Source organism: Marmota monax, unplaced genomic scaffold (assembly GCF_021218885.2).
Source record: "Marmota monax isolate L192 unplaced genomic scaffold, Marmota_monax_Labrador192_F-V1.1 WCK01_AAM20220418_F8-fsc00024, whole genome shotgun sequence".
Taxonomy (NCBI): Eukaryota; Metazoa; Chordata; class Mammalia; order Rodentia; family Sciuridae; genus Marmota; species Marmota monax.
Window position 1 is genome coordinate 7,394,919 of NW_026695224.1, and position 72,089 is coordinate 7,467,007.

Here is a 72,089-nt window from a genome sequence, read left to right on the forward strand (position 1 = left end):
CATTCAGTTATAATGGAGCCAGAGAATGCCCACGGCCTAGTGCCGCCACAGCCGATGGCACATTATGGCAAACATGTTCTTGCATTTATGGCGATACTGGTGCAAACAAGCTCACGGTGCTGCCAGTCCTATAGAAATGGACCACATATGCTGGGCGTGGTGCACACCTGAAACCCCATCAGCTCAGGAGGCTGAGGCAGGAGGATGGTGACTTCAAAGCCAGCTCAGCAACTCAGTGTTCCCATTTCACAATAAAAAAGAGCTGGGGATGTGGCTTGAGTTCCATCCTCAGTACTAAAAAAAAAAAGCACAGCACATACAATTACATCCAGAACATAAATATTGATGGCAATAATCAATGACAGTGACGCTGGTTTATGCAGTCACTATGCTGTAATTTGATCATCATGTTAGGGTGCACTCCGACTTACGTATAAGACGTTTACTATTAAACACCTGACACACTCAGTCAGCTCCGTGTTGGCCAGGCCTCCTGCTTGCACAGGGGCCCACGGTGAGCGACTCGCTCATTGCGACGTCTAGGGAGGTGCGCGCCGTCGGTCTTGCGCAGTGATGGAACACCTCATGGCACATGCCTCAGATGCGTCCCCGTGGCTTGGCAGCAGGCCAGTGACGACACCAAGAACAGCTCTAGAACATTCAAGCAACTGGGTGCCTGGCTGACTCTGGGGACAGAGCCACGTGGCTGAGGGACAGGGGTAAGAGAAACCCCTGGACCTTTGAATTCGGACTTTATGGTGAGTCTCTCTTATCTAAAAATCAATGTTTAAACTTAGGCTATAGATCTGGTACCAGAGCAGTTAAAGCACAGAAAATTCCACAGTTGAGTCATATAAATAAGTCAGTGGAACTTTTTTCTCACCCAACTTTCCTCCCTTCAGAGGGGGCTCCCCCACTCACTGGGGAACACCCTCTAACGCAGGGGGTTAATGGCCAGCCACTCCACGTGTCCCTGGCCTCCATGTTGGGTACCTCAGGACTCAGCCTGGGACCACTTTTCTGCCTACGTTCATGTGCTTGGTGACCTCTGCCCACCTGTGGCTCCCAACCTGGGTCCCCAGCCATAACCTCCCTTCTGCACCCCCGGTTCCCGTGAGCGTCTTCCCTCAGTTGCAGCCATCACAAAGCCCACAGGCCGTCGGCCTCCGAACCCCAGCTCCCATTTTCCAATGGCCAGGCTCCCGACCTTCATCCTCCTCTCCCACCCACCACCTTCAGTAGTTCAGGGTCAGCCCCGCCTACATCTGTAGCCAGGATACAGTCTCTGCTCAGCACCAAGCTTGCTTCACCCTGGCCTGCCCTGCCCTGCCGGCTCACCTGGATTGGTGATGGCCCCCTGACTGCTCTCTCCGTGTTTGCTCTGTAAACACTGCCAACACCATCCTGTTTAAAACCTAACCCAGATCATGTCACCCACCTGTTCAAACTCCCAGTGTTTCCCGTCCCGAGTAAAATCCAGTGTTGCAATCCTTATGATGTCCCCGAAGGCCTTATGCAGTCCCCTCCTCCTTAGTGCAGTGCTGGCCACTGTAGCTTCTGTGCTCTCCCCAGATCACACCAAACACAGGGCCTTTGCACTTGCCGTTCTCCCTGGAAACTTCTTCCAGACAACTACATTCCTCACTTCCTCCAGACCTTTATTCAGACATCACCTTCCCAGTAAGGCGGGCCACTCTCTGCCCTCACAGCCTTCCTCGCTCTGTCTACCTCTACCCAGCGCCCCTTCCTCCTGCTTTTCTGTGGCCCCCCTCTCCTGAGCAAGCCAGGTGTTGACTGATTCATCTTGTATTTATCTGTCTCTCCCATTTGAAAGTCCTCCCCAGACAAGCAGGAGTGCTCATCTGTTTTGTTCACGGGGGCCCTGGATCCGGAACCTGCACAGTGGGTGCTCAGTGAATACTTGTGGCATGAACAAGTCATCCTCTTGGTTGGCGCTCTGGGTGGCCACGTCACTGCCACAGGGTTACACTGCAGCATGGCTGCTTCCCGGGCTCCAGCTCCACCCACCACACCTCCGAGGCCCCAGTAACCACAAGCCACATTCAACCCGGCTCCCTCCTCACACCTGCCCTCTTCTGTGCTGCACAGAGGTCACTCTAGAGCCTGGGGCCAGAAAGGGCACAGAAGAAAGGGATGAGGGCCAGACAGGGGCTGAGCAAGGTACAGACACCGCCCGGCACCAGCCGACTGGGGCCGAACACGGACGTGGGGTACTTTTGTGGGGCTTTTGGTTTTTCAAGGAAAACTGGGAATTTGTAATTGTTTTTGGATGGCAGATCTATAGAAAACTGAACATCGTGAAAATCGAGGGTTTCATTCACTACATCTGCAGGGTCACCTGTCTGCGGCCTCTGCATAAACCTCGACCAGAAAGCTGAGCCCTCCTGACGGGTTAAAGAGGACAGAGATGTCCCGACAGAATCTAAAGGTAGTTGCAATATGGTAAGAAAAATGTTATCTCGTCTCCCATAGTTTTCTGGGGGGCTTCTAAAGAACCTTGTTTACAGGGTTCAGGGTCATCCTGTGTTACATGGCTTTCAGTGGCCTTTTCCCTGCTTAAAAGACAGTAATCAGGGCTGGGGTTCAGTGTAGAGCACTAGCATGTGTGAGGCCCTGGGTTCGATGCTCAGCACCACATAAAAATAAAACAGGTCCCTCGACAATAAAAAAAAAAAAAAAAAAAAAAAGACAGTAATCAATGAGCACTCATGGGCGAGGAGGAGCCGAGTGAGCTCTGGTGCATTTGAGGGGAGCCAAACCAGAGACAGAAGTGGGTGGAGGACTGTCGGGGGTGCAGGCAAGGAGAGAAACTGAAGGTTCTTATTCACCCAGATCTGGGGTGTTCAATGTTGATCCTGTCCTTGGTTTTTATACAAAATCTGTAGTAGAAAGATACACGGCTGACACCATGTGCGTCAATGGAATTCATTCTGGCGGAGCTCCGAGAGGGGAAGGTGACAACTGACATGAGTCATTGTGGCAAAAATTAGTTTTAAATCTTGATCCAAAGTTGGCCGCGGCTGCAGATGTAGCTCAGTGATACGGCACCTGCCTAGCACGTGCGAGGCCCTGGATCCCAGCCCCAGGACCACAAAACAAAAGTTGGCAGCAAAAATCTGGCAACTCCACTCTGGATATATATATATCTCCAAAAGCACTGACCACAGGCGTTCAACAAAAACCCGGACGCTGACGTTCCTAGAGGTGCGATCACAACAGCAAAGGTGGAATCGACCAGATGCCCATGAGTGAATGAGACAGGGATGATCATGTGACTGTGGAAAGGAATGAGATTCTGACAGGCGCTCCACACGGGAGAACCTTGAAAACCTCCTGCCAAGTCAAAAAGGCCAGTCGCCAAAGACCACGTGTTATGTGATCAGTTTCTTCAAAATGTCCTGGGAAGGCAATCTACTGGAACAGATAGTAAACAGTGGTTGCTTGTGGCTGGGAGGGTACTCCGGGGGGGCTACAGGGAAGAGGGAGGTTTTTTTGATATATATATATTTTTAGTTGTTGATGGCCCTTGACTTATTTATATACACTGATAAGAATCGAACCCAGTGCTTCCCTCATGCTAGGCAAGTGCTCTACACTGAGCCACAACCCCGGCCTATGAGGGAGTTTTTGAGGTAATGAAAATGCTTTCAAGTTGACGTAGGTGACATTTGCACAATTCTGTGAGTATACAAAGTCCACTGAATTGCGTTACATGGGAGGGTTGTATGGCAGATGACACCTAACATACTTTACACCAATAAAGTTAAACATCTGGAAGTTGGTGTCATCCTGGGGACAATTCACAGCACCCCAGGTGCCGCTGCTCATCCACGCTAGGACAGGGGAGGGCCTGGGTTAGAAGCTCCCCAAAGGGACCCTGCACTTAGCCGCCTTAAGTCTCCACACCTTCACTTTTCATCAGCGGGAGGAGCTCATCCCAGACGGAGTCTTTACAGACTTTTAATGAGCTCATTCACAGAAGCACCTCCGAGGAGGAAAGGTGGTTAATTGCCACAGGCGCTTAAGAAGTGGTTGCTCTATGAGCAACTGTGGGTGGGAAGTCGTGGTCCCTGGGTTCACTGCCACCCCCACAACCAGGCTCTGGCTAAGCTGGCAGAGTGACATCTCAGGTGTGGTGCCCGACCTTCAAAGGCCAGTCTGATGCTCCATGAAGAGCATCCCCTCCCTTTGTGGTGACACCAAAGCATCCCTGTTAATAACTTTATGGTTAACTGTGGTTTCTCCCCAGCCACACCCCAGCAGGCAGAGATCATGGCCTTCTGAGAGCACCACACCAGAGCTGGACTCCAAGTCAGTCCACCCCAGGGCTCTGAGGCGGACAGTCCCTCCTGTCCTGCAGGCTGGCATCCCTGTGCAAGGCTGCTGTAGGTGACAGCACGGGACCCCATCACCCGGGACTGTCTCCAAGCAGCCACCCAAGCTCCAGTGCAGGTGCTACATGGTCTCCGAGTGCAGCCCACGGCCACCTGCTCGGTCCTCCCCTCGCTGTGCCAACCTGGGTGTCCGGCCACCATCAAGGTGATTATGAAGTACTGAGGCTGTGTGCTTTCCTTCCCACAGAAATAATCACCGGGAGCCCTTTGATTTCCAGGGATATCGGGGCTTCTTGCTGCACTTCCTGTCAGACCGGCCCTTTGAATGAGCTCACTCCATAATTTAGAGTTTGAATCTCGTTTTAAATGGCAGTTAAAAATTGTATGTGGCAGTTCACAATGAAATTTAGCTTGACAGCTTGGACATAAAACTAAAAATAAATGACTTCACATCCAAATAATAAGTAATAACAATGTTAGCCTGCATAAGAATAGCAGGGCTGGATTCAAATACAATATTAATTTTAGGAATATGAGTGACTGGGGAGAGACAGAGGCAAAGAAACAAATCCTTCATATAGCAATCGTCTCCTCTTATCCCCCGGGCAACTGGCTGCCTTTCACCTCCGCGGCACAGCAATTATGTGGTGTAATGGAGGCAGCGCAAATAAGCAGAAAGATTTTATTAAACCAAATGAGCAAATCATCTGCGTATTATTGCGATTTGATTGACACTGACAAGTGTCGAGCAGACGCGGATGTGAATATGATAAAAAAGCTTGCAGAAAAGCTCTTGATAATGTTACTCTTGATAAAGTTGCCTGGCCACCCTCTCTAGGTAAATAAAGGGGAGAGGAATACGACGCATATTAATTCACCCCGTTTGCAGCCTACCGGAGGACGAGAGGCGGGGGGAAAAAGTGGCAGTGGCTTCAGCGTGTGGCATTTGATATGAATACCAAAATTGCATTCATGATTCACACAGACTTTACGATAATATATTAATATTAAAACTAAAGGTCATTCCACATAACAGTTAAGCTGCCTGAGCTTCAACCTTTATACCAATAACAGACTCTGGAAAGTAAGTGAGAAATATTTGAATACTCTAAAAAAAATTTTTTTTTCCATTTGGGAGGATTGCTGGCTGACGTTAGCTCAGGTGGCCCCTCACCCACCTGCCCTCTCTGGGGACAATTAAAGGGCTACCTCGAGGATGGCTGCATCTGAGACAGCTGGTGCTGCCGAGGGAGGAAAGGTGATTAATTGCCACAGGCCTTGGGGCCCTCGTACACTGCTGCGTCTCACTAATGATTCCCCTATGAGCTGGCGGAGCGCACTGCCATCGTCCCTGCTCGCGGGCGGCGTCAGCACAAAACTTTACTCGGCTGCTGGGGCGCTCGGAGCAAGCTGTCCAGCAGGGGGAAGACTGTGTCTAGGATGGTTTAGGAGGAGACCTGCCTGGAGGCAGGGGGCTGGCCAGGTTGACCTCTGGAGTTCCCTCCAGGGGGTGGTTTGCTCTGATTCTGTCAGGAGGCTGCTTCAAATAAAAGTGGCCTGGGTGGGTGGTTGGGGACTGAAGATTCTCCTGGAAGAGAAGCTTAAGAAAATGGGGACAGGTGAGGCCTGCTGTCCCCACTGAGGTGCCATCTGTATGGGGTAGAAGGTCATTGCCCTAGTCAATCAAACCAGCGTCTAGAAAAAGAAATTCTTAGTGATAGAATATTTGGCCCTTGGTCAGAAAGTCTGGGCTGTTAAGTCAGGGTGGACAGAGACTGGTGGGCCAGGGTCAGCTCCCTCAGGCCAGAGCCCACATACCTCTGAGTCAGTCCCTAGCTTCAGGGGTGGCTTGAAGTTGGCCATCCTGGAGTATTTACACCACAGAAATGGGCAAATGCCGACCGACCTCCCCACCCCCAGACGGTTTTCACCACGTGGCTGGGTCCCCAGGTTCACCAGCATTGCCTCCTAAGGGGCTAGAAGCATGTTTTACCTAGAACTGATGGAGTCGGTCCAACCTAGTATCAAGTCCAACCTGATATCATAATTCTAATAACATCCCAGTAATTTGCTACCCCCTTTGGGAAATCAATTTGGGCTCCGATTTCTCCGTCTTCCACTTGCCCAGCTAATTCCTCTTTGCAGTGGCAACGGAGCAGATGGGGAGGGATATGGCGTATGCCTCCAGTGCCTGGGCCTCCCTGAGAGTGTCCCTTCCTTGCCCCCTGGCTGCTGGCCTCTTTTCTGGCTCCAAGCTGTGGACTCATGACCTGGTCTCCCGTGATCCCGACATGCTCAGCCTCCCTGACAGGTGGGCAACGCGCAGCGCTCCCTAGCCCTAGCCTTCTGGCCCGCGTCGGTCCCCCTCATCTCCTGCTGTGGGGTCTCCTTGCCCTCCTTCAGGGGAGCACTGGGCTGCACCTACACCCCCCAGGGAATGGAGGCAGCTGGGGAGGGCTGTGGGCCTCCTACTCTCTTTGCAAATACTGGTAGCCTAACCCAAAGGCAGGGGCTATCTTTCCAGGGTCTGGAGGGGAGTTGGGGGAAATGCTCTTTCTCTCCCCCCATTCCTTTCTGTCACATCTTTCACTCTCCAGACCTGGATCAGGGAGGTCAGGACAATGCCCAACTGCCTCTCCTGCCTACCTTCTGCCTCCCACATCTGTGAAGGTCTGTCCTCTACCTTTTTCAAACTGAGTCATGACCCATTCCTGGGAGAAGAAAAAGTCAATGGGTCATGACCACCATTGATAATAGGATTTTAAAAGTGAGAAAGGCCCAGCACGAAGGCGTGTGCCTATAGTCCCAGGGGCTCGGGAGGCTGAGGCAGGAGGATCAAGAGTTGAAAGCCAGCCTCAGCAACCCTAAGCAACTCAGTGAGACCCCGTCTCTAAGTAAAATACAAAATAGGGCCGGGGATGTGGCTCAGTGGCCGAGTGCCCCTGAGTTCAATGTGCAGTACCAACCTGTCCCCTGGCCAAATAAAAGTGAGAAAGTAATCACCCATAACAAGAGTAACAATTGTTTTCTAAAACTTGATGTGTCTTACTGTGGGTCATGGAAAGACACGTTTGAAAGCCACTCTTCTGCATCATATTCTATCACAGAGCAACATATCACTTATCCTGAGGGACATGGGAATGTTTTCTCTACCGTGGGAGATCTCTAAGCAATGTGCTTTCCAAGCTTGGCTCTTGGTATATGGAGAAAACTAAAATGAAATTTTAAACTTTTTTTTAACGTTTAAGAGTTCCGGATGGCCATGAAAATTCCAATTTTGAATGTCATGAACTGAGTGAGCATAATTCTCTTTCGTTCCTCTGTGAACATGATCTCTTGCTCCAAGGAGGCTCAATGCCTCCAGCTAGCTAGAGAGGCTCACACTCAGGCCAAAGAAAAAAGGTAATTGATGTATTTTTTTTTTCAAACTACTTCTCCTGCTACATGTTCTGAGAGGTGGTTTTGTGGCGCCCTCCCCCATCTCCTGGGCCTTCCCTTGCTCTATCAGGGGACAGGCTTGGCACGTCCTCCAGTGTTACTCAGAGCCCAGCAGATTCACCTGAGAAATCACCACTCTTCATTCTGGTTGCTCAGGCCTACATGAGTCACTCTTGGTTTTAATGAGCAGATCTGTGAAACCCTGGATAAAAGCCAAGTCAAATGACCCCTAAAAGCCAGGGCTGTCCCCAGGGTTACTTTTTGCCATCTCCCCTCCCCTGCCGCTGAGCTTCATGAGGGCAGGTGTGTATATTTCCTCCCTGCATCCCACTTCTAACAAAGCATCCGGGGCACTTGGAAGCACTTGATGAAGTTGTATGGAATGATTGAGCATGGACTCGGGCGAGAGAGGTGCCAAACTTGCTTTATTTCTTTAAACTGTCCCTGTTAGCCAGCCATGGTGGTGCACGGCTATAATCCCAGGGACTCAGGAGGCTGAGGCAGGAGTGTCTCAAGTTTGAGGCCAGGGTCTTGCTAAATTTCTGAGTCTTTCTTAAAAGAAAAAATAAAAATGGCTAGGGATGTAGCTCAGTGATGTAGCACTGGGGATCAAACTCAGGGGTGTTCTAAGAAAAAAAGTATATATAGTGGTTCCAGGGATATTTGTTAAATTTAGAACCCCAACAATGTCATATCATTAAACAAGTCCCAAACACTTTTTGTATATTCTTTTATGAATTTACTCAGGCAGAAATCTGACACAAAGCAAAGTGGTTTGTCTGTATTTTGTTTTGGTGTTTTGGCAGTACTGGGAATTGAACTCAGAGCCTCACATGTGCTAGGCAAGCACTCTGTCACTGAGCAACATCTCCAGCATGCCAGCCCCCTGCTTCCTCCCTCTCCCACACTCCTTTTTGAAACAGGATCTCACCAAATTACTAAGGGCCTCAGTAAGTTGTCCGGTCTGGCCTCAAACTTGTGATTCACCTGCCTCAGCCTCCTAGTGGCTGGGATTACACGTGAGTGCCCATGCATCTAGCTGTTGATCTTTTATCATGTTATCACTTTTGTTGTTTCAGAAGGGTATTTTGGGACTCCCACCACTTAAAAATGTATCTCAGTGTGATATGGTGGATGTTCTTGGTCTTTATACACATTCCATCACCGCTAGTAAAAGATACACCCACCAATATATTTGTACACCTATCTATTCCAGAAGATAGCCAATGATAACATCATTCTCTATTTTGAATGCTTGTCTGAAGGAAAAATAAGACTACATAAAAATAAGGCTATGACACTTCAAGAGAAAAGATCATTCAGATGCACTTTAAATGGAACCTGCCACTTCCCTGTGTTCTTCTGTGAAGAAAAGCGGAGACAACACTTGTCGGTTATCCCATGCTGTGAGGTGTGTCTTTCAATCTTTGCTTTATGGCCTGCTGTAATCAAAACTTTATTTGGAATGAACAGGCTTGTTTCCCAAGGTACCCTTTCAAACACAACTTTCTCATCACCTATGTATACTGAGGACTTTGGAACTTGGCACCCACAACTTACAAGCTGAGTCCAAGTTACTTTCCCTATATCGTTTACTCAAATACTTCCCAGACACCAGAACCCCAGCTCAGATTTTGACTGGACAGACAAGGCCCTTCCCCTCAAGAAGCAAAAAAGCAAACAAAACTGAGCCTTGGGGTGGGTGCTCTGGAGGAATTACGTGGACCAGGGGACAGCCAGTACCTAATGGGAAGGGATCTTTGGGCCAAGATGTCAGGTAGGCTTTGGGGGAGTCGGAGCAAAGGCTGGAGGGAATGGCACATCAAGGCCAGAGGAGAGGCCACTTAGCCTTTGCCCAGAGACAAGAGGCAGGGAGCACCAAGGGGAGAGATGGGTGTGCCAGTGACAGGAGCCAGCTCACCCAGGGCCTTCAGAATCACAATGAGAAATATTGCCCTCATGTTAAGAGAAATTTGAAGTTAAATATTATTTTTGAAGTTAAAAATTACTTACTTGAAGTTAAATATGTAATGACTTTTCAGAATTGCCAGAAGACAAGGAAAAATTCAAATGTCCGTGCCCTGATGAATACGTAACACCTCGCTCCATCTGTTTAAGTTATACAACTCTGGGAGAAAAAAGAACTGCAGACTCGAGCAACAGCGTGGATGAACTTCAGATGCTTTATACCCAGTGACAAAAGCCAGACTAAGGCTGGGGAATGGCTCAGGGGTAGAGCACGTGTCTAGCATGCACAAGGCTTTGGTTCCCATTCCCAGCACCACCCCCCACCCCACACAGCTTAATGTTACCTATTATCACAGAGCAAAATTGTCCCCAAACATAGCAGGGGTATAAAATCCTACCATGTATTTAAAGAAAGCTTGAGGAGTAGCCTGGTAGCCACTTGTAGAAGTTGCAACTATGTTGCCGTCTTATTTCTAGAGAGAAAGTTCTGTGATTTTTCAACAAATGGTCCTCCCCCTGAGAACTTGGTGAAATCAGAGACAGAGCCCCAGGATCCAAAGGACTCATTATTCACATTACTGGAGCAAGATGTTCTACCTCACCGAGTCAGAGAAGAGAAGCAACCTGTGACATGATATGCAACCCTGCAGTTGGTACCCGGACATGGAGCCCAGTACCAACCCCTACTGACACCTGCAGACACTTGACATTTTGGAGTCTCAATTTCCTCGTCTTGCAGGATGTGGGGCTCAGATCTGATCTCCTCTCCATCTATACATTCTTAGCCTTCATTCTGCGATTTAATAACATGCTGCTGCTGCTTATGCAACAAGCTGGGGTTCCCTCAGTCCCTGAAGCCCACCACGTGCATGTCTCAGGGTCATTTGGATACCACCTGCATGATTCTCACCACATCTGCTGGCCACCTGCTCTACTGTTGACTTAATCTTTCCTTTCAAACACTTTTTTTAAAAAATCAAATTTAAATGTGTATATTTTTAAAGTAAACTTTATCTCATGATGGTAAATGGAGAAAAAATTCAGGGCGACGCTGAATTAGAAGACAACTGTAAAATAAATACAGGGAAAGCAAAACAAGATTGGCGATTTCTGGTTCAATACTGTTGCAGTTCGAGATTTGCGTTTACGTCTGCATTCGTTTGAGGGAGGTATGATAGAAGAGAGGCATTAAAGACCTATTAGCACCAAACTGAGACGTTCTCCTTGCTTTATCCAAAGGCTTAAAAGATAATTGAAAAGGGAATAACTGTCCTTTGGTGATTTAGTGTTATTTTAATGCCACATCTACATTCTCCCTAATACTATTTCCCTTTGTACATGGAGGTGCCTCCCAGTGCTCGAAAAATATGGATGTTTTTCATGCATTATAACTATTTAGAAGTTGGTTTCTCTGCTTCCCTTGACTAAGCTCCCAGAGACCAGGTGGGTTGGTTTCTCTGTGTCAGCATTTAGATCAGATGTCCTTTCCCATCTCCTCACAGAAAGCTTAGCAGTCTAAGCAGGTCAAGCCTTAGGGAGGCTACATAGGACAGCAAGGTCATGGAAGAGGGTAATTGTCATCAGCAGCCAGATGTGGCATTTTGGTCCCAGTTGTTTTTGTTTAGGAGGAGGATAGGATTGAGGAGTGATGGAGTTTCCTTCTGAGATGACAGTGCTCCAAAATTGATTGTGACGATTGGAAAACACTGAATATACTGAAAACCACTGAATGGTGCTTTTACATGGGTGAATTGTATAGGATGTGAATGATCTCAAAGCTCTTACAAAAGCAAACAAAGTTTTGTCAACCAGTTGTGCCTGCATGGGTGGTGGATTGTGATGATGGTGGGGAGCAGGGGCCCCCAGCTCTGGTCGCACATGAGAATCAAGGAGGGCTTCAGCCTACAGAAGCTGGCCCAACCTAGAAGGCTCCCATCAGCAGCCTGGGGCTGTCACAGTCTTCCATAGTCTTAAAAGTTCCCCAGGTGATTCTTAGAGCAGAGAACACTGCATCAGAAAAGTTGCCAATAAAAAGGTCCCCTTTGACACAGATGGATGTCCTTTCTTGTTTACCAGATGGGGGGGGGGCAAGAGTATGGAAATAAGGAGTTATCTAGTACAAGGGGGTCCATCTCTTCCGTTTTGTATCTTTGAACTTAAGTCAGCTACAGGTAAAGCTACATTCTCACTCACCATCATTAGTCATTACAGAAATGCAAATAACAAAGATACTACCTTCATTCCTGGTAAAATGTGTGTGGGGGGAGTAGCATTGGTAAGGATGGAGAAATCAGACCCCTGTGCATTGCTGGTGATGTTGCCAAATGGCGCAGCTGCCATGGAGAACAAGTATGGTGGTTGCTCAAAAAAAGCTAACCAGAAAATTACCATGTGACCATCCAAGCCCACTCCTGGACCCATACCCAAAAGGTCTGAAAACAAGCACCCAAGTGTGTGTGTGTACATTCGCAATAGTCAAGAAATGGAAAGGTTTCATCAACAAATGAAAGGGTCAACAAAATATGATTCATAATACAATATCTAGTCATAAAAAGTCCTGTAATTCCAGCCAGGTGTGGTGGCACATGCCTCTAATCCCAGCAGCTCGGAGGCTGAGGCAGAAGGATCAAGAGTTCAAAGCCAGCCTCAGCAAAAAGTGAGGTGCTAAGCAACTTGGCGAGACCCTGTCTCTAAAATACAAAATAGGGCTGGGGATGTGGCTCAGTGGCCAAGTGCCCCCGGGGTTTCAATTGCTGGTACCCCCCCCAAAAAAAAAGAAATTTAATTCCAATATATACTGCAAAAGCCAAACTGAAGAATACTATATGATTCAATTTATAGGAAGCACCGAGACTTAAAAAGAAAAATATAAGTAGGCTATTTTTTGGCATGATAATGAAAGGCAGGCCACTTAAGAAAAAAATATTTAACTCACCATTTTGGAGGCAAAGTGCAAACAGCATGGCGCCGACTTAGGGACTTGGGCGAGGGCCCCTTTTGATTGCGTCACCTCATGGCGCGTGGCAATGGCAGGAGCTTGGGCGGAAGCGAGAGATCACATCTTGAAACAGGAAGCCAGAGATTGAGGGTCCCCCAATCCCGTTCAAGGCCAGGGCCCCGGTGACTATAAGGACCTCCTATTAGACCCCACCACCTCCCAACTCTACCATCCTGGGGAACAAGCTTCCAACCCTGGACAGAGCCCTTGGGGAAACAAGGCACATCCAAATCACAGCAGCTACCAAGGGCTGGGGAGGTGGGAATGGGAGCTAGTGCTTCCCCACTACAGAGCTGCCATCTAGGATGAAAACATGCCAGAAGCAGATCTGGGCATGGCTGCGTCACACTGTGAATGCACTTAATGCCCTTGAGTGATGCCCTTGAAGATGATTGAAGTGGTAGATCACTTAGGTTGAACTCAGGGGCACTCGACCACTGAGCCACATCCCCGCCCTATTTTGTGTTTTGTTTAGAGACAGGGTCTCACCAAGTTGCTTAGCGTCTTGCTTTTGCTGAGGCTGGCTTTGAACTCACCATCCTCCTGCCTCAGCTTCCGGAGCCATTGGGATTACACCGCACTCAGTTATTTTGCTATAATTTTAAAATTATACACACACACACACACACACACCCCAGGAAGAGAGGAAAAAAAAAAATCAGCTACAATGGGCTTTGCAGGTGTGGAGTGATCTTTCCAAACTCCACAGGGGCAGACCCGCTAGCCCCTGGAGAGGGAGAGTGTGTGCCACTTGGGATTGGATTGTGAGGATGGCGGGCAGCTGCTCAGTGTTTCTGTACCCTGGTTCCTTCAACAACTCGTACTGCCCATCAATGTGGGGCATGGTGCAGACTGAAGTGTGGCCTCCAGTCTCATGAATAGGCACCCACGCACACGTGTACATACTTAAAGCATTTGGCCTAGGTGGTCGCTTCTGGTGTCTCCATCTTTATCACCCACGCCCGAAGCACTGTGTCTACCTCGACTCTGATCTCCACTCAAAAGGAACGGTGTATTTTGGGGGTGATGACATGTTCTGGAATTAGTGGGGCTTCCTGAATATACTACAAACCACCAGATTATACCCTTTGAAGTGGTGGGCTTTATGGTACACGAGTTGCATATATTTAGACAACAGGCGGGTGATACAATCAGTGAGAAGTGTTCCTTAATGTGGTCACATATTGAGTGTGGGGCCTACGTATTTGCTAGGCAGCAAAGTCATGGCCACCATACCCAAGGCCTGTTTCTCACCGTGGTCAAAAGAAAGCCTGCACGCTGATAGTGTGGAAGAGGTGGTGGCCGGGAGCCAGGCTGAGACCCGGGCTGAGACCCCTGAGCCTGACCACCACGGTTCTCTTAGAGCACTGAGAGGCCACTGTGCGGGCCCCTTCCCTTATAGCACCTAGGATGACCTCTTTGTGGGGCTGAAGCCTGCCACAGTGGCACCTGGCCTGGAAGGTGCCCCCCCCAATCCTCAGGTCCCTCCCACACTAGGCAGCACTGAGGCCTGAGCCCTGGCACTTACCAAAGTATGAATCCTGTCTCTTAGCAGGCACTGTGCAAGACAGAGGGGACCAGCCATCTCCTGCCTGGGCTTGTCCCACCAAGGTTTGGGACCATCCGGGTCCAGCTCTTTAGTTGCAACCTGAGCAGAAAAGGCAGAATCTAGACCTGTGTGGTGGCAAAACCCAGCAGCCCCCGCCCCTTGACCTCGGGAGCATGGACTCAGGCTGAAAAAGGCCTCAGCTACCCCCTGCTTCACACATACCATCCCCAGCTTTGCTGGCGCCTCTTCCACGGGAAGCCTGGAAGCCTCTGTGCCTGGCTGTTGTCTGGATAAAGCCACCTGAGGAGCAAAGATCGGAGGAAGGGTGGGCCCTACGCAGCCCTCCCAGCCTGGGCTGTCCCACTTTTAACCAGGGCATAATAACCCGGCTTTGGAAGACACCTGGGAGGCATCAGCCACGAGATCTCGGCACAAGATGCTCAGGAGGGGCACCTGCTTCGTGATGTTACCAAGGGGCAGCACCTGCCTCTGCTGGGCACAGGAATGGGGAGTATTTCCCCTTTCGGTGACTCAGGGCTTGAGCCTGGGACCCAAGTGGAGGACGGGGTGGGCCCTCACCAGAAGGTTGGATACAGCGGGAAGTATTTGGTATATGGTATGGGAAGAGGGGAGCCGTGTGCAAGGGTGGATTCTAAGGTTTCTCAGAACTTATGAAAGAGTTCAAACAGGAGCATTCTTACCCACAATGATTGCGAGATAAGAAGGAAATCTAGCAACACCTGACCCAGTTCCATCATGAGAACAGTCGATGGAAATGTTCAGGGACTCAGTCAAGAGAAAGGCAGAAGAAAGACCAAGAATCTTGTCAGGCTGGAGAATAATCTCTGAGGCACAAATATAGTAGGCATTCGGGGGGAAAACTTGCCCAAAGCAATGAAAACTTCAATGTTATTATGATTATTGAGGAAGGATGTTATGTTTTAAACATTCAGTTTATTATATGCCAATCATACCTCAAAGCACTTGAAATTTAGAAGGTAAGCTATTACGGGCCACCTGCCCTTTGTAGTTTATGCATCAGGTCTCGTTTACTTCTCAAAACAGGGAGAAAAGGCAGGTTTAACAGAGGCCAGGCGCTCCTGGTGTTGAGGAGACTAGTGGCAGGCAGAGGGATGGAGCTGGGCGGCTGATTCCAGCCCCTGTGAAGCTCTATGACTATTTATGAGCCTTTTGTCCACTGGATGGTGGGGAAAGTATCAGGAAAAAATTACAGGGATTGTTGAGAGCATTGCCCATGGGGATTTGCTCTCACTTTGGGCATAACTGACCAGCTGATTTCTCTTTGGACCTCACTTTTCTCTTCTGATCTCTAAGATCCCTCTTTGCTCTGGGAACCCATGGAGAACTCCAAATAGTTTTTTGAATTTCAAAAGCAAAGTAGCCTCTCTTGCCACCTGAATATTGGGATACAAAGATTCATCCTCTTTCCCAAGTGAACCAACACTTTTTTTCCACCTAATTATGTATTGTGCTCTGAAATCAGCTTCTGTCTGAACTCAGGATCCTAAAGTAAGGAGTTTTCTTATTCCAAGGTCTTCATCACTGACAGGTGCTGGTGAATGATGTTTCTATGAATCAAAGCATGCTTTTAACTTTAAGATTTAAAAGGTTTGAATATCTGGGTTTGTGTGTGTGTGTGTGTGTGTGTGTGTATGAAGAAAAATGGTGAATATTAGCCCTTAAAAAATCAGCTCACTTTGAGACCTCCATGGCATTATTGCCTCCTTTAATATTGCTGACAGTCTCTTGCAAATGTATCACAAGTTGGCATTTATTAGTGCGAGGCACAAGTAAGGGGCATGTTATTTGATTTGAATAACAGCTCGGAGCTACAGTTTGAGTCCAGAAATATATTAGTCAGAAACAATCTCATTTAATAACACAGAAACTAATAAAAGAAAAGTATTCCAACTGATTCAGAATTGAATTTATGAATATTGCTTTAGCAGGATTAATGATCAAAACCCCAACCTGTTTGTCACGTTATAACTGACTTTTTCCATTTAAATGCAAAACCAGAAGTCAATGAGTCCAAAAGATTGTATATTGCTTTGAAGAAAATCAGTTCATTTTACATGTAAGCTTCCAAATTGGCAATAAACTTTAATTACAGGGTCAGATAATCAAATTATAATCAAATAGCCTCACATAAAAACCTATGTTTGAAATTAATGAGACACAAGCCTGCCACTTGGTATCACCACACCTCTGTAACTTACTGACATTTCATTTCCACTTAAAAGTCACCTTAAGGACTTTCTCCTCAATTTCCACCGTGTCGCTTAATTTGATTTAGAAAACATTTCATTCTTAGACCATGCAGTCCTTCGGATTTTCATATTCCTCTCTTCATTTTCCCTCCTCCTCTTACCTTGGGGAAGGTCTGCTTCATAATTGACAATGGAGTTTCGAAACTGGCACTGTTGGAACGCTTCCCACCGGGGAGCTGAATCCATCTCTGTTGGGGTGGCTGGGAGGGCCCTTCACCCTGGGGTCAGGTGTCCTCACTCAGAAGTTTGCACATAGCTTAGAAACACTTAAGTTATTTTGATATCAACATACTTGTTGGTAAGAGAATGGCATTAACGCTTATAAGTGCTTGATTGTCTCATTAGATTTGAACGGCAGGATGCTAAGTTATCTTTTAAACCCCTCTCTTTCAGCTTTAAAAATGATCTCTTTGTCTTCAGTTACTGCAGTTACAGTAGGGTTTTTTTTTGTTTGTTTTTTTAATCAGAATAATGAAGAGTGGGGCTTCTTCCTGGCTGGTAGGCAAGTGGTCACTAAGAAAGAAGTGACAAGCTGAGAGGCTCATACAGAAGAGTTTAGAATGGACCCTCCTGGAACCAACGTGCTACTTAGGAGGCTGAGGCAGGAAGACAGGGTGAGTTGAGTTCAAGACCGGTCTGGGCAACAAGAAATAAAAAAATTTTAAAAAGACTTTGCTTTAGTTTTTCCATACTGTAAAATAAATGGGTGTGCAAGAGCATCTGACAGGGCTGCCGGGCAAAACTGAACTTCTAATATATGTCCCAGATATTGCCCAGGATGTATGTGTGCACGCATGCACGCGCACACACACACACGCACACACACACTCTCACACACATATTCTTGTTTATCTGAATTTTTATGGTGAACCAACTCTTTTTTCTCCTAATTATGTGTTGTGCTCTGAAATCAGCTTCTATCTGAATAATGGATGCTCCTTTGAGTGTTCTGAGCCTGATGTCTTCTGAAACATTAAAGAATTTCGTGGTGATGAACTCAATGTTTTCCAAACTTGCCAGAAAACCCAATCATCAGAACCAGCTGGGAACTCTCTAGACTCTAGACCCCAGGCTCCTCCTGCACCTGCGGATCCAGTGAGTCCAGGGCCTGGCCTGGGAGTTGGTATTTTGACGGGTCTCCCAGGGGATTCTTGGCATGGGACAAGTTTAGAAAACACTGCAAGATATCTTGTCACTACATCCCGAGAAGCAGGGTATGGAGTGTGCGAGTCAAGGCAGAATTGTTAACCTTCATTTCCATCTGGAGAAATCACAGTCGGGGAAGGTGCTTGGCTCTATATGTAACCTGGGACCTGCTGACATGTCAGCCAGCCTCCGAATATTTTATTTCATTGCCGTGTAAAGTAAAAGGTCAGACGGTCTAGAGACGGGCAGAAGACGACTGACCATGGAGGTTACTTCTACCAGTGTCTTCGTGAGCTCTGCTCTTTCGTGTGCCCTGCTCAAGTTGTTCTTCTGCAATGAGGAGACACTTCCTGCCTCAAGCGCTCCCTATGATTTTACCACCTGGACCAGAAAAGAGAGAGAGAGAGAGAGAGAGAGAGAGAGAGAGAGAGAGAACCCGTGAGAAGTTCCATCAATCGAGGGCACAAAGAGTAGGGAGAGTGCGCTGCGAGTTAACTGCAGGTTAACAGCTCTGTCTCCTGGTTAGCAGCCACTTAGCCCCTGCCCACCCACTTCCCCTGACCCACAAATATGGGGAGAATGCAGAAAATCACTGAACCCCCATGATTCTCCTGCGTACTCTGGGCACACTTGTGCAATGGATGGAAACTGCAAGGAGTCCGCGTCATGCAAATATTCAATAAAAGCAGACCCTTGGGTCATGCCACTCTTGCCTGCTCTCTATTACCACCAGGGCAGGAGCTGTGGATTCGAGGTCAACTACTCTCTTCTCGTAAGAGGTCTTTACCTGCAGGCAGTGTTCAGGAGAAGCATGGCTGGAATTGTTTCTTCCCAAGACTCCAGCCTCCAGGACACAGCTCCTGGTTTCCCTAGTCCACCCTTTTGGGGTTCATCTTGCTTTCCAAGAACTAAAGCGGTCAGGGTTTATGCTCACAGTAAAATCAGCCTTTTTGGAATGGTCACTGGACCCAGTGGTGAGAATTGGTCTCCACCCCAGCTCCAGCCATGACCACGACCTGTGGGCCTCTCCTCTGCCTCACTCAGGTAGTTACCGTTGGCCTGGACCTTCTGGGCCTCTCTGCTGGGTTCTTCCTGGTTGTTGTTTTGTGGTGTTGTTTGTTTTTGGATGACTGAAGATACTCAGTAGGCACAGGCTAAAATCGAAGAAACAAAGTTCAGTTTTCCTTTCCATCAATTATTTCTGCTCCTTCGTTTTCAAAATTGACCCCAAATGACTTCTGCTGTGCAATCCCACTGCTGTAAGATCTGCTTGTCACTATGCCTTGTGAACCCAGTGACTAAGGAATAACATGGAAAATGTTGGGATGCCAAAGGAGAAAGATCACAGAGCCTTCTCTAAGCCAGCACCTCGAGTTCTTAGACCACCTCTCATAAATGAAAGGAGCCCAGATTTTTTTCAAAGGCCTAACAAACAATACAGCTGGTTCTCCATATCTGAGGGTTTCCCATCTGTGACTTCAACCGAGGTTGAGTTGAAAATATTCGGAAAAGAAATTGCGTCTGCACTGAACACCTACAGACTTTGAGTTTCATGCGAACACTATGCCATTTTCTAGAAGCGACTTGAGCATCCTCAGATTTTGGTGACTGGGCGGGGGAGGTTGCTGGTTTCCAAAGGGTGCTAAGGGAGAACTGTAGGTGCCTCTGGGGCAAAGTATCCATGGGAACAAAGATCCATTGATAGGAGGTGGAGGAAGACAAGGCAGGGCGCTATTACCCATGGGAAATGGTGGGGTTCTGGTGACGACGATGGGACAATGATCCTATCTTTCTTAATCTCCCAAGCTCTTGGTGCTGCTCTATTGACTAAATACTAGGTCAAAAACATGTCTTGCTGCCTGTTTTCCCAGAGGCACCGAGGTCTAAATCACCTGCCAGGTAAAGAATTTATGAGAAACCCTTCTGAATCCCTCTGGCCTCCTTCCGCTGTTTCGCTCTGCAGGGCTTCCCTTGGCGCCCCAGGAGGACCGCTCACCATCATGGCCAGGGTTTTCTGGGACAGTAAGTCCTCAGAGCTCCTGAAGTTAGATCTTTTAGTTCAGATGTGATATAAAATTCTTGGAGATTGAACCTGGGTGACAACTTGAGATGCATCTCAGAGGGCTTGAAGAAATTTCATGGTTAGCTCTTTATCTGAGGGAACATCATTTGTTCAAAGCTTCTAATTGTGAAAAATCAATAACCGCTCGTGGCCTAAATTCTGGTGTGTTTATAAGAAAGAATACTCTGTAGTCATTCAAAATCACATAGGAGAATACAGTGGCATGACAGAATGTCCATCTCTGATGGGTTAGTGAAAATACAGGGCTATGTTTATAAAGACGAATGACAACAGCTAACAATGGTCACCTTTGGTTGATGGGATTTTTTCCCAGTACTGAAGATTGAACTCAGGGGCACTTGACCACTGACCCACATCCCTGGCCCTATTTTATTTAGAGACAGGGTCTCACTGAGTTGCTTAGCATCTTGCTTTTGCTAAGGCTGGCTTTGAACTTGCAATCCTCCTGCCTCAGCCTCCCGGGCTGCTGGGAGTACAGCCCTACTCCACCATACCTGGCTGGTTGATAGGATTTTGACTGACAGACTATTCCTTTTTTGACTTATTTTCCAAGTTGTCTGCACTAATCATCAGTACTTTTACATGGCCTTTTTATTTAGTATAAACCTAAAGACACTTCTTTTTTTTGTCTCTCTTTTCATGTTTTTATTGGTGTATTATATGTGTGCATGATGGTGAGATTTGTTGTTACTATTGTGAATGCACACAACATGACAATATAATCTGGCCAATTCACTCCCCATCACGTCCTCCTAAAGACACTTCTGAGGGAAACGATAATAGAACCGAACAAAAGTCTTACTTGTCATTATGGGTCTGGACTCCTAGCTTCTACTGTGCCGTGAGTCAAGGGATCCTGTGTCTACTCTGTTTCTAAGTTGTCCCAAACTCTAAATTCACTGGTTGTCTTGGTCTTTCCCCATACTTTATTGACCCATGTGGAAATATTCTAGCCAAGAAGAAGTAGCAAAATAATAACACTCCGATGAATAAACTATGGGATGTATCCAGACCTGACTTATTGTGCTTAACCTGGTAAAAGCCACAGAGTAGGTGCTAATTAAATGTTTGTTGAGTGAATAAAAGAAAATGCAATCTTGGTATTTTAAGGACTTTTATGTGTTTCATTGTTACAATAGAAGAACAAAGTGGTGAAAAAAAAAAAAAGACCCACTTAACTCAATTCATAACAAACAGTGGTTTAAAATAGAGATTCCAAACCAATTTTGGCTAAAAGCGTTCTAGAATATTCCTAACAGCTGCTGTTTTAGACATAGTCTGAAATAAATAACTTCCAGGGTAGTTCCAAGTCTGCATTGAATAAACAGCGCAGATAGAGGAAAAGGCTTAATTAGCATTAATTGTAGTTAGCTTTGTGCAGCTAGCTCCAAGCCTGGACCCTGCTGCTCACAGAGAATCCTAGTGACATGCTCCTTCTCGGGCTGTAGATGGAGCCATAGCATTACTAAATCTCATCAGGGCTGAGCACTGGGGGTTCTGAGCTACTCAAGCCAGATGTTTGCAAGTTTTCTGGCTTTAGTTTCTAAGTGTGAACAACCAGAAAACTCAGACCTTTCTGTTTTCTCCGAAGCTGACTGGGTTTGGAGAAGCCAAGGAGAGCCTGGCCTGGGTGCCTTCGACTCTCATCCGCCTGGCGATTATCACCTGCTCTCTGTCTTCTCTGACGACTTCTCTGCTTGAGGGCATCCTGGGGCTGTCAGTCCTGCCTCCTGGTGAATTCATTTAGCTAGTCAGACCTCCATCCTCTTGTGTTCCCATTCTCCTGCCTTCTTTTCATAAGAGCCAGGCCAGGCCAGGGCCCTGGGACTCCCCTGACCTCCTGGGACAGAGTGGAGATGAGGGGACCCACAGATGGGGGTCTCCTTCAGAACCTCCCTGGCTCACTCTACATTTTCTTTCTCTTCTAACTCCTGTCTTCTCTCTCCTCCTCTCTCCCTCTTGCTCCTCCTCTCTCCCTCTCCTCTCTGCCCCCTTTCCTCTCCTCTCTTTCCACACACAGATCCTTGTAGCCAGAGTCCTGACACAAAGGCCATTTTCACGCTCATCTTACGTGTCTTCCCCCTGCCCAGTGACACCTCACATCATTCTCACCTCCAAACACCCCATGGCTTCCTCCGGGCTCTCATCCCGCAAACCTGGGCTGACCTTTCCAGGGTCTGGACCCCCCCCTCCCTCCCCTGTCCGCATGCTTGAAACGCAGGCCACCCGTGCTCCCTGTGTCCACTGCCTGAGATTCCCCCCCACTCTGAGGCCAGGTCATAGGCCCCTGCCTCCTTGCAGCCTTCTTGACAGATCTCCAGTGGGAATTTCTGTCTGTCTTCCATGGAAAGACTTCATGATGGCACGGTCCCTATTTGCCTTGGAGTCTGACTCCCCGGTGCCTATCTGTATGATAAGGTGACCAACTGATGGGGACCTCGTATTTCCTTGTCAGCTGCAGCCTTTCCCATCCACTCACTGAACTATTGCTGGGCTCGTGGTTGCAAGGGAAGAGAAGGGTAGACCGTAGGGACAGAGGGCTCTCTTCCCTGGCATCTGAGTTGCCAAAGTGACTCCCCATGTCCCATCGGGGGATGAGGAAGTTGATATAGCGACTGTGTATGGTGGAAGAGGGTGTCTTCACATCCCAGGAGGAGAGTGGGAGAAGATGGCTGTGTAGACACTGGTGGGTCCCTGAGAAGGCATCCTGTCCCTGTCCTGTACACCTAAGCTCAGAGCACTGGGGTGGGAAGCCCCTGGCCCCCAGACAGCTTTGTCAGATCTGGGAGCAGAGAGCCCCTAAGCCTCACTGCCTAGGCAGAGCTTGGCTAGGGGGACAAGGCCCTGCTGCAGGATGGGCCTGGGTAGAGAAGCCCTTGGCCTCCCGAGTTTCCCATCTCCTAGGTAGCACAAGGGACTCAGGGACACACTGAGCCAAGGATGTGGCCAAGGCCGTGGGTGCCCCAGCCCTTCGGCCCTCAGGCTGTCCTCTCCTCTTTGTCAGCCGGCCTGACACTCAGTGGCCAGCACTGTGTCTTTTTGAGGGGGATTTCTCTGGTTGCCAGAGCCGGATGTGCCCATGCACATGGCCGGCCAAAGTGCTGGAGACGGGATGCCACAGCAGCACAAGCAGAAAGACTGAGGGGAGGTGGCGAAAATACCCCAGCTCCTCCCAGGGGCTAAGTGTGTTCCGCCTGTTTCCCAGAGTTCTCCGAGGTGCTGAGCACTGGGTGGCCACCAGGTGACTTGCTGATAAATACTGTCAGCTTCCTTTCCTGTCCCTCTCCTCCATCACCTTCCAAATCGACTCCCTTGTGTTCTGATGCTGAGGGACCCAGAACTGACACAAGCTCAAGGGAGACTCCTGGGAAGGCCCAAGGAATGACGGGGAGGACCCCCTGGGGACCAACACCCAGGAGTGGGACTCCTGCCGCTGACTTCACCAGACAGGTCCAAACCTCTTCCAAAAAGCCAGGGAGAAAGGGAACAGGCACTCGCGCCTTAGGCTGGGTTGATTTGTCCCAAGAGGAAAACTGTAGGTTTTTCCATCCGGGGCCTTCTCCTCCTCTCTCTCAGCTGCTCCAGGGCAGAATGAGCTCATCTCAGTCTGCAGCCTCCTACAAAAGGGGCTTCTTGAGCCAAATTCAGTCTACCTGGCAATGTGACAAGGACTGCAGATGGCCTTAAGGTGACAAGGGTAGCCTCAGCCACAGCCAGCAGGGGAGCGGGCCCTCCTCCTATAATGGCAAGGAAATGAATCCTGCCAATGACCTGAACGATCTCAGAAGTGGATTGTTCCCAGAGTCTCCCGATAAGCACCAGGCCAGCCAGTGCCTTCTTTTGGCACAGGGAGGCCCTGAGCAGAGGAGCCAGACAGCCCACCCAGCCTTCTGACCCTGGCACTGAGGGATAATAAGCTGGACTGTTTTAAGTCGCTCAGTGTGGAGTATGTTGTTACAGCAGGCTACAGGAAACTAATAATCAGGTGGTTAGAGCTGGTGAGGACCGCTGTTTGTGACCACTTGGATTAAAGTACTGCCAAGGTAGATGGGTAGGAAAGCCCGCATCTGTCCTTCCACCAGGGCTGCCAGTCCGCCATGGTAGTGTCCCATAGGATGGCTGGTTAGGAATAGTGAATGGATGAAGAAAGCCGGCCCCTTTGGATTGCAAGTGGGGAGGGAAGGCTGCTCATCCATTGGTGTAACTGCGGGGAGCTGGTGTGTCAGTCAGAATCCATCACTGAGACAAAATACCTGAAAAGAAAAGCAACATATAAGGAAGAAAGCTTTCTTTTGGCTCAGAGTTTCCCTCCATGACTGTTGGCTCTATCAGTTTGGGCCTATGATGAGAGAGCACGTCCCTGGTGGAAGCACATCATGGGTGGGACTTCTCAACTCAGCAGCTGCAAGCTCAGGAGGAGAGGAGCAAAGTCCCAATATCCCAGTAAGGATACGCCCCCAATGACCTAACTTCCTCCCACTTGGCCCCGCCTCTTAAAGGTACCACCACCTCTTAAAGGTTGTACCACAGGCCAGGGACCAATCCTTTAGCACATAGGCATTTTGGGAGAACATTCCAGATCCAAGCTAGAGCTCTGGGGATGAGGGGACATTTGAGATGGCTTTGCATGGTAGAGCTTGTGAGTCCTTGGATGCTTGATTTTTAGTTTGGAATCTGTCAGGAGGCCTGATTTGGGGCACATGAGCAGCATCCTGTGAGTATGATTAGCAGTTCCCTGTCCACTTCATTTTTAAGGCCAGGCGGTGTGATGGGGCATGGAGTTTAGCTTCAGGTTTACTTAAGCTTTTTTGTTCCTCTTCCGCCCAGCAAAGGGAACTTGGAACCCAGGGTTGGAATTTGCTTTCCCTCTTCGACTAAACTTTACTGTTTCAATGGATTTCAAGCTAATGGTGGCTACAGCTGCCAACTGGAGCTGTTCACACATGTCTTGGGGGTTGTGGGAGGGACAGGCATTCACACTTTGATCTCTGCAGTGAGGATAAATAGCTTGTTCAGTCCCCCAAATGGAGGAGGTTTCCTGCCTTAATCATAGAGCTCTGGAATCTACTTCCTGTCTGGGATGGGAGGACTCGTACTTTTGGCTTGGTTTCCATGTTTCTCATTGGCCAAGATAGAAAGGACCGAGCTGGAAAAGTGACCAAGTCTTCTCCTTTTGTTCATGGAAAATTCCAAACATATTCAAAGGTAGAGAGCATGGGATGATGAACTACTCACGACTCAGCTTTCACAATGTCTGGCCTACGGCCTGTCTTGTTCCAGCTGTGTCCCCACCTGCCCCAAGACAACTCTCATTTCATCCACAAATATTCAGTGAGCATGTATCACCTTTGCACCTAGAAATGAAAAGAATTACCTGGCTCATTCTGAAACTAAATTCCCCATATTCTCCTGTAAATCACCAGAAACAGCTGGAAATAAAACATGACTCAGTCTTGGGATTAGGAAGAAATATATTCTCAACTTTTGTGCTATGGGTGTCCTATTAAGGAATTTGGAGCCCGACCCTACAATATGTAGATCGGAGCCAACTTTTTCTTCTATCAGACGCAGAGTCTCTGATTTGATATCAAGCTCCTTGATCCACTTTGAGTTAACTTTTGTGCATGGCGAGAGGAGGGGATTCAGTTTCATTTTGTTGCATATGGATTTCCAGTTTTCCCAGCACCATTTGTTGAAGATGCTATCCTCCCTCCATTGCATGCTTTTAGCCCCTTTATCAAATATAAGATAGTTGTAGCTTTGTGGATTAGTCTCTGTGTCCTCTATTCTGTACCATTGGTCCACCCTCCTGTTTTGGTACCAGTACCATGCTGATTTTGTTACTATTGCTCTGTAATATAGTTTTAAGTCTGGTATCGCTATACCGCCTGATTCGCACTTCCTGCTTAGAATTGCTTTTGCTATTCTGGGTCTTTTATTTTTCCATATGAATTTCATGATTGCTTTATCCATTTCTACAAGAAATGCCGTTGGGATTTTGATTGGCATTGCATTAAACCTATAGAGAACTTTTGGTAATATCGCCATTTTGATGATGTTAGTTCTGCCTATCCATGAACAGGGTATATTTTTCCATCTTCTAAGATCTTCTTCTACTTCTCTTTTTAGGGTTTTGTAGTTTTCATTATATAAATCTTTCACCTCTTTTGTTAGGTTGATTCCCAAGTATTTTGTTTTTTTTGAGGATATTGTGAATGGAGTGTTTTTCCTCATTTCCGTTTCAGAAGTTTTGTCGCTGATATACAGAAATGCCTTTGATTTATGCGTGTTGATTTTATATCCTGCCACTTTGCTGAATTCATTTATTAGTTCTAGTAGTTTTTTTGTAGACCCTTTTGGGTCTTCTAGGTATAGAATCATGTCATCTGCAAATAGTGATAATTTAAGTTCTTCCTTTCCTATTTTTATGCCTTTAATTTCTTTCGTTTGTCTAATTGCTCTGGCCAGTGTTTCGAGAACTATATTGAATAGAAGTGGTGATAGAGGGCATCCCTGTCTTGTTCCAGATTTTAGGGGGAATGCCTTCAATTTTTCTCCATTGAGAATGATGCTAGCCTGAGGCTTAGCATAGATAGCTTTTACAATGTCGAGGTAAGTTCCTGTTATCCCTAGTTTTTCTAATGTTTTGAACATAAAGGGATGCTGTACTTTGTCGAATGCTTTCAAAAGTTGATAACAAAAATCAACAAATGGGACTTACTTAAACTGAAAAGTTTTCTCTCAGCAAGAGAAACAATAAAAGAGGTAAATAGGGAGCCTACATCATGGGAACAAATTTTTACTCCTCACACTTCAGATAGAGCCCTAATATCCAGAGTATACAAAGAACTCAAAAAATTAAACAATAAGAAAACAAATAACCCAATCAACAAATGGGCCAAAGACCAGAACAGACACTTCTCAGAGGAGGACATACAATCAATCAACAAGTACATGAAAAAATGCTCACCATCTCTAGCAGTCAGAGAAATGCAAATCAAAACCACCCTAAGATACCATCTCACTCCAGTAAGATTGGCAGCCATTATGAAGTCAAACGACAACAAGTGCTGGAGAGGATGTGGGGAAAAGGGTACTCTTGTACATTGCTGGTGGGACTGCAAACTGGTGCGGCCAATCTGGAAAACAGTATGGAGACTCCTGGGAAAGCTGGGAATGGAACCACCATTTGACCCAGCTATTGCCCTTCTTGGACTTTTCCCTGAAGACCTTAAAAGAGCGTACTACAGGGATACTGCTACATCGATGTTCATAGCAGCACAATTCACAATTGCTAGACTGTGGAACCAACCCAGATGCCCTTCAATAGATGAATGGATAAAAAAAATGTGGCATTTATACACCATGGAGTATTACGCAGCACTAAAAAATGACAAAATCATAGAATTTGCAGGGAAATGGATGGCACTAGAGCAGATTATGCTTAGTGAAGCTAGCCAATCCCTAAAAAACAAATACCAAATGTCTTCTTTGATATAATGAGAGCAACTAAGAACAGAGCAGGGAGGAAGAGCAGGAAGAAAAGATTAACATTAAACAGATACATGAGGTGGGATGGAAAGGGAGAGAAAAGGGAAATTGCATGGTAATGGAGGGAGACCCTCATTGTTATACAAAATTACATATAAGAGGTTGTGAGGGGAATGGGAAAATAAACAAGGAGAGATATGAATTACAGTGGATGGGGTAGAGAGAGAAGATGGGAGGGGAGGGAGGGGGGATGGTAGAGGATAGGAAAGGTAGCAGAATACAACAGTTACTAATAGGGTATTATGTAAAAATGTGGATGTGTAACCGATGTGATTCTGCAATCTGTATTTGGGGTAAAATTGGGAGTTCATAACCAACTTGAATCTAATGTATGAAATATGATATGTCAAGAGCTTTATAATGTTTTGAACAACCAATAAAAAAAATTTAAAAAAAAAAGAAAGAAATATATTCTCTACTCATGATGTTAATACTTATGTTTTTAATATATTTATTTTTTAGTTGGACACAATACCTTTATTTTATTTATTTATTTTTTTATGTGGTGCTGAGGATCGAACCCAGGGCCTCGAACGTGCTAGGCGAGTGCTCTACCACTGAACCACAGCCCTATCCCCAATACTTATGTTTAATCCAAAGGAAAGAATCTCTAACAGTGAAATTTCTACTATGTAGGGGAGAGGCTGCATTTGGGGACAGGGAATAGCGAAACGTGGTCAACTACTTACTGTGCAGTGCCAGCCAGGGTAGGAAAATTGCTAGCAGATCATATTTCCCCCAGCACTTTTTGCACCTCATACACCAAACTCCTTAGTAAGTACTGAGAACATTTTTTTGAATTATCTCTTGGGAGTTCATCAGCTTCTCTGCCCTCATCAAACAATGGAAAGTTCTGGAATTCCTGGGGGGTATGGCATGTCATCTCTGTCATCCAGTGTGCTTGTTAAATGTCTATTGGACTCATGGCTCTACCTGTCGCCCACTGGGATCTCTTTGACTTAATACCAGGTGTGAATTATTCTCCTGCCTTGTTCATTTGGATTAGAAACCCCATGATATTAAACTGGGCTCATATGGTTTTTTTTTTTTTTTTTTTTTTTTTTGCTTTTCTTTTTGAAGCCATAGAGATGTTTTGGAGGGACTCTGGATTGCATTAGTCGATAGTGTACAATTTTCGTGGGAGACATATGGAAAGACTCACCTCCACTTAAGGCTCATTTCCCAGGACCGGCGGCTCACGGTGGGGCGTGGGGCGGGCATCACCACAAAGACACGAGGCCTTCAGGCAGCTGTCTTGGAGCACATCTCTGACCTTGGAGCACATCTCCGTCCTCATCCTGCACTGACCTCGGCACAAGTCAAAACTCAGCACATACAGGACTGAGGCTGAGGATCCAGGCCCTGGGAAACTCTGACTTCTTTGTTTTCTTGGATGGAGCGGGAAAGACTGCTGCGGGGGTGTGGTGCTCTGGTGCTTCCTTCTTGCCTATTTGAGCGAGTGGAGAAAAGCCGTTCTGTGCTGCCTACCAAGTAGGCTGCGTTTTCCTTGCAAAGACAAATGTCAATCACCCCGGCAGAGAGAGTTTTCAAGTCTGAGTAAATGTTTGACCTTCGGTGAGATTCCAGAATTGAGGTGTTTGCATCATCAGAAAACATGACAAGTTCATGGAGGACAGAAGTAAAGACAGATGAGGTTGTTTATGCAGGAGGAGGGCCACGGGTGGGGGGGCTGGAAAATTTGGGGTTTAATTAGGATTCTCTGCAGAAGAAGCTTGCTGGAGATTTCTGGGGAAATCTTTTGCTTCTTCCCTGGAAACAAACAATGCTCTAAAAAATGCTCCTTCCAGTGGGAGAAAAGACCCGATGGGTGGAAGTACACTCTGCTTGTTGGCAAAGGAGAGTGAGAGGTTTTTGGAGTGTAAAGAGAAGTAAAACTGCTTTTGTGCTTGGGGACTTAGATTGAGGGGGACAGGAACAGAGGAATGGTGTCTAACCAACTGGGCTACAGATAAACCCGGAAGCTTGATGTTTTCCAACACTGCTGTCAGGACTTGCTTTCCGCTCGATGGCTCTTGGTTCCACCAGATACTGATTGGCCATGATGCAGATGGCAGCCTGGGACCTGGGGTCATCCAGAAGTTCCCATGGCCCAGGCTTCCGGAAGAAGAGGGGAGGAAAGCAAAGCACATTTTGAAAACACTGCAGGACGGATGTCACTAAGGAATGAGCTACTTGGGTTGGAAGAATAGGCCGCGTTGGCCATGGGAGGGTTGCGGGGACTCGGCCTGCTGTGCTGAGATCTGGGGCTGCGCAGGCAGAGAGGGGGAACGAGGCGGAGCAATGCAGGATGAAGTCACATGTCAGCAAGTCTTCCATCCCTGGGTCCTGGGGACTTGGAGGCCCAGCCAGAGTTTCCTGGCATTTGGTCTTGAAGTAGGTAAGGCCAGCTGGCTCCAGAGCGTTTCAGAAAGCTTATGTCAGCCTTGTTTGGGGGTCTTGTTTGCTGCCTGGGAGGTGACACTGCTGCCTGGCCAAGGTTCAGCAGCTCCTCTGGGGGCGCATGTGGAGGTGCTGGACTGTGATAGGATCTTTCAAGCCAGAAAAGGCTGGGGGACAGGAAGGTAGGGCCGGAGATGGAACGCGGGGTGGGTCTCACAGCCAGAGCAGGTCCCTTGGGCTTCAGCTAGTCATCATCCCTGGCAAGGAAGAGTTCTTAGTGACCCCGAGGCCAGACAAGTGCTCCTTCTCCCTCCTACTGTGAAGTATTCTGCGTGAACCTCGGCCTCCCTGGGGGGCTCTTGCATATGGGATGCGAGGCATGCTTTGAAAAAGCATCCGTGACCTGGTACACCCACCAAGCCTTCTTCCCTGGAAACAAAAAATGCTCCAAAGCCCAACTTTTATGCAAACACTTAAGCAGGCAGTCTTCCTGCCTCTCTGCATTACTGTCACTTCAACACATCTCTCCCGGGCCGTGCCTTGCAGCCTTGCAGCAGGGAGCTTGGGTTCGCCTCTGGCGCCAGGGATCCATTTCCACAGAGGTTTTCTGCACCCTTGGCTCCCCTTGCTCAGGTCTTTTCAAAGGTCATTTGCCCTTGAGGTTTCTCCTTCTTGGGGGCACAGGACTTTTTTCCAGGAGACTTCTGAATAAAAACACCCAGATCAACCAGGAGTGACCTGGGGAGCTTCCTGGGGTCGGGTGCACTTCCCTTCCTGCAAGAGGGAGCGATATTGACTGGATGTATGTCATGCACACTCTTCTAGGTGCTTAGCTAGTCCTATCTCATTTAACCTCATAGTGATAACCGCAGGGACTGGCAGAGGACACTGTGGCTTGGGGAGACTGTAACACACACAGGCTTCAGGCAGGGCAGCAAGGACTCCACCCCAGGCTCTTCTCTCCCCACCTGGGAAAACTCAGGAACTTGGGTTCTGTGCTGTGGAATGAGGAGCTCAGCATCTTCTGGGGTGGAGCTTTGATATAGGGGATGGGAGTCGGCAGAACTAGTTCTTCCTGAAAGCCCCTTGGGGCTCTGGAACCAAAGAACTCAGAATGGGCCACACGTGTGCATGTCCACAATTTTCTTTCTTTTTTTTTGGATAGGGGGTACTGGGGATTGAACTCAGGGCCACTGAACCACTGAGCCACATCCCCAGCCCTATTTTGTATTTATTTACATACAAAATAAGTCTCACTGAGTTACTTAGCGTTTCACTTTTGCTGAGGCTGGCTTCGAACTCGCGATCCTCCTTTCTCAACATCCTGAGCCGCTGGGATTACAGGGGTGCGCCATTGCACCCGGCTATGTTCATGATTTTCTATTTCCTTCACATCCCCTGGGTCACTACTGACCCACTGCTGGTAATGATGGATGTGGTCGCTTAAAGCCGCCTCACCCAGGATTTACTCCATACCAGGCCCAGCTCTTGGGACTGAGAGATGAAAATGTCACAGTCTTGGGCTGGGGCTGGGGCTCAGTGGTAGAGAGCTTACCTAGCATGCGTGAGGCACTGGGTTAGATCCTCAGCACCACATAAAATTAAAATAATAAAATAAAGATATTGTGCCCACTTATAACTAAAAAATAAATATAAAGAAAAAGAGAATATCACAGTCTTTACTACTGGTGACTCCAAGGCCCCCGTGCAGGCGATACAATCCCAGAAATGGATGGGAAGGGATCAGAAGGTTCTGGTGAAAGTTTCAATTGCAACCAGCTAGCCTTATAGCAGAATCCCATACAGAATTCCCACAGTCTCGCCCAGACTTGGAGAGGCCTCTTTGATGGGCCTCCTTGGCAAGAAATGCCGATGCCCCAGGGACATGACCTAGAGGAAGAGGTTTGGACAAAGAAGAGCTCACCTGAGCATCTGAGGAGAGAGAAGGGGTTTTGGAGTTATCTGGTGAGACCTTGAGAAGGAACTTGAGGTCTTGAAAACCAGATGCGAAGTAAAGGGCTTCCCCATATTGCATCCTTCTGCTCCAACCTGCACAGGGTTTGAGGCAGGCAACGAATGACGAGATCTAGGAAGAGTGAGGACTTGAAATTTCCATATTAAAGCTGTTTCCAGCCAGCACAGTAGTCACTGGACTATTATCACCTCTCTCTCCAAAGACCTTAAGTAAGTGTGGGTCACAAAGAATAGTGTGCACTCGATACAGTGGTGAAATTCCAGGAGGTGACATCCTCGGGAGGACCAAGGCAGAGCCAGGAAAGTGGGTTAGGAGATGATTAACCAAACAGGAAAAGGCAGTAGTGCCTTTAGTGAATTAAAAGGTGAAGCTCACTGTGTGGGATGGAGAGGGGGTAGCAAGGTCTCCCGGTGGTATAGCCGGGGCAAGCAAGTGGGCCCTGTCCCTCAGGCACAGCAGTTCAGGGTGTGCCAAAAACTTACCCATCAAGTCACCTTTTAATGGAATATTATAAAGAAATATATGAAAATGAATGCATATGGGAGGGCTGGGGTTGTGGCTCGGCGATAGAGTGTTCGCCTCGCATGTGCAGGGTCCTGGGTTTGATCCTCAGCACCGCATAAAAATAAATAAGTCAAATGAAGGTATTGTGTCCAACTACAGCTAACAAATAAATATTTAAAAAAAATGAATGCATACCACTTTATTTACAAAGGAGGCAACAGGCCCAGATACATTCACTGACTCCCCCTTCGTCCCCCACTCCCCTCTCACTTATCACAGTGAAACACCGACCTAGGAGAAGCCCAAAATGTCAGGTTAGGAATCGGTCTTGCTTTCATTTACACCACTGATCCTTTACATGTGTATGTGTTTTAATGAAAATTTGGTCTTTCTGGTAGAATTTAGCAAAGCAAAATCTATTTCTACTTTCATTAAACCTTGAATTCCTTGGGAAAAAAAATGAATGCCAAAATCCATAATGAACAAAACGTCAAAATTTTGCATGATGACAAACTCAGCATCACCGAATCTTCCCTTTGCCTCAGGTTCCAATAGAGCTGAGCAATGCCATGTTATAGATCCTTTATTTAAAATTTGGATGGCTTATTATTATTATTATTATTATTATTTTGCTTTATTTTCTTGCAGTCCTGGGGATGAAACTCAGGAAACGTCTACCACTGTGCCTCATTCCCAGTCCTTTTTATGTGATTTTTTTTTAGACAGGTTTTTGCTAAGTTGCCCAGGTCGGCCTCAAACTTGCAATCCTTCTGCCTCTACCCCACCTCCCAGAAGCCGGGATGACAGGCGCGTGCCCCCACACCTGGCTGCACTAACCTTGATTTTTAATGCTGGTCGCTGAGTTTGTGGGCACACCCCCTAGTGTTATCTATTACTCCCCTCAACCCAGTCCTGGTCCTGGCTGTGAAGGAAAGAGTAACCCTTGTGCCAGGGGGTTCATGGGGAAGGGCAGATGCCTGGGTGATACCAACTCTTGCAGGATACTATTGGGGCTCAGAAACGGAGACCCTCAAAGTGTAGCCTTTGGCATGCTGAGTGCAGAACTGGAGCAGCAGCCTGAAGTTCTCTGTGACAACCCCACCTCACCCCTACCCTCACCTTGGGATCCTCTTTTTCTCCAGAAGTGCAGGGAGGGGCTTCCTCTGAGGTTTTCCTTGTCTTACTTAGGGAAGTTCCTAAGGAAGGAGTGCCATTGGTGTTTGTCATGGACCCTCTCCCTGGAATCTACATTAGCCAGAGATTAACCGACACAAGAAGAGACAGAAAGTCAAGCGCCACTCTCAGAGTCCAGGTGAACTTTGTTCCAGGTAATGGTTCACTCTTTCAGTCCCTTTATCTCCTCTAAAAATCATTTACTTTTCCTTTTAATTCCCTATAGTTCCCACTTCTCTCTTCCTTTACTACACGGTATTGAAGTTTTAACCATCGGGCCCTTTGTATTAGTCAATTTTCTGCTACTGTAATAAAATACCTGATTCTGACTATGTTACAAAGAAAAAGACTTAGCTCACAGTTCTAGTGGTTCAAGGGCATGGTGCCAGCATCGGCTGTGCTCCGGTGAGGACCTCATGGTCAATGACATTATGGTGAAGCACGTGGGAAGAGGAGAGATCACACCATGAGACAGGAAGTTAGAGGCCTGGGGGAGTCAGGCTTGCTCTTTATAACAACCTCTTCCCTCTAAATATACCTCTTAAAGATGTCACCAGCTCCCACAATGTCACACTGGGGACCAGGCTTCCAACACATGAAACTTGGAAGACACACTCAAACTGTACCCAAACCATAGCACCTTTCTTCGAATTTCATACTTCATGCGACTCTTGTGCATGTACACAATTAATAAATGTGTATGCTTTTCTCCTGTTAACCCGTTTTTTGGTTCATTTCTGTAGATTCAATTATCAAACCTTTGGAGGGTGGAAGGGAGGACCTGCTTACCTCTCTAATACCTCCAGAGACTCTGGATCACCACTGGCAAAACCCTCCTGCCCGTTAGTGCCCCCGAGTGGGGGCGAGTCTCGTGTTCACACATCACTGTAGGCTGTGAGGCTGAGGCCTCCCTGGGACTCTGGTCCCAGATGGTGGGCACAGAGCCAGGGGGCCCAGTGGCCCAAGAGGGAAGTATTTGGGGAGCGGTGGGCTGATTTGATTTTGTCTCAATGGGAACTTTCTTTGGATCTCTTTCCTTGACTTCGCTGCACATTTCAAAACAACATTCTTTTATGAACAAGCACCCGGACATCAAATACTTCCACACCCTGTGCTAGAAGTGCTCCAGGCCATGTTGTTCTTTTTCTTTTAAAGAGTTCCATGTAAAATCAGATGTTAACTCTCTGAATAACCCGAGTGGAAAGGGTTTTTTTTTTTTTCCTCTTTAATAACACCAATGACAATCAGAACAGGTGGAAAGAATATGTGCCCTTACAGAACAGCATACAGCAGTTAAGAAGAAAAATACCAAGTCGTTACATATGTAACAAAGTGCTCTTATTTATTGACGGTGAGAAAAATGAATAACAAAGCTTTGAGGGAAAGCGTAACATCAGCACAAAGAATGATTTATTTCTTTGAACGGGGCCTGTTACTTGTGTAAATGGATTTTGTTTTGTATCTTGGTCAACACCAACTTCTCCCAGTATGGAGCTGGATGGGATCTTGGAAGTCGACTGGTTGAATGGCACAGTACCACCTCCGCCATGTCTACACTTTCTTCATGATATTGTGATTGGAAAACGAGACTAAGAAGGAAACACGATTAAGCTGGGATCACACAGTTGGCTGGTGATGGAAATGTCCATTTCTTTTTCTTTTCCTTTTTTTTTGGTACTGGGGATTAAACCCAGGGGTGCTAACCACTTGAGCCACATCCCCAGCCCTTTTTGTTTTTTTGAGACAGAGGTTCCCTAAATTGCTTAGGGCCTCACTAAGTAGCTGAGGCTGGCCTTCAACTTGTGATCCTCCTGCCTCAGCCTCCCAGGTCTCTGGGATCATAGATGTACGCCATTGTGTCCCGCCTGATCATTTCTCCAAGTGATTCCAGGCCTAGATTTCCAGTTTTTGTTTCTTTCCTTTAATTTTTCCCTAAAGTACTGTATGAAGGAACAGCTTCATTAATTGCTATTGACTAGAGTGCAGGTGGCTTTGATAGTCACTCATAAAACCCCCAGGAGCATTCAAATACTTGTTTCCTTCCAAAGATCGTCTCGCCTAGTAAGTGTTGCATTGCGATTTCAAACACTTGAACTTCACACAGAGGGCTGGAAGGAGCCTCCGGAACCTTAATTGTTGCTGGTGGTGATCAAAGTGAATGTTAAGTTCTGCCTACTGCTGCAGGGCAAGATAAAGTCGATCATCTTTGATGATCTCTCTGCCTGCAGCCCTGGGCTTGATAGAGCTCCAAACATGTTTGTCTTGAACATTGTTGAACCTGGAAAAATTCACACTGAGCAACTGCTTCTTGTTGCAGGAACATACATTCTTCTATTGGTAAAATAGCAAGCAGAGGAGGAAAAGTCCCCACCTGCATTCTTACAGAATTGTCCCAGGCTCTGAGAGCCAGCCGTCAGCTCCCGCCAGGCCGCTCAGCACAGTGGCCTGATGCCTTCTCCCCAGATACGGTTTATTTGGTACCTGAGGTTTGGGGCTGGTTCCTTTCTTACCTTTTGTTGTGATGGTGGCTGTTAATCTGTTTTGTTTGAAGAACTTTTATTTCACATGTATTCATGTTAGAATCAGAAAACACAGATAAAGGGAAAAAAGTAGCGACCTACTAGCACTTGGTGTGTGTGTGTGTGTGTGTGTGTATACATATACTTATTTATATATATATTTTGGGATTGAACCCAGGGGTGCTTGGCATTGAACCCAGGAGTACTCTACCACTGAACTACATCTCTAGCACTTTATACTTATATTTTGAGACAGGATCTCCCTAGGTTGCTGAGGCTGGCCTCAAACTTATGATCCTCCTGCCTTAGCCTTCCAAGTTGCTGGAATTACAGGCAGGTGCCAAAAAATTTAAGTCATTTTTAGACTACTTATAATACCTAATGCAATGTAAATTAAATGTTAATAATTGTTATAATGTGTTATTTAGGGAATAATGGAAGGGGGGAAAGTCTACACATTCAGTACAGACACAATTTTTTTTTTCTGAATATTTGTGATCCATAGCTGGTTGAATCCTCCGGTGAGGAACCCATGGATACAGACTATAAAGATGGCTGTTTGAAAGCTGGAAATAATCCCACTTCCAGAAGATGGCTGAAAACAATTCTTTGGATGATCATAGACAGAACATGAAGAGTGGAAGAAAATTCACTAGATGGGTCCCTGACTCTTGTATCCTAAAACTTTTGTTTTTGTATTGAAAAGAATTAAAATGAGAATCCAGCCCAGGGAAGAGTTGCTGTCAATCTTGGCAGGTTCTAAAACAAGGACACAGTGTGTGAGAAGAACAATCAGCCAGGCCTAGTGGCAACATGCACGTTAAACAAATACAAAAAATCAGTAATTTTCAGAGGAATATAATGAATCCAGGATCTGCTACAACATAGCATTCATAAAATCAGGGATAGTATCCGAAACTGCTAGACACAGAAAGACAGAGGAAAATATGCTCTGGACTCAAGAGAGATGGTAACAAGTGGAGACTAATACCCAAATTACCCAATGTTGGAATTGGCAGACAGGATTTCAAAGCAGCTGAATAATGTAAAGAAAATGTTTCCATAATGAAGAAGCTAATAGGAAATCTCAGCAGAGAGATGAAATCCTAAAATGAACAAAGAAAACGTTTTAGAACCCCAAAGTAAAGTGTCTGAAATTAAAAATGTACAGCTAATAGTAGGAGGGAAAACCATTTAGGGTAGAGGAAAGGAACTGGGGGAGGAGAAAAGAAGAGTAAGGGCAGGTATTGGGGAACAGACTGACTAAATTACGTCACCTGCATGTATGATTACGCCACAATAAAACCCACTGCTCTGTACAATTAATATGCATCAACAAGAAGATGCCAAGAAAGAAATTGTTTTGAATGAACCACTTGGATGGGAGGAAAACATTGTCAGAGATTTTTAAAGAATGCACAGCTGAGGGCTGGGGTTGTGGCTCAGCAGTAGAAAGCTCGCCTCACATTCGTGAGGCACTGGGTTCGATCCTTAGCCCCACATAAAAATATAGAGATATTGTGTCCACCTACAACTAAAAAAATAAATGTTAAAAAAAATGCACAGCTGAGAGTAGATAACAGAAGAGTAAGTGAAATCAAAATGCATCAATAGACACTGTATAATCTCAGGAACACAGAGATGAAAAGATTTTAAAAAATGAACAGAGAATGAATGATGCGTGGGAAAATATGAAAAGATCTAATAGGCATGTAATTGGAATTCTGAAGAGGAGACGAGACGAGAACGAAGCCAGACAAAAATATTTGAAGAAACCAAAAAAAAAAAGAATTACAGAATCAATTATATCAATCAAATCTAGGCATGTGATAGTCAAACTGCTGAAAGCCAACCACAAAGAGAAAATCTTGAGTAGGTGAAACAAAATGTCACATTACATATGGGGGGGGGACGACAATGGTTCAAATGACCTTATCACTAGAAAAGATGGACATGAGACAATGGAATCACACCTTTAAAATGTGGAGAGAGAAGAGAGAGAAGAAAGGCAACTCACAATTCTGTATCCAGCAAAAATATCCTTCAAGAGTAGGGCAAAATGAAAGCATTTTCTACAATGAAAATGCAAGAGAATTTGTCACCAGCGGGCCTGGACAACAATGAACACTAGAGGGCGTTCTTGAGGCTGAAGGGAGACAATACTAGATCAGACTACCTTGACACCAGCCATTAATAATGTACAAAAGCCACGACCAACATCTCCTTGATGGGCCCGCTGGTCCCATGGTGGAGGTTAATGAAAGGTGAGGTGAGCTTTAGGGCTACTCACCAAAATCGTTCTGGTTTTCTTCTGTAAGCGAATGGCTGCTCTGCTGACTCCACTTGCTGGGGTCGTGTGGGGCAGTGTGACTTGCTTTAGTAATGAAATGGGGCAGAAAGTACTAGAGGGTGAGATTTGCCTCGGGTCCTTTCCTTTGGCCTTAGCCTTCACTGTTATTAATCCAGGGTCTCTGGAGATACAGAGCCTACATATACAGACCCTTCCTCTAGTTTATGCTTGCTTGGGGGTTTCTCAAGTGCCTGCAGATTTTAGTTTATGATATTTATTCCAGGAGGTTGTAGCTATTATTCTGCCATTACTGGAAGCAATTGCCTCTTTTAATCTTATTATTTTATTTTAAAAATTTTATTATTAGTTGTTAATGAACCTTTATTTTATTTACTTATATATATGTGGTGCTGAGAATTGAACCCAGTGCCTCACACAGGCTAGGCAAGGACCCTACCACTGAGCCACAACCCCAGCCCTCTTTTTATTTTTTAAGATGATAAAATTGGGGGCTGGGGTTGTGGCTCAGTGGTAGAGCGCTCGCCTGGCATGCATGAGGCACAGGGTTCCATCCTTAGCATGACACAAAAATAAAATAAAGATATTGTGTCCACTTATAACTGAAAAAATAAGAAAAATTATAAAACTTGATACATAGTTACAGCTTTTTTACCTTCTATTTTACAGAGGTTTTGGTTTTGGTTTGGTTCTAGGGATTGAACCCTGGGGTGCTTTACCACTGAGCCACATCCCCAGCCCTTTTTATTATTTATTTTTTTAAGTTTTGAGACAGGGTCTCAGTAGGTTGCTGAGGCTGGTTTTGAACTTGTGATCCTGCTGCCTCAGGATTCCTGGCTTACAGAGCTCTTCCTCCTGTCTACGGTGCTCCCTGTGTTCCTGTAGGACACCCGTCCTGCAGTGTTCTCTCAATTCTTCCACCCTGAAGGGGAGTCCGTCCTAGAGAAGCTCTCGGTGATCTTCCAGTGGATCTCCCGTCTGCTCCAGAGCCCTCTTCTGTGAGGTCAGAGCGCTGCCAAGGCCACGTGAGCTGGCTGAAGTCTCCTGCCTGAGCCCACAGTCTCCAGGCCGCTTTTCCCCCGTGTTCATCTTGTCTAAGCAGTTGCCTGACTTCCAAAGTCATTTCCCCTCTAGAATACCTGGGACTAGTGTGACAGTGACCCTGAAGGCTTAGCACCTTCTGACTGTGAAAACAAAACATGAAAAATGTAATAAAGGCATGACATTTTAAAGGTGTGGGTGGTGTTGGACCCACCTAGTCCAGTCTTTTCATATCCATGTTGAGGGTCCAGATCCAGGGTATTTGGACTAATGGTGGCTGTCTGCTCACTGAGAAGCAGAAGCAGTGGCGCTCCACTGTGGACTCAGTGGTCTCAAATTCATTTTATAGAGTTTGAGCTATATTTTTCTACTGTCATCCAAAAGTCTTATGTGAAAGACCCTCTTAACATCCAAACATTCACCTATGTAGTAGTTAAGGACATCGTGGTTGCTCCCAAGTATTGACAGTTATATACAACGTTGCATAAACACTTTGTGTAGTTTTTTTGTGTGGGTGTAAGTTCTCAATTTCTTTGGGTAAATACTAAGAGTACAATTGCTGGATCACATGGTAAGAGAATGTTTAGATTTGTAAGAAACTGCAAACTGATTTCCAATGTGGCTGTACCATTTTGCATTCCCACCAGCAATGAATCAGAGTCTACCACCTTACCAGCATTTGGCGTTGTCAGGGTTTTGCATTTTGTCTGTTCTGATGGGTGTGTAGAAATAACATTGTTTTTGTGGTTCACTGGTGCTGGGGATCAAACCCGGGGCCTCAAGCATGCTAGGCAAGCACTCTTCCATGGAGCTATAACCTCAGCCAACCTCAGAGTTGTTTTAATTTGCAATTCCCTCATGGCAGAGGATTGTTCAGCATCTTTTCATATGCTTATTCGCCATCTGTATATCTTCTTTGCTGAGGTGTCTGCTTAGGATTTTTTTTTTGTTTTTTACTTATTTTAAAATCATGTTGCTCATTTTCTCTCTCTCTCTCTCTCTCTCTCTCTCTCTCTCTGTGTGTGTGTTTGGATAATAAGTCCTTTACCAGATTTCTCTCTTGCAAATATTTTCTCCCAATCTGTGGCTTGTCTTCTTATTCTCTTGACACTGTCCTTCACAGAGGAGAAGCCTTTAATTTTAATGAAGTCCAGCTTATTATTTCTTTCATGAATCCTGGCTTTGGTGTTGTGCAGTTGGTTTTAATAACCAAAACAATGACAATAACAAGACTGAACCAAAGTGGGATGTTAATTGCCATAAAAGTAATCATTTGGTATGAGCTTGAGCTCAATAGTGATGTTTTACTTGGCATTTAAGGATCCTCCATGAAGATCATTTCCCTGGACATGTAATATGAAAACATAAATATTTACAATTACACTGTGCATCACTGGAAGGATTTCAAGTGCAATGTCTGCAGTACAAACAGAGAAGCCCGCATGTGCCGGCCCTGACGTGGGGCTAACAGGGAATAACCATTTCTTCACCTGCTGCTCCTAACGTCTTGTTTGACCAAGGTCAGGTATTGTCATGAGAGGTGCTGCTCCCTCTGCGGGGAGGTGTCCCATAGAAGAACACCTTCCTTCACCTCCTCAGAGGCAAAGACCACTGCTGCTAATGAGCATACTCGATAGACATTTTGAAAAATGGAGATTTGTACCATGTCGCAGAGGAAATGACAATGACAGTCGCATTTCTGGAAGGAATCCTGCTTTGAGAGATGGTACCATGTCAAGAACTGTTCTTTCAGGCTGAGCAGGTAGCAGAACCAGGAACAGCCTGCTGAGAGTGTTCCACATGTGGCCTTATCCCTGTACCTGGGCAGTCTATTCATGATCTTATTGAGTTGGCGTTCAAGGGCAAAGGAAAGAGATCAGCTAGCACCCGCCATCACCTCTACAGGGTTCTTGAGGGTCTTCTCTGTGGTGGATACTTTCTGGTGTGCACTGACACAGACACAAAGATGGCTACCCTTCCTGCGCATTCCCTTGCTTCTTCTCCAGACCTCTTTGGTTTTGATCTGCTTATTTGTTTCCTCTCCTGCCTTTTCTGGGTTTTTGGCCAATCTGTCAGCCACTTCCACTACCTAGGAGTCAGGCCACTTCCTCCTCCATCAAACGGCGAGGGGTGCTGCTCACAGATCTGCCCACCACTTGTCCTTTGGGGCCATCCTTTAGTGAGGCTGGAGTGTGGCAGCATCCCATGGCCAGCTCACACTAACAAACAGAGCCGACTGATCCATAAACCAAACCTGATTTTTCCCCCTTTCTTCCTCTGATCTGTGGTTGCAGGAAAGTCACTTCCTGTCCCACAAGCCCAGAGCTGTGAGTTGAGGAAGAGGCATTGTGTATCACAGTCGGGTGGCAGGGAAGTCTAAGCCGTCTATCTGTGTGTTGCTCTGTGGTTCAGGCTCCTGGACATGATCCTGAATGTGTGTTTCCAAGATGGAATGCGGGCTGTAGTGTGTGCACACGTAAGTGAACGCCTGTTTCAGAGCAGAAGGCAAAGGGCACAGCGTGCACTCGAGGCAAGATGCTCCTAGGGTGAAGTGAGTCGAAGCCTTGGCAGAATTGGCCACCGAAGCCACTGCTGGAATTTGAGATGTGTTGGGGGAGGGGGCGCGGGGACATGAGCAAGGCCCTAATATGCACCCCATCTGCTTTGGTTCTATTATTAAAACTGATTTAAATTCCCTGCCCCTGATTCTCTTTTTCGCTTTGGAGGAAACACAATGACCAGACTGGGAAAGCCAAGCAAGAGACCTTGGAGGATCTATCCCCAGCCCGAGAAGCCATGGAACACCCATTATACACTCCCACAGACTGTGCCCACTGCTGAACACGTTTCCCCCTTGCTCATCAAAGAAAGCTTGGCTTTCATTCAAGTTGCTGTCTAAGATGCAGGAAAAGAAGATACAAATATTATATAGCCCTTTCCCTCTTCCCGCAGCACACCCACAGCTTTGGCAGCAGAGCAGGTTAGTTACCTGGAAAACACCTGTATGGAACCGGACGGCCCTCTGATCACGTGGTTCTTCCAGCAGCTTCTGGTGGGGGGTTTTCTGACTTGCTTACCCGAGGCCACCTCCTACAACTTATTAGAATCCTGGGCTTCCTGGTTTGCACTGTGACTGCGCTGTAGGGCCTGAGCCATTCACCTCCAAGGAAGCTTGGTGAGGCCACCCGTGCTGGAGAGGCGCAGGGCCGGGAAGCAACAGAAGGGGACACCTTTGCTCCTACAGCGCATTCCAAGGCCAGGCTTCTCTGAGGCCAGAGGCTCTTCTTCCTGGCTTTGGATAATTGCAGGATGACCTTGGCAAGGTCAATAGGAAGCACAGGCTGGCCGTGGAGTGTGGACTGTCACCAGGAAAAGGCCCTGCTGCACAGTAGGGTGGTTCCAGCTTCTCTGTGCCCTCTGTGCCTTGAAACAGGCAGATGATTCCACTTCCAATTGTGCCTTCATGGAGGCTGAGGAATAACAACAACATTCCTATCTGTCCCCTATCCAGAGGGACAGCAAGCGACTGCTGACGGAGGACTTTGGGGTTTGTGAGCTCCTTTCCTGAGTAGGATCGACACCCCCATGAGGACCCATGGGGCAGGGTGCAGGACTGATGGACCATACCCCAACCTGGAAGCTCCCTGGAGGCTCCAGTGTCCTGGCCACCAAGCTGCAAGCTCATCTGAAGATGGACCTCAGCCCCTACCCCACCCCTAGGATGGGGCTCATAGGACATGTGGCCTGGGAACACACTCATGTCTCAATCACCTACAAACTCCAAACCCGAGCCTCTGTCCCAGTCTTCCTGCCTGTGTGGTAGAATGTGTCTGGGCTTCAGCCTCCAGGGCTGGGTTCTTAGTTCAATTAATGCATCAGTATTTTACCTTCTCCCCTCCCCCACTCGTCTTTTCCCTCTTCCTTTCCAAATCACTGTTGGCACTCTTGGGTTCATCCCTCTGTACATTTCTCCTTGCTCATATGATCTTTCATTTATACCTACACGCTGTCCTTGGTAGAATCCTGACTTTATTTGCATCACAATGTGGTCAGCGTTGGCAATGGGTCAAGATTGGTTCAAACCAATAATGATAATGCTTTCCCCATATTCCCTAGTCTACCTTGAAGCCAAAGGTAGCCGTGTGATCCAGTTTGGGCCAAATATTAGTGGAACATAAGATAGTTGGGGTTTTTAAGAAAACATTTGCTGGCACATTTAGCAGGGTCTTTGGCCCTCTGTCCTTCTCATTCATAGAAAGCAAGTGTGTGGCCTGTTAGTGCTGCAGGCATCTTGTAGCCGTGAAATGACAAATCACCATGTTAAGGACGGTGGAGTTGAAATATAAAAAGAATGGGTCCTTCAGGGGCCTGCTGAATGACTGAATGGATGCTAGACACTATCTTTAGGCTAAAAATCATGGTAGAAGAGCAAATCCCTATTTGTTTAAATCACGGCTAGGGTGGTTTACTTTTATAGCTGATACAAAATGATATGCATGCACATTCATGAATTTTTTTGGTCTTCAATTAACAAAAATACATTGTTATCATTGCATATACAGCCATGTGTCACATGGTCAAAGACAAACTACACATGATGGTGGTCCTACAGATTCTCTTGCCTTAGCAGTGTTGTAGCCATCAGTGTGTGGGGGTACACTCTACATTGGTCCCACAATGATAAAATCACCTAACAAGACATTTCTCAAAATGCATCCCTCCATTAAGTGTCGCATGACTATTCCTCTCATTTGATAGTATCTTTCTTAAAATCATAATCTAAATGGAAAGCTGTTCAAGTCCATGGGCACAGCTCTTATTTATTATTTAAAAATATTTTACTGATGGCCCTGAAAAGGCAATACTAGTACATGGCTTAAAATTCAAAATGTATACATGGAAAAGAATTCAGCTACTTTGGAAAATCGGTAGCTCCACAAAAAGTTGAATATAGATTTTCTATGTAACCCAGAATTTTCATGCCCAAGAAAATGAAAATATGTTACTCATGCACGAAAGTGTGTACACAAATATTCATATCAACTTTATTCAGAATAACCCAAAAGTAGTGGAAAAAAAAACCTAAATGCTTATCTATTGATGGAGAGATTATGGTATATTCATAAAATGGAATATTAGTAAGCAACAAAAATGAAATACTGATGATGCTACAATATGAATCCACCTTGAAAGCTATGTGCCAAGTGAAGGGAGGCAGACACTAGCATGCATATGATTCTATTTATGTGAAATGTGCAGACTGGGAAACTCCATAGATTATGGTTATGTAGGGCTGGGGGAGGGGACATAGAGAATGACCGCTAATGTATATGTGATTTATTTTGGGGGTGTTGAAATGTTCTAAAATTAGATTTTGGTGGTGGTCAAAGAAGTCTGTGAATACATTTAAAAATCAATGAACTGTAGTCTTTAAATGGATGAATTTTATGGTATGTGTAATGCATTTCAAATAAGTTGTAAAATACAGTTTTAGACACAGTAAAAATGTTCTCTTCTGCTTCCTGCCCGAGCCAGCCAGTTTCCCTTCCTGGGAAAGCGACCACTTACCGGCTTCTTGCTATGCTTCTAAAGATATTTTATTTATACTTAGGCACACACACAAGCATTTTTACATGATTTATGGCACATACCTCACACCATTCTCTACCTTTTTTCACTTAAAAATGTGTTTTGGAGACACAAAAACCGAGAGGAGAATGTTCTGGGAAGACAGAGGCAGATGGAGTGATGGGTCTTCAAGGCAAGGAGCACTGACCGGACACTGGGAGAGAGGCCTGGGCACAGGCTTCTCTGGAGTACTCAGAGGGGACATGGCCCTGCTGACACCCTGCTTTAGGACTCCGAGCATCTAGAATTGTGAAAGAATAAATTCCTATTGTTTGAAGTCTGAAACAAGCAGACACTAATGATCTTGGAGATGATTCCATATTGACACAGTTAAGGTTGACTCTTTTCAATAGCTGCATGTTATTCAATCTCTTAATTTATTTGAAGAGTTCCCTATTGGATATGTACAGAATTTCCAATTTTTACTTTTTCAAACAATGCTGAAATAATGATCTTGTCCATACATCATTTCTCACCTTTGCAAGTGCATCTTTGGGATACAGTCTTACAATTTAAAGGTAAGTATATTTTTAACTTTAACAGAATCACCTGTTGATTGACCTCCATAGTGTTTGTGGGGAACAATCCTCCCATTGGTGATGCCTGAAAGTCTGCTTCCCCACAGCTCTGCTAATACCATGCCTTATAAAATTATTGACCTCATCAGTCTAGTAGTGGAAAATCATAAATTATTGTGGTTTTGATTTGTATTTTTAAATGTATAAGCATGTTAAGCATGTTTCCATGTTGAACATCATCAATCAATACCACCTCATTCAATAATATTGATGTCATATTCACTTCATTAAATCATTTGAATTTTCTTTTCTAAAAATGATTTTTCTTGTCATTTATTCATTTTTTTTCCTGTGGGCTGTCAGTCTTTTTCTCATTGTTGTTTTCTTGGAACTCTTTATGTATTAAGGATACAAGCCATTTGTCCCATTTTTAGCAAACGTTTCCCCAAGTTTTTCATTTGTCATTTGATTTTATCATTTTTATATTTGCCTTGAAGACACTCACTTTTTATGTAGTAAAGTGTTACTATTTTCTTTGATAGCTTCTGTGTTTTGTGACATACTTAGGCCATTGCCATTTGATATTGCAAATAATAATTTTAAAAATTCCTAGTGCTTTACATGTAAATTCCTTATAAAATTCATTTTGATGTCAGTTATGAGTGAGGGATCCAATCTATTTCTTTCTAGATGCTTTTCCAGTGGTTCTAATACCAATATTGAATAATCTGTTTCTCCCCACTCATTGGCTCTTCCACCTTTGCATGTGTTTGGATCCGTTTCTAGACCTTCTGAGCCACACTGTTAGCATTCCTGAAATAAGTATCTCTTAATAATGATGTATTATATTTTCAGTGTGGTGTTCAATTCTACTATTGCTACTATTTTGCTTAGGACTTTTGCTTCAATGTCCTGAGATTAATCTACACAAATACGCTTTACATAAGTGTATACAGTGTTTATTGGGTGTACATATCAAATGATATAGTTACTTTGTTAGAAGATTATGAAAAGCCAGGCGCGGTGGCATATGCCTGTAATCCCAGTGGCTTGAGAGGCTGAGACACGAGGATCGAGAGTTCAAAGCCAGCCTCAGCAATAGTAAGGCACTAAGCAACTCAGTGAGACCCTGTCTCTAAATAAAATATTAAATAGGACTGAGGATGTGGCTCAGTGGTTGAGTGTCCCTGAGTTCAATCCCTGGTATCAAAAAAAGAAAAAAAGATTATGAATAAGAATATTTATCTGAAAATACATGTAGAAAATCACTGATTATACAGCAACATCAAACAATTTGTCTAAGTTGTTTCAGGGACTTGTCTCATAGAGGTAGTCTTAACTATTTGACATCAAGTGTAGATATGGTTATTTTATTGTAAAAATTGCTATTCCGAAACCTGTTTGACCTACTGTTTTATATTGTAGCTAGCACTTTTTATTTGAACAACCATTTGCTCATAAGCAGCAGATGGCGAAGTCAAAATGACTTCCTAAAATCCTGCTGCTTATTAACTTTTTAAATGCTGCTGGGTTTTGTTTACTTTTTTTTTGAGATCTTTTGAAAGTAAAAAATATTGATATGGAGTTTAAGAAAAAGATTAACTTGAATCTAATGTATGAAATATGATATGTCAAGAGCTTTATAATGTTTTGAACAACCAATAAAAAAAATTAAAAAAAAAAAGATTATGGAAGTTTTCCTTATTTTTATAGCTCTGGAACAGTTTGGACTACATTAAAATTAGCTAGTCTTTGAAGGCATTTTAGAATTCCTCTGTAATCACCTGATTCTGCTGCTTTTTTGAGCTTTGTTTGTTAGTAACTTCGTTGTCTATAGAAATTGATCTTTTAAACTTGCTATCTCTACTAGGGTCAATTTTGGAGGACTGTATTTTCTAGAAAGTCATCTATTTCAACTAGGTTTTCAAAAGTAATTGCATAGAATTGTACAACTTAGACACATGCTATTTCAGGCGATCCGGATTTAATGGTTATCTCTATTTGTCATGTTTTAATTCGTATGCGCTCTCTCTCTCTCTTTAAATAATGATTAGATCCATGCGGAGGATTATTTTAAAGAACTACCTTTTTAGTCATTATGTTTATTATTTGGTTTTAACTCTGAATTTCTCCCATTACCTTTGTTATTTCCTTTCCTCTTCTTTCATTAGATTTACTTTTTGTTCCTTTTCTAACTTTTCAGATAGATAATTCGCTTATTTAGTGTCACACTATCTTTTATTTTTATATTTCATCTGAGTATTTTCTTTCTACCTTGGCTGTAATTGTACCTCAAAGATTCTGATATGTGGTATTTTCATAATCATTATTATTATTATTATTATTATTATTATTATTTTATACTTTTATTCTATTTATTTATATGTGGTGCTGAGGATCGAACCCAGGGCCTCACGTGTGCTGGGTGAGTGCTTTACCATGGAGCCACAACCCCAGTCCTCATAATCAGTATTTTTAAAAGAAATTGTGTGATTTCTATTTCTAGTTCCCCTTTGACTGAAGAGTTGCTTAGTAATTTTTTAGAAATTCAGATGGAAATGGTCTCTCACTTCTTATTTATCTCCAGTTTTATTGCATTGTGATAAGGCAATATTGTTTATTTCTTCTTAATAGAACTTAGTAAACATTTCTTGGTGATCTCACAGATCATGAATACCCATGGATGTTCTGTGTATTTGAAAAGAAGATACATTTTCTCTGATAAGGCTGATGTGTTTAACTCATATTCACAGAATCTATCTTGGAATTTTTTTTCTTCTCCTTATTTTTTTCCCCCATTTGTTCTATCTTGAACTGAGTGAATCCTTCAGTCTCTTCTAATCAATATTCTTCCACGTGTTCTCTTCCTGTCTCCTGTATCCGTGCTCCATGAAGGCCACTGCTGTGATGTTCCCTGTGGAATTATGGCCTTCAGTGGTGTGAGAGTCCTTTATCTCACTAAGCACTTTTTGTCTCCACCCATGAATTTTATCTTGTCAGATAATCAAGTCCACGATTCCTGCTTTTTTTATGTGCATTTGTCTGGTATAGTTTTGCTTTTTCTTTAACTTTATTGCTCTATATTTTGGAAGTGTCTCTTACAGTATAGAGTTGAATTTTGCCTTGGAAGCCCATCCAAAGATCTGTTTTCTTTTCCAAAGTTAGTTAAGACCATTTACATTTATTACTTCAAATTAGAGGCTTGATCTTAGTTTTATTCTTTATTTTATACTATAGTTATAGTTCATATTATGTTCACCATTTTTTTAAAACTCTGTAGTCTGTTTTCTTTGCTTCTTTCAATTAAAACCTATTTTTGGTGATTAGAATAACTGGGTTTGATTTGGTACTTATCTTCCACTAATACACAATGCCAGTATTTTTTTTTTTATAGACTTCAACTACATGGTTTGTCTGCTTTGACTCACTTATGATTCATGCTAAAATCAATGAATATATTCTATTTTCCCATTTCTTTTTTCCTTTTCCTCTTAAAAAAAATTGTGACTGGGCATAGTGGCACCTCCTGTAATCCCACCTTCTTGGGAGGTTGAGTCAAGGAGGATCACAAACTTAAGGCCAGTCACAGGTTCTTAGTGAGATCCTGTCTCAAAATAAACATCAGTAAGGGTATAGCTCAGTGGTACAGAGTTTGCCTAGCATGTGTGAGGCCCTGGGTTCAATCCCAGCACCATACACAAAAGTTTTATGTCTACTTTGTCAGAGCACACAGCTACAATCTTTTCTTCCACCTCCATCCCCACCTTTGGTTTGCTTAAGAGCTACAGTTCAATATGGTCACCACCAATCCTTAACAGCTTCCTGCTCCTTCATCTCTTACTTAGACGAAGGTTATTTTCTAGAAAATTCCTTATTAATACAATATTCCCCATTTTTCACATTTAAAATTGTTTTTTTTTCTAGAAATAAGCCCATGAAAAGATGTTTAACATCATTAGTCATTAAGGGAATTTAAAAAATAACCACAAAAGATACCACTTCACAACTTGTGAGAATGGCTATTAAAAAGCAGAAAATACCAAGTGTTGTAAGGATGTAGAGAAATTAGAATTCTCATACTCTTTAGGTGGTAATGTAAAATGGTTCAGTTCTTATAGAAAACAGTTTGATGTTCCTCAAAAATTAAATATAGAATTTCACTTGACCCAGCTATTCTACTTCTAGATATGTACCACAAGAGTTGAAAACAGGTACTCAAATACATCCTTATACACAAATGTTCATAGAAGCACTATTAATAGCCCAAAGGTAGATACAAACCAAATGTGCATCAACTGATGAACGGCTAAAAAATTATAGTATATTATGGAATAATATGCAGTCATAAAAAGAAATAAAGTACTGATACATGCTAAGACATGTATGAACATTGAAAACACTATGTTAAGTGAAAGAAGCCAGACACAAAAGATCATACATCATATTATTCCATTTGTATGAAATATTCAGAATAGATAAGCCCATAGAAACAGAAATCAAATTGGTCAGAGGGGAGGTTATAGGGAATAAATGTTTAATGTGTATGGGGTTTTATTTGGTGAGGTTGGAATATTTGGAGTTAGAGGTGGTGGGTGCATAACATCATGGATGTACTTAATGCCACTGAATTGTTCACTTTAGTTAATTTTATGTTGTGTGAAGCTCACAGCAATAATAATTGTTTTCCTGTACTCTCATGTTTTAAGGACAGCTGAGTGGGGTAAAACAATCCTTGGTTCATGTTTTCTTTTTTTTTCTTTGTGATACTGGGGATTGAACCCAGAGGCGCTTTACCACTGAGCTACATCCCAGGCTTTTTAATTTTTTCGAAAAAACGGTCATGCTAAGTTGCTGAGGCTGGCTTCAAACTTGTGCTCCTTTTGTCTCAGCTTCAGAGTCACTGTCACTGCGTGGGCCACCATGCCCGGCTATCCTTGAAGGGTTTTTTTGACAAGACTATTTCACTACTGTCTTGCTTTGTAAATTGCTTTTGAGAAACCTAATGCCAACCTGACTTTATATATATATTTTTTCTAAATACCTTGGTCTTTTGCCTGAAGTACTAGAGGATTATTTTTTCTTTACCTGAAATTTTTAATAATTTCCCTAGCATATGTTTCAGAGTTGACTGTTTTGGTGCAATTTTTCTTTCAATATTCAAGATTCAAGTCTCTTATTTCAAGAAAGCGTTCTTGAATTTTTATATTAGTTTTGTTTTTGTCTTTAACATCATGGATTCTGCTTACATGTACCTATCTACTATATCTCTTCTAAGATTCTTTCTTCCTTGGTAGTTCAATACCATTTTCTTGGCACCTTTTATCTCTTGAGTCTACTTTCAGCTATATTTTTCTCTTCCATAACTTATAAATTTTTTCAAGGTTAATTTTTTTTCTTCAACTTCTTTCCTAAAACCAATTTCCCACTTTCTAAGTTTCAGTTTGTCGATTTCCATCTTGAGTTTTTAAATTCCTCATCTGTGTTTTTATCCCATCTGTAATGGATCACTTTCTTTTATTTATCTCAGGTTGGAATATTGTGTTACATTTTCTTTAGCATAATGGCTATTTTTATTTCTTTTGGAATTTTTCATCTCCAGGAAAGTTTTTCTTAAATTTAAAAAAAATTGAAGTGTAAGTTCAGAAAAGTAAATAGCTGATAACCAAAATTTCCCTTCTCCTCTGCACATATCTAAATTCACCACCATTAAGAATCTATCATGCCAAGTATGATGGCACACGCCTATAATCCTAGCAGCTTGGGAGGCTGAGGCAGGAGGTTTGTGAGTTCATAGCCAGCTGTGGCAATTTAGCCCTAAGCAACTCAGTGAGATCCTGTCTCTAAATAAAATATAAAAAGGGCTGGAGATGTGGCTCAATGGTTTAATGTCCCTGAGTTCAATCTCTGGTACTTTAAAAAAAAAAATCTGTGTCATGTGCCAGGATTATCTGAATTCCACTTACCATAAATAATGTTTATCCTTTTTGTTTTTTCCACCTGATTAGTGAGCATAGTGCTTTCAGAGTACCAACTTGATATTCTGCTTTCTCTGAAAGCCGGTTTTGGAACAATGGTGTGCAGGCAGTTTATTTGGGCTCCCCGAGACAGGATGAGGAACTGGAAGATGTAAAATGGATGAGACAGAAAAGCCAATGCAAGGTTGTATTATCGATTTGATCACCTCTATAAGCAATTGCGGTTGGATAGCTTCATAGAATGCACCTCAACTGTCTATCAGCGAATGGAAGGGGTTGATCCACCAGCTCCTGATTCCATTAGTCATGAGATTCTCTGGACTGTTAACTATCTTGTGTGTGGAAGGAGGGTGTGATGTAGGGTCCAGATGTGTTTCTTCCGTTTCCTAATCCATGCACTGTTTCAATTTAGACTTAGTGTTGCTCTTTTGAAGATATATCTTTTGTCTCTAACTCCTTGTAAGAATTTCTTTTTGGGGCTGGGGTTGTGGCTCAGTGGTAGAGCACTCGCCTAGCACGTGTGAGGCCCTGGGTTGGATCCTCAGCACCACACAAAAATAAATAAATAAAGATATTGTGTCCAACTACAGCTGGAAAATAAATATTACAAAAAGAATTTCTTTTTGTCTTTGTTTTTCAGTTTTTCTTTGTGTTTATCCATCCTGAGCATACAGGATTTAGTCATTCTTAAATCTGTGCCTTCTGTTTTGGAAAATTCTTAGCCATTAACATCTTTTGGGATACTAGTTTTGCTTTTCCCCTTTTTCTTTCCCTTTTCAGGACCCTTAAATATATGTTTAACTTTCCATATGTTCTTGTGTCTTTTATCTTTCCCCTTCTTTTCAGTATTTTTCATTCTTCTTTCCATGCATCAAGATGGACATGTCTTCTGAATTTTTTATTTTTTTTTATTTTTTATTTTTTTTTGTTTTTTTTTTTGTTTATTTTTAGAGAGAGAGAGAGAGAGAGAGAGAGAGAGAGAGAAGAGACAGAGAGAGAGAATTTTTTAATATTTATTTTTTAGTTTTTGGTGGACACAACATCCTTGTTTGTATGTGGTGCTGAGGATCGAACCCGGGCCGCACGCATGCCAGGCGAGCGTGCTACCACTTGAGCCACATCCCCAGCCCTGAATTTTTTATTTTTACAGTTCACTTAATCTCTCTTTAGCTGTGTCTAATTTACTGTTAGACTCATCCAATGAGTTCTGAATTTCAGCTATTATGATTTTCATTTATAGAATTTCTAATTGGATCTTTAAAAAATGATGTCCAATTCTGTGTGAAATTTCTCCAAATTGTCTTTTACCTCCATGAACATATCAAAGCTTGTTATGTGGAAGTTCATAGATGATGACTCCATTAGCTGAATTACTGGTGTTTCAAATGTCTGTTGTTATTTTGGTTTTTAGTCATGTGGTCTGGTCTTCTTGACTATTTATTTAGAAATATGTATCAAACATTGTACATAAAAATATAGGAATAATTTGAGGGTGTGGATGATATCTTCTTTTAGAGATGTGTGTTAGTTTCTGACAGGTGGCTAGGCTGGTGGCTCTAGCAAGCTCAGATCACCTTAATCCATGCAGAGACTAGGATGAATCAAAACAGGACTTCAGTGCCTGGGTAGTCTATTTCTCAGACACTATTATTTGACAAATTAGCTTTTGAAAGACCCGACTCCAAGGCTGGGGGATTTACTTGGGTCTCTGGTGGGTCCTGAATTTCAGTTTTATCCTTTGAAGACCCCAGAGCCTTGCATCCATGCTTGCATCGGGTTGGCAGATGCCTTTGGGGAAAACCAGCCTCCTTGCCTGGCTCATCCTCTGAACTTTCTTTCACATTGCACCATGCAATTTCTTTTTTTTCTCCTCTATTTCCACATTTTTAAAAATCAGTGCATGATAGTTGTACATAATGATGGCTTTTTAAATTACATATCATATATGCACATGATATAACAATATAATTTGGCCAATATCACTCCCCAGCACTTCCCCTCTCCCTTTCCTCCTCCTGCTCTCTGGTCCCTTTCCTCTACTGATCTCCCTTTGATTTGCATGAGATCCCCACTCCACCCCATAACTTTCCTTTTCTTTTTCCTTTCTAGCTTTCACATATGAAAGAAAACATACAACCCTTGACCTTCCGAGTCTGACTTATTTCGGTTAATAGAATAGTCCCAAGTTCCATCCATTTTCCTGCAAATGACACAATTTCATTCTTCTTTGTGACTGAATAAAACTCCAAATTTTCTTTATCCGTTCATCTGTTGATGGACACCTAGGCTGGTTCCATAGTTTGGCTATTATGACTTGTGTTGCTAGAAACATGGGCATACATGTATCTTTATGCTATAATGACTTTATTCTTTAGGATGAATATTAAGGCGTGGTATAACTGGGTCATATGGTGGTTCCATACCTAGCCTTTTGAGGAACCTCCATACTGGTTTCCACACTAGTTGTACTAGTTTACAATCCCACCAACAGTGTAAAAGTGTTCCTTTTTCTCCATATCCTCTCCAGCACTTATTGTTTGTATTCTTGATGACTGCCATTCTGACTGGTGTGAGATGAGGTCTCGGTGTAGTTTTGATTTGCATTTCCCTGAATGCTAATGATGTTGAGAAGTATCTGTTTAATTCATCTGCTCATTTATTAACTGGTTTATTTGTTTTTTTGGTGTTAAGATTTTTGAGTTCTTCATATAGTCTAGATATTAACTCCAGTCAGAAGATTATCTAGCAAAGATTTTCTCCCATTCTGTTGGTTCTCGCCTCAGATTCCTAATTATTTCCTTTGCTGTGCAAAAGCTTTTTACTTTGATGCCATCCAATTTATTAACCCTTGGCATTATTTCATGAGCTTTAAGAGGTCCTACTGAGAGAGAGTTGCAATCTGTACCTATATGCTAAAGTGTTGACCTTATGTTTTCTTCTAGGAGTTGCATAGTTTCTGGTATAATATTTAGTTATTTTTTTCTTTTTTCTTTTTGCAGGTTAGATAAGGTTCCACTTGGTGTGGAACCTCAGGCATCTGCTTTATTGCATATTAAAAAATAGTTTATTCTCATTAGGTATATATGACAGCAGAATGCATTTTGATTCATTGTACACAACTGCAGCACAACTTTTCATTTCTCTGGTTGTACTAGATGTAGCATCACACCATAGGTTCAGTCATATATGTACCTAGGGTAATGATGTCCATCTCATTCTATCATCTTTCCTACCTCCCTGCCCCCTCCCCACCTTTCTCTCCCCCCTTTGCCCCATCAAAGTTCCTCCATTTTTTCCATGCCTCCCACCCCATCATTATGGATCAGCATCCACTTATCAGAGAGAACATGAGTCCTTTTTTTGGAGATTAGCTTACTTCGCTTAGCATGATATTTTCCAACTCCATTCATTTACCTGCAAATGCCATAGTTTCATTATTTTTTAATGCTGAGTAATATTCCATTGTGTATATGTACTGCAGTTTCTTTGTCCATTCATCTATTGAAGGGCACCTAGGTTGCTTCCACATTTTAGCTATTGTGAATTAAGCTGCTATACACATTGATGTGGCTGTGTTACTACTATAGTATGCTAATTTTAAGTCCTTTGGGTATAGACTGAAGAGTGGGTCAAATGGTGGTTCCATTCCTAGTTTTCTAAGTAATTCTTAGGTTTTTGATCATTTTGAGTTGATTTTTTTTGGTAAGGTAGAGATAAATGTCTACTTTCATTCTTCTACAGATAAATAATCAGTTTTCCCAGCACCATTTGTCAGAGGCTGTGTTTTCTCCAATGTAGTTTTTGGCACCTTTGTCAAGAATCAGATGACTGTAGCTGTGTGGGTTTGTCCCTGTGTCTTCTATTCTGTACCACGGTTCTATTTGTCTTTTTTTATGCCAGTACCATGCAGTTTTTGTTACTGTAGCTCTGTAGTGTAATTTGAAGTCAGTTATTGTGATGTCTTTACATTGTTTTTTTTTTTTTTTTTTTTGCTCAGAGTAAAAGACCAAGACTATTCTTGGTCTTTTACTCTTCTAATTAACTTCTAATTTTGTGAAGAATGTCATTGGTATTTTGATGGGAATTGCATTGAATTTGTATATTGCTTTTGATAGTATGACCATTTAAAAATATTAATTCTGCCTATTCATGAACATGGGAGGACTTTCCATCTTTCTGAGGTCTTCTTCAATGGTCTATAGTTTTCATTGTAGAGGTATTTAACCTCTTTGGTTAGATTTATTCCTAGGTATTTTATTTTATTTTTTTGAGATTATTGTGAATGAAATTCTTTTCCTGATTTCTTTCTCAGCAGATTTGTTGTTGGTATATAGGAAAGCTATTGATTTTTGTATGCTTTGTAACCTGCTGCTTTGCCAAATTTATTAGCTCTAGCAGTCTTTTGGTGGAGTTAGTTTTTGCATTTTTTATTTATTTTTATTTTTTTAGTTGTTGATAAACCTTTTATTTATTTATATGCAGTGCTGAGAATTGAACCCAGTGCCTCACACGTGCCAGGCAAGTATATTACCACTGAGCCACAGCTCCAGTCCCGAGTTTTTGCATTTTTTAAATGTAGGTTCATATCATCTGCAAACAGTGATATTTTGACTTTCTCCTTTCCCATTTTTTATCCCTTTTATTTTCTTCTCTTGCCTAATTACTCTGGCTAGAATTTATATCGCCATATTAAGTAGGAGTGGTGAGATTGTCCCAGATTTTAAAGGAATTGACTTCAGTTATTTCCCATTAATTATGAGGTTGGCTTTGAGTTTTTCACAAAAAGCCTTTATGATGTTGAGGTAGGTTCCTTCTATCCCAATTCCATCATCATTTTTATTATGAATGTGCACCCTGAAATTTCTTGCAGCCCAGTTAGCTCTTAGGCATTCTGGTGTTTTCAAATTATATATCAATATATAAAAATATGTATGTACTTATGTTCACGTATATATATTCCAGTTTGTCTAGTTGTCCTTAACTGGAAGGATGGTTTGGACTATCAAATTCAGCAGTGCTTGGGCAGAACTCCATCCTGCTGAAAAGGTCTCTTTCTTTCTCTCTCATCATGGACTTGTTTATTGTAGTAATCGAGACACTGGAAACGATTGGTACATTTCAAAACCACTGTTTAAAAAAAAAAGTGAAAAAAAGTAAATTGTATAAACAGCTGTCTGCAGTCTGACACTTATGTAAATAAAAAACAAAACAATTTTATACATATTCTGTGGGTGCATGTATACGTATACATAAAAATGATAAACTCCACTGGTGGGGAGAGGATCTGGATTAGGGGGTGATATGGTTCATGGGGATTTTAACCATGTGTATTATTCTGATTTTTAATGAAAATATAGTATTTTCATGTATTACTTGTGTTAATTTCAAAATTTTTGAAATTATGAATCACAGAAAAAAGAAAGAACAGGAAACAAGTGTGTAAGAAGTTACTGGCTGACTCTGGGTAGTGGGATAATGGGTCTTTTTCTGGCTTCTCCCCAGCTTCACTGAAGTACAGCTGACAACTGAAAAGTTTTGATCCTCATTTGTTTTCTTATGATCATGCAGGATTCCCTTCTCTATTAAGACTATTTATTTTGGATATTCCTGGACCAGCCAGGACAAAACTGCATCGTCAGGGAAGGGCTTGGATGGCTTACAGGTTTCTCAGCTCAACAGTGTCCTCTTCTGTTGCCACAGCAAAGTGCAGTTTCTTTAATAAATGTTTCTTATTGATTCGATACCACGATATTGACACCATTCAATCATACTCTCTTGTTTCACTGGGAGCCGAGGTTTCAGCTGGTTCCGTCTTTCATTTCACTTCCATGTCTCCAAGGGACATCTCTCCGCTTTTAAGACATCCAGTTCTCTTCCAGAAGTGCCTTTCCAAAGCTGCCACGTCTGATCCAAGGTACTTCAAGCCGATTCCTTTTACTTCTCCAGTGGCCAATCCTCTGACTTACCAGGTGTTCTAGCTTTCTGTTGCTGTGACAAAATACTGACATAAACAACTTGAAAGGAGAAAAGATTTATTCTGGCTCATAGTCTCTGATGAGAGTTCAGTCCATGGTTGCGTGGCCCTGTCAGATTGGGGCTGTGGGGAGGCTGACCACTGTGGCACGAGCTTGTGGCAAGCATGGATCTTCACCTGTGGCCAGGAAGCAGAGAAAAAGAGGTCGGAGCTGGGGACAAGGACACAGCCCCATGGACCAAGCTTCCTTCCACTAGGGCCACCTCCTAAGGGTTCCTCCACCTCCCAACAGCACCACAGCTGGTGACCAAGCCTTTAACACATGAATCTTTGGGGGACATTCCATATCCAAAATACAGCACCTGAATTGAGACCAGCTCTTGACAGCGGTCCTTCTCCTTCTTGGGGAATCTTCACTGGTATCACGTATGTTCTGCCACCATTAGGATCCTGTGGTAGTCTCTTCTCTTAGGTTCAATCCTGGCCTTGCTCCCCTCTGCTGTGGGCTTCTGAGCTGAGGCTAATTTATTTCATCAAGTGAAATTTGTAGGATTTTCTGTTGTAGGAGTAGACTAACTCCTTGTCCTATTAGAACCCAGAATAATAATAATCTATCCATAAATATATATGATTTTTCTTGTCAATCTAACATTAACATATTTTTAACTTTCAGGAAGGGCTGTTTTGGCTATCCCTTTGCTACTGACTTCTCATTTTATTGCATTTTGCTTGGAGAAATATCATCTTAAGATTTTAGTTCTTTGGAAATCGAGACTTCCTTTGTGGTTGAGAACACAGTCGATTTCTTTTATTTCTCTTTGAATGTTCCATGGGTATTCTATATGCATTTGAATTTAGTAATCCTGCTAACCAAATCTTTTTTTCTAAGTTTTTGATCTTTTATTCTCTGCAAGTTAAAGCCCACTATTAAAATTGATGTAGCCTTAATATTTTCCCACAATTCTTTAAGTTGTTGATGCATGTATTTTGAGACTAGGTGTGCATGTTTAAGAACACATATCTTAAAAAAAAAACAACAAAAAACCACATATCTTTGACTTGTTGTTCCCCTGAATAGTACAAAATGTCCTTTGATTTCTACCTTGAATTCGAATAGTCGTGAAAGAAAACTGTCACACTGTCTTCATGTTTACATACCCAATATTTCTTGTCTATTTTGTGTTTTACAGCCTGTTTTTCTTCTCTTTGGAAAAGACTTCCCAGCTTCTAGATTGTATGCATAGTCTCTTTAAGTTTTTTCCTAAAACTTATCAGTTAATATGTAACTATAACAAAACATATTGGTACCAAAGAAAGCTTGATTTTAATATTTCCTTAAATTTTTAAAAGCCTTCTTCTTCTTGCCGGTGATTCCTGAGAGCCTTCTGAGTTTTGTCTCCATGACTTGTAAAAAGATACAAGAAGAAAAGATACAAAAATTAGCCTGCATGTTTAGCATTAATTAAAATTAGCCTTCAGGTTCAGAACGATTGATGCAGTGTGCCCCTGCCATGTTAAATGAAGGCATTAAACCTGCCTGAGCTGGGCGCCTCTGCAGTGCCAGCCACTCACTCGGGAGGCTGAGCATGGATGGGGGTACTGAGTTAGGCCAGCCTGGGCAACATCTCAAAAAGCAAACAACAAACACCTACAACCAAAAACCAGGCGAGTTTTCACACAAAGAAAGCTGCTGGAGCCTTCATAGATGCGTGTATCTAAATAAATAGTTGTAGCTCCAAGAGAAGAAATAGGAAAGAGGAAGAGAAAAAAATGTGCTTTGATGAACTTGAAAAATACGCACAGGAGGCTAGGCAGATGGAAGGAGGAATTTAGATGACAGAAATATGAAAATCAAGATGCTGATTTTCTCTTCTTTTTTTTGTGGTGCTGGGGATTGAACCCAGGGCCTTGTGGATGCAAGGCAAGCATTCTACTAACCAAGCTATATCCCCAGCCCAAGCTGCTGATGTTCTCAAAAAAGAAAACATGGTCAGTGTGGTGGTGCACACCTGTAATGCTCATGACCTAGGAGGCTGAGGCGGAAGAATCTCAGGTTCGAGGTCAGCCTCAGCAACTTAGCAAGGCCCTAAACAACTTAGTGCAAACCTCAAAATAAAAAATTAAAAGGCCTGGAGGTGCAGCTCAGTGGTAAAGCACACCTGGGTTCAATCCCCAACAACTTAATGAGACTCTGTGTCAAAAAATAAAAAAAGCTAGGGATGTATGTAGCTCAGTGGTAAAGCCCCCGTGGGTTCCAATCCCCAGCACCACTTAAAAAAAAAAAGAGACAGAGAAAAAAAATAGTGTCCAGTGAAGACAGAGGTGACACTGTTAGAGGATGAGAAAAGGAATCTCTACAGAGTGAGAAGGGGGAAAGGCAGGAGGCATTCACCTCAGAACAGAGGTCGCGGTCTAAGAGTACCAGAGTTCGCTTGAGAAGGCCTAAGGAGAAACACGACTTAATGTATTAGTGAATGTCACGTAGAAAACGAAGGGGCAAGGACCAAAGCCACTTATACCTGTAACATGGGCCCACTTTTGCAGGAGGTTAGACTATAAGGTGGACTCCACTGGTGCCACTTTGAAATGGAAGTGAAAATTCTATCTTGCAAGATAAGAAAGATTAGGATGAGGAGGTGTTTTCTACTTCTATATTTTTAGTTTTTAAACAACTTGTTTCTATTGCTTTGATATTTTTTTAGCTTTCTGGTTGACCTGGAAGTTATTTTTGTTCTGAACAAAGGGGATATAAAGCTGCGTCTGCTCCCATTCATGGATTTAATTAGGCATGTTGCCCAATCTCTAATAAATCATGGGTTTAGTTTTTCTTTGTTAAGGTAGTCAGAGGCCTTCAGGCATGAGTGACTTATAAAAATGTACTTTCATCGTTGGGGATGAATTATCATCCTGATATTGTCAATCATTCAATAATTTTATATCTCCAAAGCTCTCCCTCAGTTGTTTTGTATTACACAAAGATGACATTTTATTCTCATATTTGTTCACAGACATGATTCACATTTTGCTATTTAGTACATAAGGAAAGCATTCTAAATTCAGCAATAGTGCCAGTTTGACTAAAAAAAAAGTTATTTTCCATATCCACAAAAATGTTAATCAGATTCTTGTTAGAACATGTGTAAGAACTGGTTTTCATTGTCACAGCTCTTGATGTCAGATTACTAAAATAATTTATGTTCTGTTGTGGGAACATGGGTGCATGCAGAACCTCCCCAATCACATGAGCACTTCTCAGCCCACACTTCTTCATAACACATAGAAATTATTTGTGTTTTGTGGTAACAAATGAATGGCAGGAACAGCAGAATTTCAATGTGGCCTTTCTTTATTTGATTAAACATATTCTCTATTTATTCTTTAAAAAAACTAATTTAAGTTAAACGGCAACAAACCATGATAATTTAGAAAACATGTTGAAACTGAGAGTGAAGAGAAATGTTCTCTACGTAAACCACACTGTAAACCATAAGACTTATTTTTGTCAACTGCTTCTCATGACAGTGGCTGGGAATTTGACATTTCTACTACAGTAGGCAAAAAAACATGTAAAATACACTCTCCCACATACCACATTACATCTCTATTTATATTTCCAAACTAAAAGCATTACCACCCAAAAAAGTGCTGAGTGTACTGCGTAGTTACACTAAAAGCTGTTAAGTTCATCCAAGCCTCACCTTGAACTAGAGTGTCTGTGTGGCAAGGCTGCTCCTGACAGCTCCTCACTCTAGTCACACTTAATGGATCATGCTTGGCTCACTGAGAAAAAACCATCATTTGTGAACCCAAAAGGTATGAACTTTTCAATGAACTCTGGTTAACACAAGACAAACACAAAAATATCCCAAGGGACTTCCATATATGATAGCACTCAATACTACTGACACACTTTGAGATGTGTCAGCAGCCATTGTGTGTGAAAATGAATGTTGTGAAAGTGTGCAAGAATTGAAGCTGAGTATTTTAAAACCAGAAGAGAAGTCTTTGATATTATATTCTAGTACACATGAACACAACAGAAACATGGCTAATTCTCTAATCTTATCTGAGACATACATTCTGTACCGCTGAATAGCTCCCAGAAGTTTCCTAATAAAAACTTGCCCTCTTTACTTGAAGATCCTAAGAAGTCAGTGCAATCCAGTTCTTTTCCCTATAGAAAGGGTATTTAGTTTGGGATGTAACATTTTAAAACAATAATACAAACCTCCTGGGAGAATACCACAATAAATGTCTCAAAAACCACTCAGTTAATCCCAGGGTATAATCTGGCTGTTTTAAATTACTGGAGGGAATATTATGGGCCTTAATGACACTGTAACTGCATGAAGCCAAAGAAAGCTAGAAAGAGAGGCCAAAAAGATGAGCTCAGAGCCAGCTGAAGTGACAACAAACATGTGGTTGTTTACTAGGATTGGAGAGGTTTTGTCTGCAGATGTTTGTGGTCTCTAGAAGGTTCCAGAGGAATGAGCTGTTAGGAAGATTTGCAGAGTTTGATGAGAACAAGCTTCTCCTTGGAGATGGCAGGCCCCAGGATAGGGAGGCTCAATGGTAGAGACAGAATTTATAGATTTCTGTGGTCAGATCATACTCTACTGGTCCCGAAATGTACATCAACAAATTAATATTGTACGGATGTCATTTCAAAGCCTCCTAAAGATGAGAGTCATTATTGAAGCCATTAGAGCACAGATGGTTCAAACTATATGCAGATATTCATACTTGCATTTTTGCATTATAGCTGCTTTTTTTTTCCTGTTGAACTGTAATGAATTGTCTCATAATCTATTCCATCTTCTTGCCATTAGCAGGCTTTGAATGTTCACAAATAGGAGCAAAGAACTCATTTTCCAGAGCTTTAATCACACAAAGAGGGAATGCCTAATTCTCTAAATGAAATGGTCTGTGATCACTGAAGCAGAGATTTAATATATCACGGCAAATTAGGTAGATTTTAATAAATTACTTATCTCCCTGAATACTTTACATATGCTTAAGAAGGAACATAGCCTGTTTGCAAACAGTGAAAACCCACAGCCTATAAAAATCCTTTGAAGAAAATGACAAATAAAAAAGTAAATTAAAAAATGAAATGCATTATATCCTAGACCTCTAGAGACAATTCCTTTGCAGCATTGATTCACAGCTCCATTAAAAATATCAATTAAATCCTTCAGTGAGATTGGGTAAAAGCTAGAAAATTAACTTTCTGAGCTGCTTTTTGAGGATCTGGTTATCCAGATACACCCCAGCATTGTCTAAGCTTGATGTAAATTTAAAAAATGATAAAAAGATACTCATTTCAGGTCTAACTAAGCATATCGGAATTTGAGTCACACTTTAAATAATTTCTATGTCATGAGCTAAGTTTTCAAAATGTAAATTTCACATCCATCTATCCATCATTTTTCTTTATACACATATATCCCTGGGTCCCCTATCACCAATAAGAACACATGAAAATAATACAAACAGGAAGAACTATAATTTTTAAGAAAGAAAAACAAAAAACTTGCAGTAATCTAGTAAGTTAGTGCCAAGTCTCCTTCTTTATATTTAATTGATAGAAACTGCATGCATCAAAGAAAATGCATACTGAGCTTTAATGTGCATAAAATGGATATTAGCATTTTAAAGAGAAAGATTAACACATTAATCCAAGTAATTTTCATATATTGCTTCTAATAAAATCTTCACAGTATAAAACTCTTAATGAGGCTAATCATAAGCATTCCATTTAGTGGGACGATTAGGGATAACATAAAAGTATCTTCTCTTTCATAGGTTTTCTAAGATTTATGTTTTTGCTTATTAAAAATAAAAATGGGAATTGCATTTCAGTTCTTCATAAGAAAATGTTGAAAATGCAAATAGGCTTTCTCATGCTATCATGAGGTATAAATTATTGAGAAGGTGCTGCCCATTGTGGAGAACTGAAGTCCTGAGGGGCAGCAGTCAGGGGAAGGAGGGAATAGCAAAATAAACAAACGAAAAACTATACAAAACTTGAACATTTCAAACCCAGGACTCCTGCTTCCCTGCTTCCCATGAATTATAGATTATACAAACCAGAGTAATTACACACAATCTCATCCAGAAACTTCAAGTGAGCATTTACTCAGAAGTAGGAGATGCCTCTGGAGCAGGTCCTTTTAAGACTCCTAGTCCTTTGCATTGCTCGTAGACAGACTGTAGGGCATGGAGAGCTTCAACTGTTACCTTGAGCTTGCCAATACCTACACCATCTGCTCGTGCATCAAAAACTAGGGAGAAAAGAGCAGAAAAGTGTTAGTGCCATTCATCAGATGTTTCTTGAGAGAAGTAGCTGAAACAGTAGTTGAGAAGATGAAAAGAGCTCTTGTAAAAGCCTAAAATTCACTGGCATCTCAGAAATCTAAAACATAAAGCTGATCTTTGAAGATGTGCAATTTAGTGTGTTGCATGTACATACTGTTTGTGGAGCTCAAACTAACGATCTAACCCTAAAGTTCACCTAGTGAAAAAGCTTCTGGACAATTCCCACACAGAATCGAAATTTCTAAGCTAGTAAGAAATGAAAGGTCTAAAAAGGACTAAAATATGATGCCAAAGTAGAATCTGTTTTAATGTCCAGTATAATAACAAATTTCAGAATGCAAACCACTGTAAAGAGGTCACATGATTGTGATTTGAACTGGTTATTTACCTTTCCAAAGAAAACATTTCATTTAAAGTATATTCTACATGAATTTAGGAAAAGTCAAATCGGTAGGCCCAGCAATCTTAAGTCTATGGAATGGCTCCAAAGGCCCAGGAACTTTTTGAATGTATACTGGCTTTTCTCAGCAGAGGGGCCAGTGCTTTGAGTGGTGCCCCAAAAGTAGGCCACTGGACTTCTCCAAGCTTGACCCTGCAGGATGCTGATTCAACACTCTGTGGACAATGACCTAGTAGTCCAAGGCCAGAATCCTAGACTTTGTAAGTTTCACAACACTTATGAGTCTTTGTACTTCCTGTTTATATTCCTTGAACTTTAATAACTGCTTGTACGTGTGTTTCTGCAGTATTTGGAATCAAACCCAACAGGGTTCTATTAAGCTACATCCCAACCCTTTTTATTTTGATACAACATCTCACTAAGTTGCCCAGACTGGTTTTGAATTTGTGGTCCTCCTGCCTTAGCCTCTCAGGTAGCGGGATTATAGACGCGTACTCCTGTGCCCGACGTGTGTGTGCATGTGTGTGTGTGTGCTCACACGCGCGTGTTTGTTTTAAGAGATGGGATTTTGCTATGCTGCCCAGGCTGGCCTTGAACTCCTGGATTCAAGTCTTTCTCCTGCCCCAGCCTCCTTATAGCTGGGTCCTCAGGCTTGTCCACTGCATTCAGCTCTGCGTGTATTTTAATTTCAAGAAAATCTGTAAGGAGGCCTTCAAGCTAAACTTGGTACACGAGGGCTTAGGTGGAGAAAGAGCAGCTGGGAGCACAGTGGCACAAATGGTCCCAGCTCACTCTCCTGAGTTTTCACCTCTCCTTTGGGACTGCTCACTTCTAAGTGACAGATGACAGGCATTAAGATCCTGACCTGACCCAGTACCCAATCTTCCGGCTTGTTCCCAAAATGTGGTCATAACAATCACTGTGTCAGTCCATTTTTGTCACTTGTCTCACAGGAAGAGAAGGTGGGTTGCTAAACAGAATCGATTGGAAAAATAGAGATCAAGAATATAAAGCAGAGATAGTTTTAGTCACTTTTGTCTGACTCCCTTGATCCTGTGAATCCTTAATGGGATTGGGATAAATATTTTATTCCTCTCCTCTTTTTCTTTAGTGCCAAAGTTATGAGCAACTGCCAAAGGTTAGCAATGTATACTTTGGAGGGATTTCCCAGAACAGTCTTCTAATCTGGTTATTTGGTGAATTTGGTTAGTTATTTGGATAAATTCTAACTTTTGAGCACTTGACACACATCCAGGACAAGCAGCTCCATGTAGGAACCAATGCATGGCACTTAAGAGGTGCTCAATTAAGTGTATGCTGAATGCATGAGCCAGGAAGTAAATAAGCTAGGGACATCTTTTCAGAGACAGTTCTAACTTAACAAATGAGATTGGAATCAATCTTTACTTTTTATTTTTTGGGAATTTCTCCATTTATTGTAAATAGCTCAGGCCTTCTCTGATTATGACTGTCAAAAGTCTGTTAACTACTTATTTATTTATTTATTTTTAAAAATTGCATTGCTGGGGCTCTAACCACTGGTAGCACTCTACCAGTGAGCTACATCTCTAGTCTCTTGGCAAAAGTCTGATTCATAAAGCACAATTCTTCCAGCATGTTATCAGTATGTCATATAGGAAGAGAAGGTAGGAATGAAGCACTGTTGGGTGTCATATCTGGTGAAATGACAACTTGAGAGAGCAGATTTTGTCAGGAAGCCCCTACTTCTGTTGAGTCCTGGTGGGGAATGAGTGAGCAAACCTACTTGGTTGCTAGAGGTACTAAATCACTGGGCTGTAACATTGAATTACAGAGAAAACTCGAGAAAGAGACTACCTTAATCACTCTTAAGGGTGAAGTGCCATAGCTGACATGAGACTTCCATGAACAATGTCAGCAGCAACAACGAAACTCAACTTTTTTCACCTTCTCACCCCATACTAAAAAAATGAATACTTCCTTGGGTAATAGTTATTTTAAAATTTCTATCAGTTTAAAGGAAAGCAGAGGGCGAGGGCAAGGGGAGAGATATAGGGGGACATTAGTTGGAGTTGCAAAGGACTCAGTTGATGTGACTCAGCTCCCTTGTAGCCAGCACAGAGGTTTTTATAAACAGTTGGACTTTAGCAGTTGTTGGTTGTGCAAACTGAGCAACACTTCCACTCATACCATCGATATTTTGCTCAATGATGTCTCTCCCTTTCTGAAACATGTCAGCGAGGTCAACATGAGCAATGCCAATGTCCTCACACTCCAGATCCTGCTCATCCTCTGGGGGGTCGGTGACAACGGTGAAACGAACACTGAGAACAGAGGACAGAGAAAATCACCACCAAGTGAGAAGTCTCTAAGAAACAAAACTGCCACTAGGTATGAAATCCAGACATTTCCAATGATCTCAATAAAAGAAAGTTACAGCAGGTTAGTTAAGTTCTTAAATTAACTATTAGAATTGTTATAGTATACCTAACCTTCAACTGAACGTTAATCCACTTTCTAAGCACTAAATGGCATTTATCTCTAGAATCTAAGACAAAGAGAAAGACGGGATGTTTGGTCTATTCTGCAACGTCTAATCATATATATGTGTGTATGTATTTTGGTACTGGGTATTGAACCCAGGGTGCTTTATCACTGAACTACGTATTCCCACCCCCTACCCCTACCCCTTTTAAAAAAAAGTTTGAGACAGGGTCTTGCTTAGGGCCTCACTAAATTGCTGAGGCTGGCTTCATAATTTACAATCCTTATGCCTCAGCTTCCTTGCTTACAGGCATGTGCCACTGTGCCTGGGTCTGATAATGTTTTGGTATCTTAACTTTTAAGACTAAAAGGATGAAGTGAATAAAGACCATGAGATTACATGATCAGCATTTTCTACAGAAAAAAAAAATGTCCCATTTTCTTTAGCAATGCATAACCTCTGGAGTTGGTACTAAGTAATTTAACCAATTGTGTGTGTTCTACAAAATGTAGGGATCATGCTCCTTGGGCAACATTCTGAACCATGTTAGATAAATGTTGTAGCTCTGCCCAACAGCTATATCAAATGTTTGTATTACTTAGCAATCTCTTGACTTACCATCATAGAATCCATGTTTTATTTTACTTTTAGACACATAATTGTAGGGTTATGATGGAACTGATTTGAATTAGTGGCTTGTGTTGAGGCCAAACACACTTGGATTGACTAAATGACAGGAATTTACAGTTAAGTACTCTTTTGATATGTCTTGGCAGCATAGCTTAAACCACGGATGCTTGTAAACTTTACCATCTTAAACTTTCGAAATGTATCTATCCCAAATCAGAAACAAAACAAGAAACATAAAAATCCAAGTCTCTGAGAAATCATGCCTTGAAAAATACAAATAAAATCCTTTCCAAATGCTTATAGGTAAACGTGACAATATTTTTAACCAATTTCCTGAAGATAAACATTCAGCTTTTCATTCCTTTATGAAGTTCCTGTTTTTAGCTAGCAATGTTTTGATTAGAAAATAGAAATCCCTAAGTCACAATCAAAGTTAACACTTATTCACACAATGACTATGAAGAGTACAGACCCAGGCCTTCCAAGTGGGTAAAATGTATATTTTATATAATATATAAAATAGAGGGATTAATAAGATGGCATGGTTTAGGGCACCCATTCTTGGTTCACATTCCTGCTTTTCTACTGTGTGACTTTGGACAAATTATTTAATCTCTGATTTCAGTTTCTTTAGTTGTGCAATGGGGATAATTATACCTATTTTGTAGGGTTCTTGGAGAAGATATGAGTAAACTGTGATTGGAACATAGTAAACACTGAATAAATGTTTGTTCATTTATTATTCCTATTTAAAATCTAGGCAGAGCAGCTTTAGCTTCTATATTTGTAGGGAAGAGAAAGGAGTTGGCATGAGAAAATCTTGTTTAAATTAAAAAGTAAGTCAGATTCCCAAATTATACATTGGCTATATCACTCATTTAAACAAAATGACTGAAGATCACAGAATTTGTCCTAAAATGAACGTGATTGGAACGCAAGGAATTAGAAATGACAACTGATACACCTTTTACAACACAAACTTACGCAGAGACAGAGGCTACCAAGATTGCAGGAATGTTGTGCTGTTTTCATGTATTTTAAGTATCTTTAACAAAAATTTTATTTCCTTATTTTTTGGTATTAAGAATTTTAACCCAGGGTTGTTTTACTATAGCCACATCCATCATCCTTTTAATTTTTGAGTCAGGGTCTTGCTAAATTGCTTAAGGTCCAAGTTGCTGAGGCTGGTCAGCCTCCTCAGTCTCTGGGATAACAGGCATGCGCCACCATGGCTGGTTATTTCATGTATCTTTATATCCGATAAATTTTAACCTCACATTTAAGAATTATATCTACACCACTTTACAAATGCAGGCTATTACTTCCGTTGAACAGAAAATAGAGAAATCTGAGAGAAAATGAGAAAAAAGAAAATGTTCCCAATTCTAGAGAAAGGGCTAGAAGTGTAAAAATGAAACATTTCTGCCTTTATACAGAGAGCAAAATAAGATAGCAGAAATAAAATTGTTAAACTGTAAAGTTAAGCTCAAAAAGGAGGAAAGTTCACTGGAACAATCTTAAAGGTAAAAACAGTGTGGCCACACTGTGTGCTCACAGACATCTTACATCTTACCTCTGCTCTGCCAGAACAAAGAGGCAAGACCTGTTCTGTGTCCCCAAGAGGCTCCCAGGCTGAGGACCTGGCTGTGCACATAAGTGGAGCAGATGGCAGTCCCCAGTGGAGGTGAGCGCATCGTGCTCCCCAGCTGCTCCTCCTCTGGCTCCTGGGACTTTCTTGACAGAGAACAGCCTTGCTAACTGTCCTGCCTGGTCCTAGGATGCCCACTGCACGTTACTTCCTGCCTGGAATCCCCTTGGCCTGGGATGGTCCTTCCTGGGCTCTTGTGCAGTAACTGGGTCCTCTTACCCTTCCTAAATCAGCTTGAATTCACCTCTTTGGATTTGCCATCACTGTCATTTTCTCTTAGCATTTAACTTCTTAAATTCTCTATTACTAATTGTCACAATATGTAATTGGTTTACTTGTTATCTTAGCCTGTCTTCCTCAGTGGTGGATCTGCTCAATAGAATACTGCTACAGAGAAAAACTAAAACTAAAAGAACTGAGTCAGTGTCAAAACAATAAGTTCAAGTAAATCATTCTCAAGTCCCATCTCCATATGTTACCTCTCTTTCAAGGTGTCACTTGTAAATTCCAATTATAGTGCAGGGCAGTGTGGAAAGGTGCTATAAACAATTGTGCAATGTCTCTAAGTTTAGACATGTCCAGGAGGACTGGAAGACTTCTCTTACTGTGGCTTTGTAAGTTACCACCAGTTTGGACCAGGGCTGCAGTCGGAGGGAGTGAGCCATCATAAACTTGGAGCTACTTGAAGTAAGGTGAAGTAACATGACCTCTGAGTACTCAGAAAAGTTGAGAACATGCACTGGAACAATAATGGGCTTTGGCCCTGGAAAAACTAAATGTCACTCTTATTTTCCTTAGGAGGGTAGAGGCCATCCTCTCCCACGAAGGTCAGCACTCCAAGTGCTCACTCAACAGTTGTGGCACGTGTGACACCTCTCTCAGTTTTGCTAAAAAAGAACACAAATGTTTATGTCTCTGTGGCGAGGTGTTTGGACATTTCTTAGAGAAGCAATGATGGCAGGGGGCGTCATCACAGTTACTATGGACTTTTTTCTTTTTACCTATTATGGTATAAACAAGTGGGTCTTCTGAGCAAAGGCAGGTTTGAAAGGAAAGTATCTGCCTTTTAAAAATAATTAAAAACCTCCCACATGTTTGAAGAAACAAAGTCATTTTCCCTCAAGGAGTAGTGTCACTTACAACATGCTCTATCATTCCAGAAACAATAAGGACACAGAGAAGACAAAGGACTAAAGAGACTACTAAGCCTGGTCCAGGATTGGCACATGGGGACAGAGTTCAACCCTATCAGTGATGGCTGGGCTTGTTGGCTTAGCTGCCTTGTAGACCTGTGGGGGGAGCAAAGTGAGGTTGGTGATCTGCTGGGATACCTCTGGGAGACTGGGGGTTTATGGGGGGTATTGAAAGAAGCTGAAAAATGGGAATTAGACAAGTCAAACTGGAGTGATTAGAATCCTGGAAAAAGTGGAACCTCTATTTCAAGAAGCCAACGAGAAAGGTACTCTTAGATCCCGAGAGCTAAGAATTCCAGTCTGTCTTCTTGAAACAGAAAATACTAGATTGGAAGCTCTTTTGAAGAACATAGCATCTTTTTTTGTTTTAAGTTTTTTTTTTTTTAATTCAATGGACCTTTATTTTATTTATTTATATGTGGTGCTGAGGATCGAACCCAGTGCCTCACACAAGCCAGGCAAGTGCACTACCACTGAGCCACAACCCCAGCCCCGAACATAGTGTCTTTAACATTCACTTTCTCTTTCTCAGATGAGCATCATTTTTGAGGCTATGGAACCTCGGGGTCACAAAGGCAAGGAAAAGAGGATAATGGACTGATAAAGGGTCTACCCAGGCCAAGGGAGAGGAGCCAGAAAAACACTGGTGAAATAGCTCAGGGGCTGACATGGACAGAGCTCCACAGAAAATATTAACTTCTTAAGATCAGTCTTTTCCTTATGAAAAGGATTTATCTACTCTACTAACCAGAATTGCAAAGTGTCCTATTCAAATAAAAAAAGGCATCTGGAAAATAATATGAATTATTAAACAAGATAGTAAGATTCAAGTCAGTCTGAAAGGCTGATGAGCTGTTCAAAATGCTACTGCTTAACAATGAAGGCAGTGGACATTCACTGCGTACTGTGTGTCAGGTGCAGTTCTATCCGTGTTACACACATCTCATCTAGTCCTCATAGCAACCCTAGACAGCATCATCATCATCTCCATTTTACAGATGAAGAGAATGAAGCACAGGAGGCTGAGTAATTTGTCCAAGGTCAGACAGCAAGTAGGTGATGGAACAGAAATTTAAACCCCAGTCTGTGGTGTTTCCTTCAACTGTTGAGTCCTTTACAGTTACACTTGAACGGCAACGTTATACTTTCTACACACTACACAGCGTTCTGGTCTTCAAAGCACTTGGCATCCCCACAGTTGGTCAGTCTGTCTGATAGGCAGGGCCACTGGAGATAAGAGACCCAGAGAAGTCATGAACTCCACTCAAGCACACAGAGTGAGTCAGAGAACCCATATGTTCTGATTTCTCATCTTTGCCTCCTTCCCTTTTTTAAACCACATCATGCTAAAGTTATCTACTCTATATAAAACATAAGATAATTCAAACTTCTTAAATATACCTTCTATTAGGCATTTCTTGGTTTTGTAGTATAGCTTTTAAGATGTCTCTCTTTGCTTGGTTGTTTTCCTCATCCACGTAGATCACTATATCAAAAGAAAAAAAATGCACAAGAAGAAGTCACTCAGGAATATGCCACATTAGGACATTCTGTATTTTTATAAATACCTGTTTTTAAAGACACAAGTTATGCCACCTTGCTTGTATGCCTGGGAAAAGAAAACAGCTCCAGAAACCAGAATCAAGTCTGAATAGTCATGTGATCTAATGTCATGTCACTGGCAGGTTTATGTGCACACTGTCAGAAAAGATACAAGCAACATCTAAGAGTGCCACATCACTGTCACTGCCTGTTAATGGCACTGGCAGTCATGACAGTAAAAGCCAGCGGTCTTTATTGCTTTGTATTTGAGGGATTTACTGCATTTTCTTTCACCCAAGAAGCGAGTGATAATGATAATGTATGGCAGAGTGCTTGTCCTTTCTGACAGCCTCAGTAATTTAATCCTCCTCTCCTGCCACAACATGCAATAAAAGAGGCATCTAGTGTACCAGGCTGAGGAAACCCACGGCTGCCGTGTGCTGGTGTGTGGGTGGAGGGTACAGGAGAGAAGAGTGGAGGAAGGGGAGAAGAGGCTTTTT

At 43.0% G+C, this 72,089-nt stretch overlaps 1 protein-coding gene and 1 long non-coding RNA gene across 3 annotated transcripts in view; both read right to left on the reverse strand.

The window, feature by feature from the left end:
* Window positions 1-22,036: 22,036 nt before the first annotated feature.
* On the reverse strand, window positions 22,037-42,548 carry LOC124086597 (uncharacterized). Its single transcript, XR_006849842.1, has 3 exons — window positions 42,289-42,548; window positions 31,704-31,865; window positions 22,037-24,081 (listed from the first exon to the last, which is right to left on the reverse strand). It is a non-coding gene; the product is annotated as an uncharacterized LOC124086597 (long non-coding RNA).
* An 18,174-nt stretch (window positions 42,549-60,722) lies between these two features.
* The window catches only part of Rpgrip1l (RPGRIP1 like), a 101,697-nt gene continuing 90,330 nt past the window's right edge, over window positions 60,723-72,089 (reverse strand). For both annotated transcript variants that reach the window (XM_046435034.2, XM_046435031.2), the window contains exons 24-26: window positions 71,449-71,533; window positions 66,282-66,415; window positions 60,723-63,678 (exon numbers count right to left, since the gene is read on the reverse strand). In XM_046435034.2, the coding sequence (XP_046290990.1) occupies window positions 63,530-63,678; window positions 66,282-66,415; window positions 71,449-71,533 (368 nt within the window). In that variant the 3' untranslated portion in view covers window positions 60,723-63,529. The remainder of the gene's footprint in view (window positions 63,679-66,281; window positions 66,416-71,448; window positions 71,534-72,089) is intronic.